The following is a 72,089-nucleotide window of genomic DNA, read 5'->3' on the forward strand; positions in this document are numbered from 1 at the left end:
CTTAGGAGGATCTAAGGCTTATCTCAGTCTCTCTGACAGACATAGGAACTGGAGTAAACCATTCAGCCTCATCAGCCTATTCGTGGTTGATCTGCACCTCTACTCCATTTTCCCACCTTTGCTTCATATCCCTTAATGCCATTACCTAACAAAAAATGTGTTGAGCTCAGTGTTGAAAGCTCCAATTGGATCTCAGATGAGGACCAAGATGATCAGCAGCAGCAGCAACAGAATCAGCAGTAGGCTGCTGCTCACAGACCCGTAGCTCCACAGGAGAGAGGAGATCCGCAGGAGGGGTGTGGCTTGCAGTTGGCCATATCTACACACAGGCTCTAAGAGGCTTATTGTGATGCACACATCTCATGTTCCCAGCCCTGCTGGGCTCATTGAATCACTTCCTGCACTGGATCCAGGAACATTGCACCACGATCCTGCGGCTGACCTCCTGGCCAAGCTTTAACCATGTCTTCTTTGTGGCACCTACAGGCTTCTTTCTCCCATCATTAGAGAACAGTATCTCATTTCATGTCCTCACAGCCTCCAACAGCATATCCAGGGAAGTGTTTCTGATGTGGGGCACAAACTTGGCACCATAGCAATAGGTCTGTGGCTTTCCATGCCAACCTCAAGCTCCTTCAACTTGCATGTTTCGAGTGTCCCTTTAAATTGTTGAAATTGCATCATGTGTCATCATCATGCCACTGATGCTGGTTGGATTGAAAATACAGAAGTAAAATGGATGAGTTGAAAAGCCACTGACAGACGTGCTGCAGTTACTTCTGGTTTTCTGTCATGCTATTGCCTGCTCCCAGTGCATCTGCACTTCATTTACCCTCTTCAATTATTTGATTATTTTAAACAGCATGATTAGGTCATCCCTCAACCTTCTAAACTCAACAGAATATAAACCAAGTTTACTGAACCTGACTTCATAATTTAATCCTTTAGCCTTGGTATCTCTGGTTAGTCTACACTGTATCCCCTCCACGGCCAATATATTTTTCCTGAGGTTCGGTGCCCAGAGCTGAATGCAATACTCCAAATGGAGTCTGACCAAGACTTTATACAACTGAAACATCACTTCCTCACTTTTGTATGACAAACCCCTTGAGATGAAGGCAAACTTTCTCTTAGTCTTTTTCATCACTGTTGCACTTGTGCATTATCTTTTAATGATCTCTGAAAATGGACACTCAAATTTTTTTGCTTCTTCACAGCTCCTTGTCTCCTATGATTAAGGAAATAATCTAATTTGTCTTTCTCAGATTCCCTTCATTGAATTCTACCTGCCATAGCTTTGCCACTCACTGGGCGAGATTTTGGAATGTTTGAGAGAGCGGTTTTGGGGGCAGGCAGTCATTTAAATCTGTTCCCCGATTGGAGTGCAGGTTTCTCAACGTGAGACTGGCATGTTCAGATTTTGACAGGCGCCAATGAGAGCTAGAAGAGGTAACCTGCCGGAACTGCTTAAATGGCCACTTAAGGCCATTAACAAGCTTGTCACCTGATTAAGGGACAGACACACCACCAGAACCACAACATGAAGGCGGCAGTGGCATAGTGGTGAGCAATCTGCAATGGTGGGACAGAGGCAAAAGGCAGCATTGAAGAGAGAAGGCTAAGAGATGGCCCTCATTCACAGGCAAGAAGTTGTGTTCAGTGATAAAAGAAATTTTCTTCATATCTTTGCATTCATCACAAGGCTTTTTTGGGGGTCTGGTGGGGAGGGGGTTCAGGCAGACTCCACAGTCCAATTCCAAGGAAGGAACAGCATACAAGTAAATGGGATCAAGTTTCTCCAAGCTCAGTCCGACCAGAGATGAGGAGCAGCATCTGCAGTTCAAAGGCAGACCCCTTGGCAGAAGAGGCGTAGGGATGAGGAAGGTGGGGTAGGAAGGCTTCAGACTGTCCACCTTTACACAACCTTCACCAGCTCACTCCATCGCTTTGCCAACTCTCACTTCCCATTCCCCTGCAATTTGCCAACATGAAGTGGAAACACACAAGTCAGCCTTAGTGCTAAAACTTTCCCAGTGCTTTATGGCTTAACAGTTAACTATTATTTACATCAGAAACGCCCAAGTGACTCACAAGGTGACATTACAGGTGCAGTGGCCTCCTCGGACGGCTGCTCCTAGAGGTTCTCCCACTGTGGCTGAGGAAGAGAGGGAGACAGGCTGCTCGCTAGTGCCAGTCTGGCCCTAAGCTGCCCATTGTGACCATCTTTGTCGTGCTGGTGGGGACATCTCCAAAGGCTGCTGCACTGGCTGCGCTGCAGGGGCAGCCTCAGTCACACGGCATGAATCCACAAATGCTTTGTGTGTTGGAGGGACCCTGGAGGTGTATGCTGAAACAGCCTGTGCATGTCATTGTGCTGTTCCTTCATTCACTCTGAGTGATGCTGCAAATGGCTCTCCAAGAGGTTGGCCCTCTCTCAAGGGAGGAGCTCACTTGCTTAAAGTACTGAGACAAAAGTGCCTTGTGGACCACGAGTTGAATGGACTCCTCCATTCTGATGCCGTGACCCCGCACTGCCTCAGGTAACTCTGACACGTGGGCATACATCTGACGCTGGCTCTCCAGGTACAGCCGACTCCCGAGGTTCTGCATCTCTGCCCTACTGAGCAGGTTGTGCCTGTCCTTCATCCTCCGAGAGGACTGGCCACAGCCGACTCTGCCTGCCCCGAATCCTCCAGCTCTGAAGTGATGAGTGCATCACCCTGTTCCAAGATCTCTAATAATGTGGAAGGATGCACTGATGTTTTATTTTATTCATTCATGGGATGTGGGCGTCGCTGGTTAAGCCAGCATTTGTTGCCCATCTCGAATTGCCCTTGAGAAGGTGGTGGTGAGCTGCCTTTTGAACCGCTGCAGTCCATGCGAGGTAGGTACACCCACAGTGCTGTTAGGAAGGGAGTTCCAGGATTTTGATCCAGCAACAGTGAAGAAACGGCGATATAGTTCCAAGTCAGGATGGTGTGTGACTTGGAGGGGAACTTGTGTTCCCAAGTATCTGCTGCCCTTGTCCTTCTAGGTGGTAGACGTCGCGAGTTTGGAAGGTGCTGTCGAAGGAGCCTTGGTGCGTTGCTGCAGTGCATCTTGTATATGATACACAGTGCAGCCACTGTGCATCGGTGATGGAGGGAGTGAACATAGATGGTGTGCCAATCAAGCAGGCTGCTTAGTTTAGAGATATAGCACTGAAACAGGTCCTTCGACTCACCGAGTCTGTGCCGACCATCAACCACCCATTTATACTAATCCTACACTAATTCCACATTCCTACCACATCCCCACCTGTCCCTATATTTCCCTACCACCTACCTATACTAGGAGCAATTGCTAATGGCCAATTTACCTATCAACCTGCAAGTCTTTGGCATGTGGGAGGAAACCGGAGCACCCGGAGGAAACCCACGCAGACACAGGGAGAACTTGCTTGCTCCACACAGGCAGTACCCAGAATTGAACCCGGGTCGCTGGAGCTGTAAAGCTGCGGTGCTAACCGCTGTGCCACTGTGCCGCCTGAAACTGTTGAGTTTCTTGAGTGTTGTTGGAGCTGCACCCATCCAGTAAAGTGGAGTGTATTCCATCACATTCCTGACTTGTGCCTTGTAGATGTGGACAGGCTTTGGGGAGTCAGAAGGTGAGATGCTCACAGCAGAATCCTAGCATCTGACCTGCTCTTGTAGCCACTGTGTTTATATGGCTACTCCAGTTCAGTTTCTGGTCAATGGTAACCCCCTAGGAAGTCGATAGTGGAGGATTCAGCAATCGTAATGCCATTGTATGTCAAGGGGAGATCATTAGATTCTCTCTTGCCGAGATGGTCATTGCCTGGCAATTGTATGGCGCGAATGTTACTTGCCAATTATCAGCCCAAGCCTGGTTATTGTCCAGGTCTTGCTGCATTTCTACACGGACTGCTTCAGTATCTGAGGAGTTGCGAATGGTGCTGAACATTGTGCAATCATTAGTGAACATCCCCACTTCTGACATTATGGTTGAAGGAAGGTCATTGATGAAGCAGCTGAAGATGGTTGGGCGTAGGACACTACCCTGAGGAACTCCTGCAGTGATGTCCTGGAGCTCAGATGATTGACCCCCAACAACCACAACCATCTTCCTTTGCATTAGGTATGACTCCAACCAGCGGAGAGTTTTCCCCCGATTTCCATTGACTCCAATTTTGCTAGGGCTCCTTGATGCCATACTCGGTCAAATGCTACCTTGATGTCAAGGGCAGTCACTCTCACTTCCTCTCTTGAGTTCAGCTCTTTTGTCCATGTTTGAACCAAGGCTGTAATGAGGACTGGAGCTGAGTGGCCATGGCGGAACCCAAACTGAGCGTCACTGAGAAGGTTATTGCTAAGCAAGTGCCATTTGATAGCACTGTCGATGACACCTTACCTCACTTTACTTATTAGGAGTAGATTGTTGAGGTGGTAATTGGCCGGGTTGGATTTGTCCTGCTTTTTGTGTACAGGACATACCTGGGCAATTTTCCACATTGCTGGGTAGATATCAGTGTTGTAGCTGTACCAGAACAGCTTGGCTAGGGGTGCAGCAAGTTCTGGAGCACAGGTCTTCAGTACTATTGCCGGAATGTTGTCAGGGTCTATAGTCTTTGCAGTATCCAGTGCCTTCAGTCGTTTCTTGATATCACGCAGAGTGAATCGAATTGGCTGAAGACTGGGATCTGTGATGCTGGAGACCTCAGGAGGAGGCCGAGATGGATCATCAACTCGGCACTTCTAGTTGAACATTGTTGCAAATGCTTCAGCCTTATCTCTTGCACTGACGTGCTGGGCTCCCCCATCATTGAGGATGGGGATATTTGTGGAGCCACCTCCTCCGGTTAGTTGTTTAATTGCCCACCATTCATGACTGGATGTGGCAGGACTGCAGAGCTTAGATCTGATCCGTTGGTTATGGGATCGCTTAGCTCTGTCTATCACATGCTGCTTACGCAGTTTGGCATGCAAATAGTCCTGAGTTGTAGCTTCGCCAGGTTGACACCTCATTTTGAAGTATGCTTGGTGCGGCTCCTGGCATGCCCTCCTGCAATATTCATTGAATCAGGGTTGGTCTCCCGGCTTGATGGTAATGGTAGAGTGGGGGATATGCTGGGCTATGAGGTTACAGATTGTGGTTGAATACAATTCTGCTGCTGCTGATGGCCCACAGCACCTCATGGATACCCAGTTTTGCATTGCTAGATCGGTTCAGAATCTATCCCATTTAGCACGGTGGTAGTGCCACACAACACGATGGAGGGCATCCTCAATGTGAAAGTGGGACTTCATCCCCTAAGGGCTGTGCGGTGTTCACTCCTACCAATAACTGTCATGGACAGATGCATCTGCGGCAGGCAGATTGGTGAGGACAAGGTCAAGTAGGGTTTTTTCCTCTTATTGGTTCCCTCACCACCTGCCGCAGATCCAGTCTAGCAGCTATGTCCTTTAGGACTTGGCCAGCTTGGTCAGTCATGGTGCAACCAAGCCACTCTTGGTGATAGACATTGAAGTCCCCGCCCACAGTACATTCTGTGCCCTTGCCACCCTCAGTGCTTCCTCCAAGTGGTTTCAACATGGAGGAGTACTGATTCACCAGCTGAGGGGGTGCAGTAGGTGGTAATCAGCTGGAGGTTTCCTTGCCAATGTTTGACTTGATGCCATGAGACTTCATGGGGTCTGGAGTCATTGTTGAGGATACCCAGGGTGACTCCCTCCCTGCTGTATACCACTGTCCCGCCACCTCTGCTGGGTCTGTCCTGCCGGTGGGACAGGACAAACCCGGGGATTGTGATGGTGATGTCTGGGACATTGTAAGGTATGATTCTGTGAGTATGACTGTCAGGCTGTTGCTTGACTAGTCTGTAGGTCGATGCCGGGTGGTCCGTCCGGTTTCATTCTTTATTGACTTCGTAACAGTTAGATACAACTGAGTGGCTGGCTAGGCTTTTTCAGAGGACATTTAAAAGTCAACCACATTGCTGTGGGTCTGGAATCACATGTAGGCCAGACCAGGTAAGGACAGCAGATTTCCTTCCCTAAAGGGCACTACTGAACCAGTAGTTGGTGGTGGGGGGGGGGGGGGGGGGGGTGGGGGAAAGGGGGAAGGTGATGGGGAGCTGCCGTGGCATGGGGACCCTCCCTGCCCACTACCGCCTGCTCAGATTGTGATTCCATTTTCCGGGCAAATGGCAGCATCAGCAATGGCTGCTGTCCCGCTTTAAATCGGGCCCGCTGCTGATTTAGCTCTGTCCCCTTCCCACTAATTGGGCGGTGAACGCGACTCTTGGCCAATTAAGTAATTTGCAGATCAAAATAGTGGCATGTGCGCATTTCCACGTTGGTACAGGGTCGGAACCCAGAAGTCATCACAATGTCAGGCTTCCGACCCGGAAACTGAAATCCCACCTGCAAAGTCACTCTCTTTGTAACTTCCTGCTCCCATCTATGCAATTTGCTCTGCCTCCTAACTTTGTGTCATCTGCAAACATTTATATACATCTCTATTCCTTCATCCAAGCCATCAATATATGGTGAAAAGCTGAAAACACTTGCTGCATCCCAGCAATCAGAAAACATTCCCTTTTATCCTTCTCCTTTCTGCCTCCTACCACAGCACCACACCACCCCCCTCCCACCTCCAACCAAATACCAACGCATGTCATAAAATTAGGTCCAATTCCAAGCTCTTTAATTTTTGTTAATAACCTCTTGTGTAGCACCTGATCAAATGCTTTCTGAAAGTCCATAGAAACAACATCCTTAGACATGGCTTCAGATGGATTATGTAATTTGAACAGGATAGGCTGAGAAATACTCTTCAAAGATATGACTGGAATGAAGGAAATTTAAATGTGACACTTAGAATGGTGGAGCAGGCTAGAGGGGCCGAATGGCAACTTTTTAAAATTCTAAGTGTCACATTTAAATTTTTAAAAGTTGCCATTCGGCCCCTCTAGCCTGCTCCACCATTCTATTATACCATCTGTTTGTGTTTCAAATTCCACACTCCCATCTGAACCCGATAACCTTTGATTCCCTTGCCTAACAAGAATCTATCTCCGCCTTAAAAAATTCAATGTTCCTGCCTCCACCACCTTCTGAGGCAGAGAGTTCCAAAGTTGCACAGTTGCAGATTCTCCTCATCTGTGTCCGAAAAGGGTGACCTCTCACTTTAAAACATTGCCCCCTAGTTCTTGACTCACCCACAAGAGAAAACATCCTTTCCACATCCACCTTGTCAAGACTGTTCAGGATCTTACATACTTCAATCAAGTCTCCCCTCACTCTTCTAAACTCCAGTGAAAACAAGCCCAGCCTGTTCAACCTTTCCTCATAAGACAACCCGCTGATTCCAGGTACCAATCTAGTAAATCTCCTCTGAACCGCCTCCAATGCATTTACATCCTTTCTTAAATAAGGAGACCAAAACTGCACACAATATTCGAGATGTGGTCTCACCAGTGCCTTGTATAGCTAAAGCATAACACCCTTACTTTTATTTTCAATTCCTCTCATAATAATGGATAGCATTCCATTAGCCTCCTTTATTACCTGCTGCACCTGCATACTAACTTTTTGTGACTCGTGCTAACACCTAGATCCCTCTGCACCTTGGAATTCTGCAGTTGTTCTCCGTTTAAGTAATACTCTGTTTTTTATTCTTCCTGCCAAGGTGAACAACTTCACATTTTCTCACATTATCGTCCATCTGCCAGATTTTTGCCGACTCACTCAACCTATCTATATTGGGCTGCAACCTCCTTATGTCCTCTTCACAATGAAATGTATATATCAATAAAACTCACAATATGCTTGTGCTTTATTGAATGACTTGGCATCTGGCTAAACCCAATGTGTATATTTGAGAACTCTGGTATTAAAGCAAATTAATCCATTTTCTTTGGGTGAACCTGGTTTTTAATCATGCACCATGACTGAAAGAAAAACGTCCAAACCCATAATACATTATGGATAAGCTTCATTTTTTTGTCACATGTACAATCAACACAATCCCTTTCTCGATATTGTGTGATTTCTTCAAAAGAAAACAACTATAAAATTAGCAATTAGCACTTGCCGCTTCACAAATGCAGGCTGACTGTCCCTGATTATCTCGTGTCACTAATGTCATTCTAAATTATGAACTCCAGAACTTTGAGAGGAAAGGTTATCTTGTTGGTCTGTTTCTCGCTTATCCCTTTCTTTTTTGTTTAACAAGACAGTCCTTCGGCGCTGTTACCATTTCCAATTAAAGTTAGTGCCTCCACTGTTCGCCTTCCCTCATTAATCCTAGCAACCAAAGCAATCACTGGATGGTTAGATTTTTAATATTAGGAGAAGGGCCGAAACATCTGCTATCTACTAACAATGAAAACATTCAGAAGCAAGTTTAATAAGCCCCTAGGAGGCCCGTCAAACTGCCTGGACTCGTTTAAAATGCAGCTTTACACTGCACTGCAGTTATACCGCTCCCCTTGTGAAATCAGAGCAATTATGAAGTGGCCTCCTGGAGAGGATCTCAAACCCTTCGCTTTACCCTGTTTGCGTGTGGGACTTGAACGGGACTCCCCAGTCTTACTGGCACGTCTATCTTCTCATCCAACCCCATTTCACTTCCGATGGAATTCTCAGTATATGAATTAGTATAGGGTTGAGATGCTCAGGCCATATAGAATCATTTAATAATCTGTCTTATATTTGCTGTGATGCTGTTTACATTTATGTCGTCTTTATTTGACCTATGACTGTACAATGTATTTACTATTGCACGTCCTGTCAATCGAGGAGGTTGAAAGGATCATCGATTTAGTTTGTGATCCTGTGGAAACAAAGCGAGTTGTCCGATGACAATAGCAGGTGTTCACAACAGGAGCAGGACTTAATTTTGGTGCGATTGCTTTGATTCATTTTATGTACTTTACGCATGAGTACAAAGCAATGGGTTTGGTGCCAGAGCCCTGTGTGTACTGTATAACGAGCCACGCGTCTGGGACAAGAGCTGGATAAAGAAACTAAATTGTTGTATGTATTGTAATTCCAGTCAGATAAGTAATGGCCTTTTCCTTTATCTGGGAAAAGTTTCCATAAAGATTTTTTTAATGTCCGATATATATAGTTAAACAAAGGCTGAACCAGTTATAATTTATTGACTATTCAATTCCATGAATAGCGCTTATTTTTGGCGGGATATGTTAAGAAGGGTCAATGCTTGACTTCTGGCGCCTGACTGAAGTTGGAGGCGGTAGCTGAACCCCATCCCTACCCCCATCAAAGTTCTCGGGTCAGCCTCTAGATCTCTGTGTCTAACTGACACCCACTACCTCCTTTGGTACCCTGACTACAAGAATTCAAGGAACTCGGAATAGTCTATCATACTCAAACACCACCAGCTTTTATGTTTAGTGGTAGAATGTGCACCCCCATCTTGTGCTGATTTGCCTTGTACACTTATTGATGAGATCCAGAACGCAGCAAGTGAGAAATGCAATTAATGGTCAAAACCCCTCTATACAATAATATACAGTCAACAATTACAACCCAGGCTATAAGAGTTGTCTTGCAATGTCTCTTGCGCTGTTTGGAGCATTATGCGGTCTCAGGGGTAGGTTGGGTAAATACCAGGCATGTAATAATAGCCGCTAACTTTAATAGAGCGGGCAGAAAGGAATTCTTCGTAACACTGCAGAGAAATTAAAAAGGCGAAGGTTTGTGGAGATGGGATGTCCGGAGCAGTGAGTTACACAGCAGATTTCAGCCTTCTGCCTGCAGGCAGCAGACTATAGATGGTTGCAGAATCCGCTCGTCTCAATAGATTGAAGTGGGGTTGCTGGGGTAACATTGCATTGCCTGGGATGTCAGGCGTGTTTCTGGTCATTTTCTGTCCCGAAGCGCAGTCAGCAATTTGCATAGAACTCCGCCCGTCTGTCTTCCCCCCCCATTGTCAGTGGATTTCTGCTCTTTATTTGAAATTTTGGCGGGCGATACGACTATTTAGTGAAAAAAAATCTATGGTCCTTTCAAATGCGTTTCCTTTCAAACCATAATATATACGTGAATTTATAATAAGGCTGCTGAGGTTCGGTGATGGGTATGACAGGTCTCTAAGTATTAAGAAAATGCAACTTTAAAAGGCCAGGCGAAAGAGAATTCTCATTCTGTCCGCCAACATTAACCAACGCGGAATTATTGTATAACCTGACACAATTTTTACTGTTTTACACTTATAAAAAATCAAATGTGTCGATAGAAATAGCGCCCCATCTTTCTTTGAAGAGTATGTGGGAAATTGCAAAGCAGCTTCCGAATTGACTGAATGTTGTAGAATGTGGGGACAGATTGCTACTATTGCAGATATTACCAGAATTAGCTTTTCAAAATCAATTGAAATAAAGTCCCATATTTATGTCAGGCCGAAGAACTCCATGGGAGGTTGAGATTCAATGGCACATCTTAGTTTCGTGTGGGTGTTTAATTCTTGTGCTAACGCCTGTCTCTCATTGACACATTGGGCCGGCTAAGAACATCGGCGAATCACAATAACTACCGTTATATTTACAAATCATTTTTAAGATTAAAGCCAGCATATAAAAATGAAACTTCTATCTAAGTTTATCTCAGTCTCGGGAGACTGTAATGCTGTTCTACATAATTTTAACTATCAATTAAACTTTTTTTGTTAGTGAATTAAACCATTCTGTATTTAACCTGTAAATCAAACTCCAAAATGGAATAAACCGATTGTAATATGTTTGATTGTGAGGCTTTCTGGTAACCATTGGTATCCCTGATTTCCGGATCAGTGAAATCAGCAACAAAAACTGATTTCTCAAACTTCAATGTGGAAAACCCGCTGTATAAATACACACCAAACAGGTAATCCAAAGAAAAAATCAAGTTTGTAAAAGTGCCGTGTTAAATTGCCATTGCTGCGCTCAGAAATGGGCCATTCACAGGATTGTAAACGCAGCTACTGCATTGTCAAAATGAGATATCGGATTTATAGAAAAACACAGCTTTTGCACTTAAGCGTTTAATACACCAGAGTCCGATGATATCTCCCCGCAGCTGCAGGCGAGATTCTGTTAAAATGGCAATCAGTTTCTCCGAGTTACAGTAAAATCTGCGCTTGGTACATATTAATGTTTACGGAGCAAATATGCAGATAGAATGAGACAGGTCTGAGATCTCCTTTGCCAGTCCGGATTAGTGGGGCCCAGAGAGTCTCCCTCAGAAATTAATATTTCTGGGGAATTGAGAAATCTATGAGCCAGCTTTCGTTACACTTCATCATGTAACATCTTATAACCAATTGTTTAGAATTTCAAAGCTAGGAAAATAATATCGCGATGTTTTTTAAATGGGAGAAACCATGAAAGAAACTGGGCAATGTGTGGAGTTAAGCGCTTATCATTGCCCTTTTAAAAGTGTGTGTGTGTGTGTGTGTGTGGCTCCCGCTGTGGAGGGGACGGAGGAGGGAGGGGCGGGGTCCATCATGTTTCGGGGCGGGCCTCCGGCTCCTTTTGCTTCCCCCGGTGATTGGCTGTCGGTAATGTGGAATTGTCGCGCTTGCGGGTTGATTGGCCAGAAACTGTGTAACAAATGTTAACAAGAGGCGCTCTTTGCTCAGTGTGGTTATGTCAGAGTCAGCCTGAGTGAGAGCAATGAAAGGACAGGAGTAAAGGGCAGAGAGCAGCAGATCTGTCCTCAGGAATCCCAGTATGCCCACCTTTTTACCACCTTTCTCTGCGGATAGCAGTTTGAACGGGATCCCTGCTTGATTAAATCAGGATTCCGGTTCGGGCTTTGAAGATGCTTTTGCTGACTCCTTTTGCACTTTGGACTTTTCTATTCTCGCTGCTGAAAACGGTGTATTCCAATTACTCGGTAGATCAGTGCAACTGGAAAGGAAGGTATGGAGTTGGCTTGCTTAATTTACCATAACATGCGCCAGTTGAAGTCCTCGACTTTATTGTGATGTTTCAATAACAGTCAGGAACGGGACAAAGTTACATGAAAGTTCTCTAGTAATGACGCCCCCTATCCACCGCTGCCGGACACTTTCTCCACTTCGCTGCTGTAAACTTATTTTGCAGAAAGTTTGCAGGAACTTTTTTTTGCCGGTAGAGATGATTTGAAGCCTTAAATTTTTATTTTTTTTCGGGTTTATATGGCGAGAAACGAAGGGATTTGCATTTGAATGAAGTCGTTGGACCCACTCTGGAGTCTCTTAAGTCGGCTGTATTCGAAAAAGCAACTAAACACTGCGTCCCCAACTCACAGACACACACACATACACATACACATGACATGAAAACGTTTTGATCTGATAAGCTTTTAAGACCAACCTGATGAATCCTAAGAATATTATTCTGTGGCGAGGAACAAGTGCACATCTGAGTTTCTACTGATAATATTTGTTGCAAAGAACGGCTCGGCACCGATTAAACGATTCTGTTCGATTTTTCTCCCCCCCCCCCCCCCCACATTCCCACCTCGCCATTCCTAAACACTTGTTCGCCCGCAAGCTCTTTTCAATTCATATCTCGAACACAAGATTAATGCAACCAAGGCGCATTGTACCCTGAAACTTTTTTTTAGCCTATGGGGCTCCACTTTCTGTTTGCATGTTGGGAGTTTTGTTTAGACAATTCGGACTTTACATTCAGCATTTTATTAAAATGCGAGCCCTTTGTTATATTTGGCGCGCACTTTTATTGTTACAATTGTCTTTTCCATTAAGTGCAGCGATGCGCTTGACAGCAGCGGGATCCCATGCAATCTGTCGCATCTCTTGAGCGTGGGACTGAGTCCGCACTTTATCCGCTTTATAAATACTATTTTGTTAAAAAAAAAGTATGCGGAGATTGGGAGTGGGGAGAGACGGAGACTTGTGCATTGAGTTAACTGGGGTGGGGGGAAGAGGGTCGGGAGGGAGGCGGATTCTGCACAGTTTTATTGCTGTTTATTCTATTTAACTGGTATAACGTGTGTTGCCTGTGATTTCGCTGGTTCGAAGATGTACAGAAGCATTTCCGTCCGTCAGATAATAAAACTTTTATAATCGGTGTTAATAGGGCCAGATCTAAAAGTTCACATCCATATAGACGATGGAAAATTGCTAGTGTCCCGTTTATTGTCCTCAAGAGAAATCTGCTTTAAAAAAAAACTCTTGCATTTTAATCATTGAACAGGTGGATTTGCGGGAAGTTCGCTTTGCCTCTGCCGCTCGAAGGAGGGGCTTCAGCACATCGTTGGTCTGTTGAGTTCCAACTCATTTGATGAATAAAGTTTTCAATACCCTGGGACAGAAGATTAACTTCTCCTTTACAGCAGAGAAGGTTAAGGGGAAATTTAATAGATGCGTTCATAATTATAAAGAGTATTGATAGAGTAGATAAGGAAAAACTGTTACCACAGGCGGGAGGGTTGCCAACCAAAGAACACAAATTTTGGGTCATTGCGAAAGAGGAGGGGAGATTTTATATTTTATAATGCGAGTTGGTGATCTGGAATACACTACCTGAAAGAGTGGTGGAAACAGATTCAATAATAACTTTCAAAAGGCAATTGGATAAATACTTGAAAGAAAAGCAGGTCTCTGGGGAAAGAGAAGGGGTAAGGGACTAATTGAGTAGCTCCCTCAAAGAGCCAGCGCGGACTTGATGGGTCAAAAGGCTTCATGTGCTGTATCATTCTATGAAGTATATTGTATTGATTCTGATCGATTTAATTCCTATGGTTCAATTCAGGGCTCCACACTTTAGGAAGGATGTTAGAGAGGGTGCAGAAAAAGATTCACGAGAATGGTTCCAGGGATGAGGAATTTCAGTTATGAAGATAGATTGGATAATTTGGGATTTCTATCCTTGGAGGAGATGGCTGAGAGGTGATTTGATAGAGGTATTCAAAATCATGAGGGGTCTGGACAGAGTAGATAGAGAGAAACCGTTCCCACTCGTGAAAGAATCGAGAACGAGAGGGCACAGATTTAAAGTATTTGGTAAGGGAAGCAAAAGTGATATGAGGAGAAACCTTGTCACACAGCGAGTGGTTAAGGTCTGGAATGCGCTGCCTGAGAACGTGGTGGAGGCAAGTTCAAATGAAAAATTCAAAAGGGTATTAGACAGTTATATGAAAAGGAAGAATATGCAGGGTTACAAGGAGAAATAGGGGGGATGTCACTAGGCAAATTTCTCATTTGGAGGGCCAGTGTGGACGCGATGGGCCGAATAGCCTCCTCCTGCACCGTAACAATTGTGATTCTAGATGTATAGCTGTCCAGGACTATAAGGCATGAATTCAGCAGAATGCCAGTCTGCACAGTGTTAGAGGTGAGTCAATGTGATGTGTGTAGCTTTGAGTTTTGTGTATTTAATGAACTGTTCTGTTCCGCTGCAGTGGTCTGTCCCAGGAGCCCGGCAGCGTGGAGCAGATCTTCCTGCACTGTGCCGAAGGGGATGTGGAGTGGCTGTACCCGGTGGGAGCGCTGCGACTCAGCCTGTCTCCCCGGCTCCCCTCGGGGCCAGCCGCCTCAGCGAGCCGAGGAAGCTCCGGCGGCCGCATCACAGCGTGCATCAAACCGGCAGACACCTTCCGGGGAGCACAGATCTACCTGGAGCGGGACGGAGAGCTGCAGCTGCTGGTCCGGGATCAACAGGAGGGGGAGGTGGAGGGAGTCGAACCCAAAGTCCATTGCTTCAGCCACTTGGCAGGCGCAAAGGTGGCGCTCTTCATCCAGTCAACACTGCACCGGGACATCAGCCGCCGCATTGCTGCCTTTAAGTACGAGCTCCGCGGGGACTGGAGCTTCGGAGTGCTGCTCCCTCAGCAGATTGAAAGTAAGGAGCCATACTTTTGAAGTAAATGTATTGGATTGACCCCTCGTTACAGCCAGTGCCAATAGTTTTCATGTTAAAGCTGCAGTCTGCCCTTAACTAGCAACCCTCACTGACAAGGGGACGGGGAATGAAACCAACCCGATGTCAGTGGTATAAACTGCCAACAAAATACAGGGATTGTTTAGAAGTCCAGTGATTGGCAGACAACTTTTTTTTTGTAGAAGCGATAGAAAACGAAGAAAAAAAATCGGCGTTATCCCTTGAAAAGAAAGTTGCAGTTCAATTAATTTTCATTGGCTGTACTTCTCTACCTCCAATTTCTAACAGCGAAGGACAAAGTCTCTTGCATTTAGTTAGCGCCTTTCATGGCCTCAGGACGCCTCAAAAGGATTTACAGCTCGTTAAGTACTTTTGAAGTGCAGTCACTGTTGTGTAGGATACCAGGGAGGATAAAAGCAAGCAGATTTCATTTATTTTCAAAAACAAGGATACATGTTTCTGTGTTAAAATGCCACATTAATAATCCTTCTGTTCATAATTAGTAAAGGTAAGACTGTTGTGAGGTAGAGCATCTAGAGTAAGAACAGTCAAAGCTGGTAATAAGCCTACTTAACATCTGAAAGGGAATGATACGTATGACATTTCACCAGAACCTGCCTCTTCAGGCTGGAGAGACCAGTGGAATTAGTTTGACTTTTTAAAATTTATTTTTATTTAGAGATACAGCACTGACACAAGCCCTTTGGCCCACCGAGTTTGTGCCAACCATCAACCACCCATTTATACTAATCCTACATTAATCCCATATTCCTACCACATCCCCACCTTCCCTCAATTCCCCTACCACCTACCTATACTGGGGAAATTTACAATGGCCAATTTACCTATCAACCTGCAAGTCTTTGGCTGTGGGAGGAAACCGGAGCACCCAACGAAAACCCACATGGTCACAGGGAGAGCTTGCAAACACCACACAGGCAGTACCCAGAATCGAACCTGGGTCGCTGGAGCTGTGATGCTAACCACTACGCCACTGCGCCGACTTCAACACTCCATCTAGATTTTTTTTTAAATGTAGAAAAATAGGAGTTCCTTAAAGTTTTCATGAACGTTATGACATATTGGGAGAAATATCCCAACAGCAGATACTGAAACCAAGAACAAGGGCAGAGGTTTACAGTGCCAAGTGAAAAAAAAAAATCTAAAAGGATAGTACTTCTAATCGGCTCAATCTGAGTTTCCAAAACTGACAAAACAATCATTTTCATGTGGAACTAAAAATGTTTAGGATCCAAGGTTACAGTAGTACCAGCACACCTCTGGGCTGAGATCTTGTCATTAGCAGAGAAACGCAGAATATCAGCAGGTTAAATTTTAAGTATTTGTTCTTGATAGGAACAAATTACAAGTGTTCTGAGCAGAGTATTAAAGTTTGGAATTTGAAAGAGCCTTCATTTGGTCACAACCGTTGTACTACCACAATGCTACAACTTTTTGGGGGGATTTTGAGTTATTTAAGTCTTTCCCAAGTACAATATAGATACAGGGACATCCTGCTCACAACCTTCAATTCAAAACTGAAGTATTTCATTACCTGCTGCCTGACAATTATACAAAGTTCTTGTGTGCATGCAATTGACAAGGCCAAGAGAATCCTATTAAATGTGAGGCCATAGTATTAGGAAAATAAACTGCAAATCCCATTTGGTTGGTGATTTCCTAGAACTGGTTGCCAAGTAGTTATCAGTAAGAACACTTCAGAGATTACTCTGCTATTTCTAATTTAAGTGTGAAGCTTTTGATCCAATCTTGGATGTAAAACCATTTTGTGGACTAAACAAGGCAGAATGCCTTGAAACATTAATGTTATGTGGTCTGAGCTTTATGCACAGTCTGCAATTCTTCCAGTTTTCACTTGGTATTATGAACAATTCAGAAGTGCAGTGAAAATCTTACACAATTCACTCATTGGAACATGTTTGGTACAGCCAGGTGTGTTTGGACATCAAGTTGAAAATGGGTAGTTCTGAGGCTTTAATCCCATCCCAGTTTGGCTTCCCATGACTCACAGAATTTTCCTAACTTTCCTTAGAACTAGTCCATGGAGGGGGAAAAAAGCTGCAAGTGCATTATGAGGGTCAAGAATGCTCTTGTCTTTGTATCCCCAATAGCACCCTTGTGGTGGAACAGACAAAAGCCCAGTGTGTTGGGCCCAGGACAAAACTTTGCCTTTTATTCAGATGCATGAAAGATTAAGGATTAGTACAGTTGTCATGGTGATTGTGAAGTATTTCATGTAGCCTTGTTAGTTTTTTTTACATACAACCAGTATGCTTTTGGATTTTTAGTTTGTTTTGAGGACGTAGGTAGAAATAACATCTATGGAACATGTCACTGGAAATCTTTCCTCAAATTACTTTAAATGTAAAATGCGTGTAGGATATTTTCCTTCAGCATAATAGCAATTCAAATTTGTCTTGGAAACTTAAAGCAACACCAGCAATATGGGGTCAATGTTACTTCTGTGTGCCACAATAATTGTATTTAAAATGTAAATAAAAAATAACAAGTTTACCTTTGTAAAGGCACAGCAAGTAATCATTGAGAAATTTTAAAAACAAGTTATGTGAAATGAATTTTTGCAGTGCCAGTAGAATATAAAGGATTTGTTCTGTTCCCTTCCATTCAATAATAAGTAAAGATTTATTCCAAAGTTATAAACTCAGCATTTACAAATGTGCTTATGAATTTAGTATATATAGAGCACTGAGCAGACCATTCCCTACTTTCCTAATTCAATATATGATGTGATGCTGAAGCTGTATGATAATTTTACAAAAGAACTTTCATTTATATAGCAACTTTAACATGCTCATGACCTTCCAGTGTATTAGAGAATTGCAACAAAGTTTGATACTTAAGAACTGGAAAAATCAGTTTCCACTTCTAATTCCTCTAAAGCTAACATTGAACAATAAAATGCAGATAATTGAAAACATGTCATTCACGTTGTAACATAACCAGGGTACTTGACTTGTACCATGTACAGAGGAGCTTTTAACCTTTGTTTTGTTTTGCTAAACAGCCATGTTGAAAGCAATTATCATTAATTCTTTAAAAACCAAACTGGACAATTCTAACCTGGGCACATTGTATTTATTCTTGGTCTTCCCACTGTTCCAGTCCACCTTCAGCAATCCAGCACTTTTGTCTTAAAATACTTGCAGAAGACGGTTGAGAGCACTTTCTGAACTAGAACTAATTTCAGTGGAATAAAAGCCAAACACACTAATGTGAGCACAATATGGGTTTCATTTTGGTCCTTTATCCATTCAGATGCATCTTCTGCTCCCTGCCTCACAGTTTATCTTTGAATGCTGCTGTTGCACTACAGCTGCATGTTCAGAGCTAACAGTGTTTTGGAGATGTGAGTAGGGTATGTAGGAACAGGAGTAGGCCATTTAGCCCTTGAGCCTGTTCTGCTATTCAATCAGATCTGGCTGATCTGTGACCTAACTTCATATACCTGTCTTTGCCCCATATACCTTAATACCTTTAGCTAACAATCTTTCAATCTCAGTTTTAAAATTAACAATTGACCTGGCATCAATTGCTGTTTGCAGAAAAGAGTTCCAAACTTTTACCACCATTTGTGTGAAGTATTTCCTAACTTCACTCCTGAAAGGTCTGGCTCTAATTTTTAGACTATGCCCCCTAGTCCTAGACTCTCAAACCAACAGAAATAGTTGATCCCAATCTACCCTATCTGATCCCCTTAACTTTGATCAAATTACTCCTTCAACTTCTAAATTCCAGAGACTACAACCCTAGTTTGTGTAATTTCTCCTCATAGCTTAATCCCTGGAGTCCGGGTATCATTCTGGTAAATCTACGCTGCACTCCCTGCAAAGTCAATGTATCCTTCCAAAGGTGCAGTGCTCAGAACTGCTCACAGTACCCAGGTGTGGTCTAACACCTGCAGTTATGTTGTTCATTCATATCACTATGGTGTGTTAGAGCCTCTTGGACACTATTGGACTTCAACTCCAAGTACATTGACTGACTTATTTCAGCAGCTATTTTCAGTTGGCTTTGTTCAGTTGGTAAGAATTCAATTTCAGTGAGACAAGCCATCCAAGTTATTTTTTTTTTAAAATTAAACTTTTCAGGCTTTGGTCCTTGGCAGTTTATAAAATGAAAACAATATGAGGCCACCTCTTAGAAGTTCTCTCTCTTCTGTCAAATATTAGCCTACACTGGCAGCTTTATGCTGCACTTTGGCATCAACAGACTAAAAATCCTGGCATGGCACAAGTGCCAAAGTCTAGTAAAACAGCCACAGAAGATATTAGTGCAAAACCTGGGAAATGAGTTCTGATGGGAAAACACTCGACAAGGCCTTTTTGTGGTCAACAAAATGCCAAGCCATTTTTATTGCTTACGAACCTGAGTCTGATGCCCTCCTTATACTTTGTTTCTGGTATTCAGGATCCATAATGGAAGAGTTTGGATGACTGGGCCAGTTCTATAGACTCCAGACTATATTCAATTAAATGTACATTTACCTAGAATGCCTTATAGAACACGTTAATATAATTGTGACATTGCACTGCAATCTGGGATGCAGCATACAGAAAAAGAACTGACCTGAACTATTGTTGCATCCCTCTAAAACCTATTCTCCAAGCTTCATTTGATCTTCTCTCCAGAGCCCAGGTGTTAACTTGATTGGTTACACTACAATTGCGCAACAGGATATTGGCCAAATTTAGATTTGGTTTTCTCCATGGTACATTGAAAAGCTACTGGCATAAAACCTAACAAGATCACAATGCCATAGAGTCTTCTAAACCCCTAAAAATAAAATCCTTAATTTCTGAAACATTTTATGGAACTAGAGGGAATTAAATAAGATACCTGAAATGAGTGAATGGGGTATGGAAAATACAGTATTTAATATTTCAACTGACATCACTCGAGTGATGAGTGTTTACTCACAAAATATATTTCCATGTGCCACTTCCCCATGTAAGTATATAATAGATTGCTTAATCCTCATATCAAGCTATACCATTTTGACTCATAAGAGTCCAATGTCGTAACCACCATTGAGGAAACCAAGGCAAGTGCCTTGGCTGGAAACACAGCATCAATAAAAACATTGACCTGGCTTTCCCTGAACTGCAAGTGTGGTTTGACGTGTGGTCCCCTGTTCATTTTGAAGTTCAGCTACTGCCAAGCACTTGTGTTTAGTTAAGATGCTAATAGATTTTCAAAGCAAGCAGTAAATCATTAATACATTGTTCACAAACACTGCTGTCAGGTATTTAAGAGAATAAATTTACTTTCAAAAGAAAGATAAATTGTATGCTGTGTGCATATATGCTTTTATAATATAAAATCTTTATTCAATCTGATGCAAATAAATAACAAACGGTACTCGTATGATAAAACAATGGAAGTTGTTTCCAATGTCAAAGCTATAAAAGTGTATAGGATTACTATCAAGATAATGTAAGAGCTTTAAGGAAATATTGAAGGACAGTGCTTTTGAACAATCGTTTCTGTGGATATTTACTTAACATTTTCTATTCGTAGTTAATCAAAGAAGGGTAAAGGTGTGTGCATTTTTGGACTATAGCAGTATTCCTGATTAGAAAGAGCAAAGTCTAGACTATGATTCAATGGGTTAGAGCATTGCCCATCACCTGAGATTGGGGCTCAAACTGCATGCTCGGTTCTACCCTTAATGCGTATAAGGGACATAACTAAGTTTGAGCACTGTAAATCCATTTCTGAATGGACATAAGACCAGAACACACAATTACCAAGACTTTTGTTTCTCCCTTTCCTTTAAATCTGCCCTCATCACCCCCTCCTCAAAAAAAAAAACCCATTGACTCCTCCATCCTTGTAAACTACTACCCCATCTCTAACCTCCCTTTCCTGTCAAGTCCTTGAATGTGTTGTGGCCTCCCAAATCCATGGCCATCTTTCTTGGAACTTCTTGTTTAAATCATTCCAATCAGGTTTCCACCCTCACCAAAGTCACAAATTATACCTTTGTTGACTATAACAAAGGTAAGCTATCCCTCTTCATCCTCCTTGAACTGTCTGAACCCTTTGACACAGTTGAGCACAAAATTCTGCTTCAGTGCCACTCCAACATTGGCTGGCTGGGTGGGACTGCACTTGCCTTGTTTCATTTTTATCTATCCTGTTGTAGCTACAGAATCACTGCAATGACTTCTCACTCCAGCATTGTTGGCTCTGGTGTTCCCCAAGGATCTATCCTTGGCCCCTTCCTTTTTTTCTCATCTACATGTTGCTCCTCGGCGACATCATCATCCCAAAGCACAGCTTTAGTTTTCACATGTACCCTGATAAGCTCTTCCACTTTTCTTGATCCCTCCACTGTCTCTAAATTGACTGCTTGTCCCACATCCAGTACTGGATGAGTAGAAATTTCCTCCAATTAATTATTGGGAAGACAGAAGCCATTGTCTTTGATTCCCATCACATTCTCCATTCCCTTTCCACCAACTCTATCCCTTTGCCTGGAAACTGAGGCTGAACCAGACTGCTTGCAAACTTAGTGTTATACTTGATCTCGAGATAAGTTTCCTGCCACACATCCGCACCATTATGAAGACACCATTTCCAGTAATATTGCCTGACTCAGTCCATGCCTCAACCTATCTGCTGCTGAAACCCTGATCCATGCCTTTGTTACCTCTAGACTAGCTTTTTCCAATGTACTCCTGACCTTTTTCCCATGTTCTACCCTCCGCAAACTCGATGCCATTCAACACTCTGCTATGCATGTCATAACTTGCAGAAAGTCTTGTTCAGCCATCTCCCTTGGGCTCACTGATCCACGTTGGTTCCCAGTTTTTAAATTCTCATCCTTATTTTCAAATCCCTCCATGGCCTCACCTCCCTATCTCTGTGATCTCCTTCAGCCCTACAACCCTGCCTAGATCTCTGCCAATTCCTACTCTTGAGCATTCCATCATTGATGGCTGTGCCTTCAGCTCTATAGACCCTAAGCTCTGGAATTTCCTCCCTATATCTCTCTGCCTCTCCACCTCGCTTTCCTTCTTTAAGATTCTTCTTAAATCCTGTCACTTTGACCAAGCTTTTGGTCATCTGGGCTATTTGGTCATCAGTGTCAAATTTTGTTCCATGATGCTGTTGTAAAGCACCTTGGAATGTTTTATTACATTAAAGGTGCTATATAAATGCAAGATGTTTTTGTTGCTTGGCTGGTATAGGAAACACATGCCACCTTGGTGCTGTAGGTGTACTTTTCTGATGCTGATGGTTCCTTGTTAAGGAAGAGTAGGGGAAGTTTTACTCTGGACATAGTCCATGCTATTCTTAGTCTAGTATTTTAATGGAAATTCTGAGTGAAAAATATTTTTTAAAAATGTTGTTTACCGGCACTGACAACCTTGGCTTTAAAGAATAATCATGGGAGGGGAGAGGGTAAAGCACATCTAATTGCCACATGACCCACATACACATATATGCATACATAGATGTATTCATGTTAAGTCTTGTTGCATTTACAGGTAGTGCACATTTTGTGTAATACTGCTACACTGACAACAGAGAAAGGGTTTTTTATCCTGGTTAATCTGAACTGAATTTTAACCAGGATCCAGAAGTGAAAGGACAATGTGATAGTCCCCTGCACTTGAAGAATATTTGAATAGATATATATTTGTAGCTAGTTTGTCAAAAGATGTTTTAAATTTGACTTTAGTCTTCCATGTAATGAGAGGAATGGTGCTGTAAATGCTCTGCTCTGATTGGATATTTGTCTGGATTAAGTATGAATTTATCTGACTTGACTAAGTGTTACACATCAGTTCACATTTTCAGGTCAAATCCTTTCAATTAACCCAACAAAAGAGACCTGTCATCAGAGGCAATATAACTCCCTTCATTATCATACTTCAGCTTTTTTTTTACAAGTCATTTTGTGGTAAAGCTAGAAGACTGGCTTCATGCATCATGAAGTATGTTATCATCTGACTGTTTTCTTACAGTGGAACAGAGCATGTTCAGTAAATTTTATACTTCATAAAATAACAAGGAAAAACTGAGATAGAAAGCATGACTAATAGTCCTAAAACTACCGTAGTTATTTTAATACCTTTTAATACAGAAACTCAGTTATTTTTAACTTGTTTTCACTCGTCACAGTTAATCAAAGAAAACATAGGGTACAGTCCTTGTTACTAGACAGAATTGTGCTTTCTACTAACTAGAGTTCTTCAATGATATGTTGCATTTTAGCATATCCCTAGATAGTGTCTGAAAACTCCTTGCATTAACAGTGTATTTTTAAAATCTTAGGCGTGTTGGGCAATCCCTTACAAATACTGACACACATGGGGAATCCCTATACTAATGGCCAAAAGACAGTGTCAGTTACCCAAAGAAAAATAATATTAACATTATGGAAAATATACAGTTTTTTGTCAATTACTACAGAGCAATATAAATTATGTGCTAATTAGTCAACAACTATGGACAAATTTTAATAAAAATCTGATGATCAATAGACCTAAATCGGATGGACTCCCAGGTTCTCCACGTAGACTGGGGACCCCAGTTTGAAAACATGTTTTAACAGCATATGTTGTTCAATGTCTAAAGGGTCTGTGTAAAAAGTGTTTGGCAAATATTTTGTTTTTCTGCATGAGCATTAAAAAAAACCTGACATTTAAGTCATGATGGGGGGAGGTGGTGGCGTACTGGTATTGTCACTGGACTAGTAACCCAGAGACCCAGGTATTGCTCTGGGGACATGGGTTCGAATCCCACCAGTGCAGAAGGTGGAATTTGAATTCAATTAATAAATCTGGAATTTAAAGCTAGTCTAATGATGGCCATGAAACCATTGTCGATTGTTGTAAAAACCCATCTAGTTCACTAATGTCCTTTAGGGAAGGAAATCTGCTGTCCTTACCTGGTCTGGCCTACATGTGACTCCAGATCCACAGCAATGTGGTTGACTCTTACATGCCCTCGAAATGGCCTAACAAGCCACTCAGTTCAAGGGCAATTAGGGATGAACAATAAATGAGGATTACACTTGTGAAAATAACTGTTAGTAGACATCAGAAGCACAGATTCCCAGGCCACTATATCCATGGAAAATTTTGCTGCATCTCCTACAGGATATAACAGAACCATTTACAGATATATTAGATCTCTTTGCTTTGGAGCACTGATGTCTCTGGAATAGAGTGGAGAATTTATTCCACTAATAACTTCACAATTCATAAAATATAGTTCTACCCAACTTGTAAAATAAACTCGTGATGCATCTCTACCACTGTTATATCCTTTCTATATTTAAGCTGTATAACCAATATCTACATTTCTCCAATAGTGAAAGGGTCTTTTTGTGTTTTCAAATGTAAAACTTCTGCATCCTTCAGCCCAGTTCTCCAACAATAGGTTTTTTCACCTCCAGGTTTTTGTATGTGTATATATATGTACATAAAAGTTTCCATCTCACTCAAGTACTGAGGACAAGGTTAACCTTTTGTGTATGGTTCGTCTGTCTTTAACAATGTTGAGCATGTGTCGCAGCCAAATTTCTATTATCTTGTTTAAAAAATACCCCAACAGCTGAGCTGCATTAATGCTGTTCATGTTGCAAATTCTTGTTAAATGTAAAAAGGAGAAATAACAATTTCTTAGGACATTGTGTCATTTTCAGTAACTTGGCAAACTAACTGCAGAACAACTATGATGCAGCCTGTGTTTAAAAATAATAGAGCCTGCAAAGAACAGATTTGTTCGTTTTTTGAACTATCTGTTATGCAGATCTATAGATGTCTTTTTCTTTCAGAAGGAAAGCAAACCCCTTTTGGGGCATGAAGTTTTAGTTTGCCACTATTGTTATCACAAGAATAGACCTTTTGGCAGTCCATATGGTGCAGTCTGGATTTAAAACATTAGAGGAATAAAAAGTCAAATACAGCCAACACTTAAGCCATGTCATAAAGTCCACGATGGATTCAATGTGTTTAGGAGATAACTGAAACCAGATAACTTTTGGAACTGTTGATCTATATTTTTTTATTCAGACCTAATTTTGTAAGAACAGGATCTCTGAACTTTTCTAAAGTTATTTGATTGTTAATCTTAAGGGTTTTGTGAATGTCAAACAGTTCATTGTATCTTTAGTGTTAGTTAAGTGTGTTGTATTCAATGAGGAAAGGACACTAGGTCTTTGTAAAAAAAACAATCCGACACTGGATTTCTGAGACTGAGGTGCAACTTTGAAAGAAGTGATATTGAAGCACAGGACAAAAGAGTTAAATTTAAACCACCTGTGTATTGTGTTACTTGGTGGAGTTAAGTTTCAGTACAGCTGGAAACCATCCTTAACATGTGACCCATGTCACATACAGAGTATGTGGAACACTGCAACGATTAACAGCACATGGAGTGTGTAGATTGGTCTGTAGATAAGTGACTTTGGAATTGCTGAGATTCTGCACAGATGTTTCTTTTAACTAATCTGTCTGGCTACAAGTAACAGACAGTCCCTAGAGGTGATAGTAAGTAATCCATGTAGTGGGTGAGGTTTGCTGTTTTGAATAAATTCAAATGTGTCAAAAGTGGGATGGAGAACAACATTTAAACACTTGATTTGATTTCTTTATCCATATCACATTTTTCACTTAAATATTGAAAAATCTAATGCACCAGAAATACTGTCCTAAATATTGGTATCTTTTCATAGAATCATCAGTGTTTAGCTGGCATCCATGCACTCTTCATGAATTGGAGAATATAGCATTAGTGCATGTATGCTTAAATGTAATGGAGTTCTGTGTGCTTTTTTATTCTTTCATGAGATGTGGGCGTCGCTAGCAAGCCCAGCATTTGTTGCCCATCTCTAATTGCCCTTGACAACTGAGTGGCTTGCTAGGCCATTTCAGAGGGCAGTTAAGAGTCAACCAGATTGCTGTGGGTCTGGAGCCACCAGACCAGGTAAGGACAGCAGATTTCCTTCCCTGAAGGGCATTAATGAAACAGATGGGTTTTTATGATGATCATTTCATGGCACCATTATTGAGACTAGCTTTCAATTCCAGATTTTTTTATTGATTAATTGAAGTCATTTACCAAATATAAATTCACCAACTTCCATGGTGGTTTTGGAAGCTGTGTTCCTTAGGGCATTAGCCAGGACCTCTGGATTACTAGTTCAGTGACATTACCACTATGCCACTGTCTCCCCATTTTGCTGGCATGTAATCAGTAAAATTATTTATAATGTTTGGAAAAAGGCAACAGGATGGATATTAGCAACTATAATGTTCAACATATTGGCTGCAAATCAACAGCAATTAATTCATAGCCAATGTGAAGCTCCTAGTGGAGTGAGACCAGCTCTTCTGAAAAATTAACACACAAAAAGCATAAACGTTAGCTTTGATGTAGTGCAAAGGTCACGTTGCACTGCACTAGCACTAAATATGAATGCCTGGAATTTCCTCAATTTTTGGTATGACAACAGTGTAAGAGCTACATTGCATGCTTTTTCCCCCAAGATGATTCGGACATAAGTGTCGTATATGATTTTACACTACAGCCTAGCTATCCACAGCAACCTATTTAAACTTATGCCCCAAAACTTAGCTGCAGCAGTCTGAATCGACAGAACTGAGACTTGTGGAGTTTGATAGTGATCTTCTTTGTGTTTATAAATATATTTTGTACTGAGACCTGCTCTAGACTTGGTCAAAGTCCTCTCAGTCTCAGTATACCCAAAAGTTTTCAACTATCCCCTCTACATGTGTTCAGAAATAAAACGTTGCTGGAATGGCCCTCCCAATTGGTATACCAATGGTAGAGGATTAGCAGAGGCAAAAGTCTCTGAGATTGAGGCACATCACCAAAGACGGCGCACACCTTTTTTTACACTTGTGCTATTACCTTCTTAATGCTGCTTTTGCATTTGTTTTACACTGGGTTTTACGTTCTGGCATAGGCAAATGAGCTTGCATTTGGGCTTGAGCTCCCATCGGCAAGACTGGCATAAAAACCGGTCTAAATATCAGTGTAAATGGGATTGGGGTCATTCCAGGCCAAAGTATTAGTGGAACATAAAACATACTTGTCCTAAGGGCTGAATTAACACTTTGGTTTATTGAAACCCTTCTCTAGCTGGGGAACGTAAAGTTTAGTTCAATAAAGAATTCATCATTACAGGGACTGCTTATGCCTCTTGTGCATTCTCCTCTTTCTCTCCGATGCTGCAAACTTTACATTGCGAGTTCCTGTTAAATGAATAGGAGTTAAAATATGTCTCCATTTGTTTCTGCAGAAACCCTGTTTTAAGCCTAGTAATAACAGTAATTTTCTTTACTGGGTAAGGTTTTATGGGCCACCTCCCAATTCTCCTCATTATACTAATCTGTTAATTGCTCATTTACCTGCTAGTTTAGCCAGTGCAGATGTTATACTCCAAGTCATTTAAGAAACCTAAATCTAACCTATTGTAAAAGCATTATAGGCAAAGGCAATGCTATTAATCCATGTCTTCAAAGAGTATGGACCAAGATTTTAACTCAGTCAATTTACACCATTAAGATTGGACCTGAATTTTAGATCTGTGACTAATAATACTATTTATTTAATTTAGAGATACAGCACTGAAACAGGCCCTTCGGCCCACCAAGTCTGTACATTAATCCCATATTAATGGGATTAATATTAATCCCCTACCACATCCCCACCATTCTCCTACCACCTATTTACACTAGGGGCAATTTACAATGGCCAATTTACCTATCAACCTGCAAGTCTTTAGCTGTGGGAGAAAACCAGAGCACCCGGCGGAAACCCACACGGTCACAGGGAGAACTTGCAAACTCCGCACAGGCAGTACCCAGAACTGAACCCAGGTCGCTGGAGCTGTGAGGCTGCTGTGCTAACCACTGCGCTACTGTACTGTGCAATAATCAGACAAAACATTCATCACAATATTTAGACTGTTGAACAAGAAGAAAGTACAAATGGGACATAGCATATACTTTCCTATAAACACGAGGGTGTGATTTAACACTGTTTTATACAAACTGATTGACAATTTTATAATCGCAAATGGGACTGCATCCCAAAAACAAAGCATGCAAGAAACTCCAGCTTGAGTTCTTACTTATGCCGATACCTTCAGGATACCATCAGTGTATATTTGATTTTTCAAATTTTAACATTCACACCTAATTTTAGGAAATAGGTTTTCCTCTTCCTTCCCGCTGTGTGCCCCCCATGCCCCCTTATCTGATCTCCGCAGTCACAAATGTGACAGGAGATTGTGTAGTACTCAGTCCTTCCAATGTGCTTGGAACCATGAGAGAGACATGTAATGCATGGATGACTTGTAAATGCTTGCCTTTTCCTCATGGTGGTATGGCTGGAATTGAAATTCAGCTGTGTGGGGAATTGCAGGCATCGTTCTGTGGCAATATGCATTGCAACTCAATATAATGCTATATTATGTGAAAGAACATGGTGGTTCATATTTCTTTATATGTATATAATATGTATTTTAACACCCACGACAATAACTTGTGTAAAAAAGGAAAAATCCTCAAGGCTAAGTTAAGAATTGAACCAAACCAAGTGAGGATGAAAACATTCTAAATAAGCATGGATATTTAAATGTTTATCTTATCCAATTGTAATTATAAATTTGAAGCCATTTAGTAAATTATAACATTTAGAATTCTTTTAATAATCATTCCTGCCAATAAAGTCAGTCTTCTTGACTGCTGCATTTTAAAGGCTAGAAATTTAATTCAACTTCATTCTCTTTGATTTTTGTCATAGGAATTATCTGAGTAGTTTCAATTTGATTAATGAGGAGTTCTAGTCTGACCCAAGAAATCTATAATTTTTGAAAGTTTACCTGATGCCACACAACAGTTTTGTAAAGTGAACAACGACAGTTCAACACCTTAAGGTTCATGTGCTGGAATTTATGAAAGTATAATACTGAAAACACACACAGACTGAAGGTCAAGTGACCCTTGGAGGTTCAGTCAATTCAGTAGGCTCTTCATTGCCTGACTTAAGCCATCCATCAAACAGCAAGTCTAAAGGAGTTAAGGTGAGGTCATAAAGCATAGCTGGAGGTGTCTCATGGGTTGCATCCTGAAACTGTTTACACTTCTCTAACATTGTTTAAGTGTAAAAAGCTATTAGGCCATGAAGGACAAAGTCTTCATTTAATTCCAAAAGCATTTGCCCATTAATACAGTGACGGAGCAAATTTTTTTGCGACTGGAATTTCCCGCCCCCAACATTTTCTAAATTTTAACCAAGCTACCAAAGATTGTTTGAAGAAGGCCCTTAAACTAACTACATTCAAATTTAGTTAGCTTCTGAAGTTACTTTTTAAGTACTTGTTTAATTGGGATTGGGCAGAATGATGTCCCTGCATTTACACTCTTACAACAAGCTCCCTTTTCCTGACACCAGAATCATAGACTGTTTTTGTCGGTCTATGATTCTGCCACAGGGATAAGGAAGGTGCTCTGTGCAGTGCAAGTACAGTAAATTGATACCAAATGCCTTTGTCCCAGGGCCAATGTAAACCTGCTTTTATCAGATTTCTGATGCCTATGGGGTTAAAAGAAGTTACAAAACTCACTGATCTAAAAGAATGTGTCATTGGTTGTTTTGCTTTCCTCATCATGTGATTTTACCTTTAAAGTCTACCTGTTTATCGTGTTATTACCCACCTGGTTTTGGACTGGGCAGTCCAGTTTTGACTGGATTGTCTGCAAATTTCTAAATGTAAAGCAGATATCCAAAATTTGTTTTTAAGTCTATTTCCTCCATCATGCACCTCAATTTTCTTCAAGTGTAAAATAAATTCTAGCTTATGACATGATTCTACCCCTGTCCACATCTATTTAGTTGTTTCAGCACCTTCGACTATGCAGCATTCCCTCACTGCTGTATTGAAGTGTCAGTGTGATTTCCGTCCCATCAGTTTGGCCTCTGAATCAGAATTTTGTGGCCTTATATCCCACTCGACCTTTATCTAAACTGACACTTTAGTGCAATGCTAGTATTAATTAGAAACCGTTCTATATTCATACTCCTGGTGCTTAGTCCTGAGTCTTTTACATTGTGGTTTGGATTCTATACCATCAGTAAACTGGTAAATAACACAGCAAGTGCAGCTGTTTCAAATTTCATGATTCACTGCTTTTGCCTTCTGGCAATGGATCTTGACCACCGGCTGAGGAAAGAATGTATTGGCCATTATGTGGGGGAGATACATTATATACGGAGATACATAGGCTCCTTCGACAGCACCTTCCAAACCCGCGACCTCTACCAACTAGAAGGTCAAGGGCAGCAAATACATGGGAACACCACCACCTGCAAGTTCCCCTCCAAGTCACACAGCATCCTGACTTGGAACTATATCGCCGTTCCTTCACTGTCGCTGGGTCAAAATCCTGGAACTCCCTTCCTAACAGCACTGTGGGTGTACCTACCCCACATGGACTGCAGCGGTTCGAGAAGGCAGCTCACCACCACCTTCTCAAGTGCAATTAGGAATGGGCAATAAATGCTGGCCTGGCCATTGACACCCACATCCCATGAATGAATTAAAAAAATAATACATTGTTGGGCCTGGATGAGTTCACTGAGTCTAAAAGGCTGACGTGATTTTGTAGCCTCTGGAAATGTTAAAAAAAAACTTCTTTAGGCGAGTCTTGCTGTCCACAGGGACTGTAGCTGCACATTATTTTTGTAACAACATTGTCACTAATGTCAGGTTGCCAGGGTAGGACTGGTGTGTTAGAGATTGAATGTAGGTCTATTTGTTTCACATCAGTGCGTGCGTAGTTATGCAGTGAAATGGATGTTTGGTTTGTCATGAGGTACCCAGTAGGCCGAAGATACTTAGCACCTCGCTTTGCAGAGGTGTGTAGCAAATTCTTTTCCAGCCTTAATTGTATTTTGCACTGACTGTGACCTCTGGCAGTCGAAAACTCTGCCAATAAAGGCCAGGATTTGGAGCAAGCAATTGATGTCAGTTAACTGAGACTTTGCTCATTTAAATACATTGGGGCAGTTGATGTAGTTTACATGGATTTCAGCAAAGCCTTTGACAAGGTCCCACATGGGAAACTTATCAAGAAAGCAAATGCACATGGGATGTAATGTAACTTGATAAGGTGGATTCAAAATTGGCTTAGCTGTAGGAGACAGAGAGTGATGACAGACGGCTGTTTTAGTGACTGGAAGCCAGTGTCCAGTGGCGTACCACAGGGATCTGTGCTGGGTCCCCTATTGTTTGTCATTTATATGAACGACATAGATGACTATGTGGGGGTAGGATCAGTAAGTTTGCAGATGACACAAAGATTGGCCGAGTGGTTAACAGTGAGGTGGAGTGTCTTAGGTTACAGGAAGATATAGACGGGATGGTCAAATGGGCAGAAAAGTGTCAGATTGAATTTAACGCAGAAGAGTGTGAGGTGATACACTTTGGAAGGAGTAATGTGACACGGAAATATTCAATGAATGACCTGACACTGGGAAGTTCCGAGGAACAAAGGGACCTTGGCGTATTTGTCCATAGATCTCTGAAGGCAGAAGGACAGGTTAATAGGGTGGTGAAAAAGGCATATGGGACACTTGCCTTTATCAATCGAGGCATAGATTACAAAAGCAGGGAGGTCATGTTGGAGTTGTACAGAACTTTGGTAAGGACACAGCTGGAGTACTGTGTGCAATTCTGGTTGCCACATTATAGGAAGGATGTGATTGCACTGGAGGGGGTGCAGAGGCAAATCACCAGGATGTTGCCTGGGATGGAACATTTAAGCTATGAAGAGAGGTTGGATAGGCTTGGGTTGTTTTCGCTGGAGCAGAGAAGACTGAGGGGTGACCTGATCGAGGTGTACAAGATTATGAGGGGCATGGACAGGGTGGATAGGGAGCAGCTGTTCCCCTTAGTTGAAGGGTCAGTTATGAGGGGTCGCAAGTTTAAGGTGAGGGGTGGGAGGTTTAAGGGGGACTTGAGGAAGAACTTTTTTACCCAGAGGGTGGTGACAGTCTGGAATGCACTGCCTGGGAGGGTGGTAGATGCAGGTTGCCTCACATCCTTTAAAAAGTACCTGGATGAGCACTTGGCACGTCATAACGTTCAAGGCTGTGGGCCAAGTGCTGGCAAATGGGATTAGGTAGACAGGTCAGGTGTTTTAATGCATCGGTGCAGACTCGATGGGCCGAAGGGCCTCTTCTGCACTGTATTATTCTGTGATTCTGTGGGAGTTATTTTAGTGAAAAGATAAAAATGGACACTAAGTGGTGCTGTGTTAATAAGACTGTTTGTTTGAAAGTCTGGGTTCAGCCCCCAGTTTTGGGGCTTATTGGTGATTACCATAATTTGAAGTTGCCTGGAGATGCTAAAACAGACACCTGCAGATTTATCACTCGAATGCTGATTTAGAAGCAACTTTTGTGGAGCAGTGTATGTGGATTCCTTGCACCCAGTTCCACTGAAGGTGTGGAGTACTCTGGCTGACGCATAGTAGTAGGATTCAGGATGGCTTCGGGACCGGTGAGAGGGCACACAGATTCTCTGATGTGGAGATCGTGGTGGAGGAGCTCCAGAGGAGGAGGGATGTTCTGTACCCAAGGTGGGGGAGGGGTGGGTGAAAAATACACCTCACCCTCTTGTCCCTCTTGCAGCAGCTCATGTTGCTCTGCCTGGCCTTATGTCCACCTTCCATCCCTTGTTCAAATGAAGGGGTCTCCAACAAGATGCCCATGATCAAGCACTCCCTTTCTCCTGATAACTCCTAATAACATATCAAATAGCTAGAGTGGCATACCACTCACTCTTTTTATGTGAAGTCCTGAGAGAATTATTGGAATAAATGTTGATAGTGTTGCTGAAGCCTTGACAGTGCTCCAGCAAGTCTCCCCAACTGTTTCAAAAGTCCTTTTCAAACCTCCAGTAGTAAGTGAACAGTAAACGGTGATATACCTTTACTCAAAATCCTCTGTGATGGCTTGTTTATTCCAGTTCAGCTGGTCAGTGTTAGGAGAGGGCGGTGGGTCAAATGCCAGTCAGCAAAATGTCATGCAGCCTCTTTAATGAGTGCTAGCAGGTAATTTAAGCAGCAATCTGACTCTTAATGATCCTCCGGGCAGCTATTCCTAATGCACACTTCAACTCTTTTACCAAGATATCCTTTTGCACCAAACTAGTGTTTCAGCTCAGAACCTCACCTTGGCCGCCTCAGAGGCTTTTTTAGTATCTAAAGGAACTGGTGAAAATCACCCCTAGATTCTCTTAAATCTTGCACTTCAGGAACTAAGTGTGGATGTCAGCTAGTGTTGCAGCAAGAAGCTTAAAGTTCCCTTAATGTGGAAAAGTGGAAATGAAGGCCTCTTGCAGTTCAGGTTATAGAGAAATCATTGTACAATCAAACTATTTTAGGATTACTGTTCCTTTCAGTGCAGGCAAGCATATCATTTTCAAGATGTAACAAAGCCTTTTCCTGAATAAATGTCAGCCTTGATGGGATAGTAGTAGCTGTTACTTTTTGGCATTTTCAACACATATAAGGCCGTACTGCAACCCAGTGGCATAATTTGAGCTCTGTATTTAAATACAATGATGTCAGGTTGAATGTAATATTTTGCTTGTTTTGTGTGATCTTTTAGTGGGCCATTGCATGGCAGGAATCTTTGTGGGCTTTTTTGTGTCCAATATACATTTCCATGAACAATCCTTTTAGAGATATTGGAAGCCAGAGTGGTTAAAATTAAACAATGGTTACAAGGACAGTAGCAGAAAGAGTTATATGAAACATGGCTTGATGAAATGTAAAAGACAATGGATGATTCAGTTGCAATCCTTCTGCCACATCATACTCCTAAGTATCTGAATTATAATTGACACAAAACCCATCCTTGGGTGCACATCATTTGACATGGCACAGGTTTAGTGTTCATGGATCATCCAATATGGATTATATTTTAGAGGATAGAATTTAGTCTATTTGGGGTGTGACCTGGCCACTGAAATACAGGCTTGGATTTTATCCAGGTGACAGGGGTCTCAATCACCAGCAAAAGCGCTGGCGCAAGCCACGCCTCGCCTCCTCTGGGGAAGGCTTGCTGGATCAAGTACCAATTAGGCACTTAAGTGGACAGCAGAGCCTTCCCCAGGATCAAGGACCCCGGCGTCGGGAATCCTGCCCTCTGAGAGCTGCCAGCCAATCGGAGGCCGGACGCTCTTTAGCTGAGCAGTGCCACTGCGGAGGTGGTGGCTGCTGCTAGGAATGGACCCACCAGAGCTGTGGATCGCCAAGGGACCCAGGCTACAGATAAATCAGGGTGGGAGGGGTTTCGAGGATTGGGGGGTCATGGCGGAGGGGGGGTGAAAGGGGTCGGCAGCAAGGGCAGGGGGTGGATCTCAGCTGGCCACCCCCCTCCCTTCCTGATGCCGGGGCCCTTGTTCAGGCACTAAGTGCCTTTTTAATGAGGGACACAACCCCCCACCTGCCCAGGAGGCAGCAAGCAACCCACACAGGTTATTTGGCATGCTCCCCATGCAGCGACTGACCACACCCCCCCCCCCCACCCCCCACCCAGTCCCCCGGCACTACCGCTGGGCTAATTCCAACAGTGAGATGAGGCCCTTCATTGGGCATTAATTGCTCACTTAAGGGCCTCGATTGGCGGCTGGGTGGGAAGGCCTCCGATTTAATTTGGGTGGAGGCGGGTAGGTGGCGGGGTCCCCTCCCCCCACCATCCTGCCCGATTATATATGCTCTCCCTGTCTCCAAACCGGACACCGGGGAGAGCATAAAATTCCCCCACAGTTTAATTAAGAGTTTTAGTTTGAGGCAATGATTTTCACATTTCTAATCAGTTGTCTGAATAACTTCCACATGATGTTGCATTTATATTCAAGGCCAAGGTTCCTGTTCACTGGAGATGATGTTTGAAACATCTTGAATGGGTACTAGCAGTAAGGAAATGTAACCAGTGAGTTAAATTGGCAGTTGTGTTCGTCATCTGGTTCAGGGACTAAATTTCAAGCATCGTAATGTTTCAATTTTAACCAAAATGACAATACATTTTGCTTGTAGAATAGACAGAAACTTGAGGGATTGATAAGGATCCTGTCTCCCTCTTCCAACCAGTGAAAAGGATGCATGCATTTAAAAAAAATAGTCACGCTTAAGATATATCTTGTATCTGGGTGCCACTGGGGAACATCTTTGAACTTTCCACAATAATGATTATTGTTCACAGTCAAAGAACAGTTGCAAGTTCATACTTGTGTGGCACTTTAGGCCAAAGAAAGCAGCTATTAAGGGCAAGAGTTTTAGAGGCGTAACTAACTAAGAAGGAACCCAGTAGATGTAACATGTTTGGATTTTCAGAAGGCATTCAATAAGGTGCCACACAGGAGGTTGTTGCACAAGATTATGGCTCATGTGATTAGGGGTAATATATTAGCATGGATTGAGGATTGGTTAAGGGAAAAAAAGTAGGAATAAATTGGTCATTTTCAAGATGGCAGGGTGCAATTAGTAGATTACGGCAAGAATTAGTTATTGGACCTCAGCTACTTACAATCTATATCAATAACTCATCTGAAGGGACAGGATGTGATATCTCAAAGTTTGTTGTCAATGCAAAGCTAGAAGGGAAAGTAAGCTGCGAGGAGGATGCAAAGAGGCTGAAAAGGGATATAGACCAGTTAAATGATTGGGCAAGAAGGTGGCAGATGGTTTATATTGAGGGCAAGTGTGAAATTATCTACTTTAGTATTTTATTTTTATTTTTTATTTAGAGATACAGCACTGAAACAGGCCCTTCGGCCCACCGAGTCTGTGCCGACCAACAACCGCCCATTTATACTAATCCTACATTAACCCCATTTTCTCTGCTACATCCCCACCGTTCTTCTACCGACACTAGGGGCAATTTATAATGGCCAATTTACCTATCAACCTGCAAGTCTTTGGCTGTGGGAGGAAACGGAGCACCCGGAGAAAACCCACGCAGACACAGGGAGAACTTGCAAACTCCACACAGGCAGTACCCAGAACTGAACCCGGGTCGCTGGAGCCGTGAGGCTGCGGTGCTAACCACTGCGCCACTGTACTGAATAGTGAAGCATAATTTTTTTTCTTTGAGGTGGGAGACTAATAAATGTTGGTATTCAGAGGGATTTGGGGGTTCTTGTCCATGAATCAGTTAACAAGCAAGTATAGAAAATTATTAGGAAGGCAGAGGTATGTTTGCCTTTATTGCAAAGGGGTTGGAGTATAAGACTGAGGAAATCTTGTTGCAATTATATACAGCTTTAATGCAACCACATGTAGAGTACTGTGTACAGTTGTGGTATCCTTGCCTAAGGAAGAATAGACTTACCTTTGGGTGCAATAAGAGTGATTATTGGTGTGAGAGAACTGTCTTCTGAGGTGACATTGAGTTGAATGGGCCTATATTCTCTGGAATTGAGAAGAATGAGAAGTAATCTCATTGTGATGTATAAAATTCTTAGAGGGCTTGACAGGTAGCTTGAAGGGTAGCTGCTGAGAGGCTGTTTCCCCCTGGCTGAAGCGTCTAGAGCTAGGGATCATAGTCAGAATAAGAAGTTGGACATTTGGGTCATGGGATTATGAATCTTTGGAATTCTCTACCGCAGAGGGTTGTGGATGCTCCGTCAATTAAAGATTGAATAAATAGTCAGTTTTCAAAATTCACTGGAATTCCCCTTTCAGAGCAGAGTTTAAAAATTGCTGATTCGTTAAAAAGATCCATCCCAACATCTATGCTACACTGGAAGATGTAACAAAATTATCTTTTAGATAAAAGCCCATCTCAAGTCTCTACTACATTGGAATCTATAAACTAATTAAAAATAAGGCATACTGCGATATACTGTACCTGATGCACACTGATAGCTTGACTATAACTAATTAGTTGAGAATAATAATATAGACAGACCACCTTAAGGGGATAGTACAAAGTAACACCAAGGAATCAGTACGAATGACCAATCCCAAAAATAGCACATTAAGTAAGAAACAGATGTCATGCAATCCCAATTTTAAAAAACGTTACTGCACAAAGTTTGTTTAATAAAACTTGTTAGAAAAGAACACATCTATGAAGTTAAATAAAACAAAGTAATGGTATTACTATAAAACACTACAGACATTTTGACCAGATAAAAGCTCACAACTAAATGATAAGGGAATTCTCAGCAATTAAGTTAATTGGGAATGATGCAGCCATATATGGATAAAAGAGGGAGGAACATTTACAGAAACGTAAACCCACATTTGCAAAGGACGAGCTAATCGATTAGAAACCACATAAACGTGTTTTGAATTAAAAAATAAGAAGTATTGAATTCCTCAATCAATGGAAAAGGCGGTCGACTGTGTGACAAGAGAACTCACTCTTAACTGAGAGTGCTTTATCTTGTTAAGCGGGAGGCCTACTTGGAGAATTTAAGGTAACCACTTACTTTGGATTTTGATGGATATTCTAAGACACGTTCCTGTAACATTGTTAAACTTTTGGATTCTATTTTAGAAATAAGACTATTTTACATCTTTTAGTAATGTTTTATGTTGTAGTATACTTAGCCACTTAGTGTATTGCATGTTGAATGTTTTAATAAATTTATAAAAGTTAATAAATCATCTCATGTAGCATTCCATATACAACTACAAGAACCCCCTCTCTGTGTCTCCTTAAGTGGGAAGATACGTATTGAAGAGAGTTTCCCAGACCCTCATAATATCTGGGATATTTATGACTTAGCTATAAATTATTAAAACTAGGTTATCCGAAGGATGGTAATATTCTCTATGGATTTCTTTCTTTTGAGGGAGAGCTGGTTCAATTCTTCGGACCAAAACAAGAGTCTGAGAATCTGTCTGGTTTGAACTTAATTGAAAGAGATTCATAGGGAAGTACTCCTGATTTAGTTTAGTCCCTAGAAGGGGTTAAAGTCATAAATCACTTCAGCCACTCCACCCAATGTTGAACTTTGCTCCATCTCGATGGAAGCGAGGTCTCCATGGCCATGTTCCCCATTTCTCAAGAACATAATACTATAAATAGAGAATAATGCTAGTGATAAAAATATTCTAGTATGACCCAGATTTGACATGACCAGTCACTTGAGGGTTATGTGGTTTGATCATTATAGTGTATTTCAACATTCTGGGTTTACCTAGCAAGTATTCCAGAGCGACTGCCTTCACCAGTGGATATGCAACAATGTAGCCTAGTGTAATCTGATGTGGTTTGAACTATTTTTGGATGAACCATCATACAGAAACTACTGTTATTGAACAGCTTCTGGCTGTGGTTTACTGATTTGAGAATGAGAAGCTTTATTGAACAGAAATACCTTTTTAGGCTAAGCACGAATGTTGAAATTATGGTGCTTGTGAATAAGCCTTTGTGTACTGTGAAGTTTTGTTCCCAAAGATGAGTAAATTAAAACCCACCAGTTGACAAGTAGATTACATGTTTTCAATAAAATACTTGCCAGAAACCAAAAACTTGACGAATCAAAGTTTTGGTTACTTCAGCTTCACAAAACATAACTGAAATCTTTGCAGATAATTTCAACTTTTATCACTGGGTGAAAAACCAGTGACAGGGAATTGGCACCCCTTTTGCACCTTGCCTGATTTTTCTTCAGTCAATAAAAAGGAAAATACGACATGGTGCAAACCTGGTTAATGGTTCAACCGCTCCTGTTTTACAGCCAGTGGTTTTATTTTATTTTTTAAACATTATAATTAGTCCCCATCTAGTGCATAAATAAGCCTCTAAATCTTTGCTAATCTTCATTAGGGACTGCTTGGAAGCAGAATCATCCTGTTTTATTTATAAAACTGGAAACTTTCATTTTCTTTAGTTGTGTTTGCAAGAAGCTTGCAGTAACTTGTCATTTCTGTATTAAATGATTATTACTACATTAGGGTTCATTACAGACTAACTTTTATAAGTTTCAACAAAGAGATGGGCTGGGATTTTGAGTCCCACGGCATTCTCAATGGCAAGACCAGAAGTTGGCGTAACTTCTGCTTCCACCATTTTTCTCTTAAAGTATGCGATTCTGTATGTAAATGAACGGTGTGGCAACGGGCACAGGAGGCACATGCGATCATGCAGTGGGGACGGCCTTTCATTGGTGAAACCTGCCGTCACTGGCTCAAGCACCATGATCGCTACAGCTATAAAGCATTCTGTGTTTCAAGCCTCAAGGAGCAGCAGCCTTGGTGTTATGTAAGTCTCTTTCAGAGTTACCAAAATTCAAAATTTACTGATTTGTAACTGCTCTTTCCTTCCTTCATTTTTCAAACCCAGCATCAACTCTCCATAATTTTTTTTCAATGCAGCAAGAGCAAATAAAATGGCAGCCGGGAGGCAACGTTCAGCCCTATGTTTCAGTGATTCCTCCCTGCAGGTTCTCCTCCAGGCCGTCAGGGAAATGCAGGAGGTTCTCTTCCCTGCAGATGGAGTCAGAAGACTCTCCTAACTCACCAAGGCAGCCTGGATGGAGGTAGCAGAGGAGGTCTTGAACAGTGGGGTCACACAGTGAATCTGGGTGCAGGGTCGCCAACGTATCAATGACTTGCTCAGATCAGTGAGGGTAAGTGGTCTTGGCCAAGCTGTTCCATTGTTTTTCTCCCATGCTCCATGTTTTTAAGACAGAGGGCGGGCAGGGCATGCATTGGATTGCGTGCGCAGCCTTGGTGCCATACCCTTCCTGATGGTGTGCAAAGTTGACTATTGGCATTTTTGATCTGTTTGGATGTGTCGTACGGAAGCCAGTCCTGAATGAGTGATCTCGATGCATGTTTACAATGATTGTGATTCACCTTTTGACATGACATTAAATCTGCACTGTCTCCTGCAAGATAAATGCACCCACAACCAGCATGAGCGGCAAAGACAGGTGGAGGTGTCCCATACATTAGGGTTCTGACACCGGCTGGTAGGGGGCAGAAATTGCGAGAGAGGAGGGGGGCAGTGCCATATCAGATGGCGAGGCAGGATCCTTAAAGTGTAATGATGAATTGTCATCTTCAGTCTTGTAGCCATATGTGCACAGCAAAGGAAATTGTGTGAACTCTTCAGATGATGCTTAAGGTGCCTCTGTTTGTGTCTCCTGAGGTGCCCGCAATAGGGTCTCTAAACGCTGAGGCCCAAGGATCCTCCTCTGGGGAGGAAGAAGAAGCCAATGCCCCAGAGGGTGCACAGTCATCTGCCTCTTCTTCCATCTCCATCAGCGCCAACATATTCCCCCCAGTCCCTGGGGGTTTTAAGATTAGAATCTGGGTCACAAGCTGGTGTGCACGACACAGACACATCCCAGCAGCTGAGGGAGCATGTGCCAGCCCGGTCCCCTGACAATCGGATACTGATGGGGACCCGGCATCTGCTCAGCCCCACGCTCATAATGGTCCTCTGTTTGTTGCTATGAGAAGTCTGCTGGATGTGCAGCAAAACCATGTGGAAAATATGTCAGAGGCCTGAGGTCATGCATGGCTTTGCACATGCCATGGAGGAGTCCATGCAAGCCATGACATCTGCCATGTCGCAGGCATTTGAGCTTATGGCTTCCTCGGTTGAGAGTCTCGTGAGCTCTGTGGCAAGTCTGGTTTAGCACTCAAGCCAAATATGATCTGACCTGCACTTGATCACTGTAGCCATGGGCTCCAAGCAGCAGGGTTTAAGTGAGAGGGGGATGAGGAACCTGGACCTGTCTATGGATGCTGCTTCCCCACATGGAAACAGGTAGGTGCTATCATGCACACAGATAGAGGACTTTCACTTTCTTCACTACCAACCTGCCTTACATTTGTGATTCTGCGGTCACACCCTTACTTTCCTTGCATTGGAGCGCTGTCGGTTCCAAAGTAGCCCCGAGAAGATTTGATCTGCCGGTTACATCAAAGTGCTGCAACGTTGTAGCTTCCTATGTATGTTGGTTAATGCCTTGATGCAGGACAATATTTCCATGGAGGTGCAGGTCTCTTTTAATGCAGTTGATCGCATACAGGCCATTCGGCACATCTCCACTGCAGGTTTATGTGCTGCTGTCAGGAGAGCCCTATTTGATTACAGTAATGAATAAGACTTCAGGTGTATGTGAACATATTTGGAGAATGTGTTTTTTTTCAAAAGCAAATTATCTTCCTCCTACCAAAAGTTACAGTACAGATGTGGAATATATATTTTGCCTTGGGGGGTGGGGTGGGGGGGAAAGAATGACATGATCAGCTGGTTCAATGTTTTAAACTTGTTTACAGTCTGGTAAATTTGTAATTATGTCATTAGTTCCATAATTATATCACATCCTTTGTTGGCCCAGTGCAATATGTTTATAAAGCTTGAAGGTTTTAAACATCCCACAAAGGCTAAAGGTACATTGTCAGATGGCAGCATTTGTTTTCAGTGTCTCACATTCTGTACTGTATGCTGGCACATTGAAGTCTTCCAACCTAGGTCTTCATTCTCTTACACCCACCATTCAGGTAAGTCATGGCCATGCTTTACCCCCTTCCCAGATTTTTTAGTGTATTTGCTCCCTGTCCTGCCCCCACTTTGCTGGTGGGACTGCTTCCCAGCATTATTTAAGTTAGCTGACCTTGGAATTTCTGATAAGGTCAGCCCCTTTGCATTTCAGTGAGCATACATCCCACTCTGCTGGCAGAGTGGAGCCCCAAGATCCATAGTTAAGAGATTTTCAGCAACAATTGCCCTCATTTGTTGGCATCTCTGTTAGGGAAAAGCAAAACTCAGACAAGGCTCCTGCAACTAATAACGAACTGTTGATCTGTGTGTGTGTGTGTATCAAGTGAGCACAGGGGCTACTGTCACACTGTAGTTGAATAGCCTTACAATTTTCACTGTCTATGGTTAAAAATGAAGATCAGCCAATGGGCTCAGGTACCAATGGAACCATACCCCAGCAAGAGTCAGCACCTTCGAGGAAGAAAAGGAAAGCAGATGGCAGCTAGAAATGATTTTACACCAGACAATTAAAAAAAAAATTCAGAAATGAGCAACTCATTCCCATGTTCTAGTTTTGCACATCCCCTGTCACATTAGAGGATGTGTGGCAATTTTTCTGAAAGTCAATTGATTTTTGTTAACTTTATTTTAAAGTTTTCATTCAGCATCTCGCCAGATATGACGTTTGTGTGATAATCAAAAGCATGCAGAAAGACTAAACATGTGTGTTTGTTTTGGCTGTAGGAGCGTGTAGACCATGCAACGACACAGAAGTCCTTATGGCTGTGTGCACAAGTGATTTTGGTAAGTGCTTTGACTTATTTTCTCCACAGTTCTGTATTGTTCCCCTTTACCTTCACTCTGCTTTTTCTATTTTTCTTCACACATAACTAGCAATCCTCTCGAACATTGTGTACATATTGAAGGGATCGTAGAGTATCCAGCTGTGGAGTTGGATGTTCTAGCTGAGAGTAGTAAAGAACAGTGAAATTAATTTCTGAATTATTGTGTCCCCTGGTTCAGGAATCTAGAATCGGTTCTAGATTCCCGAACCAGGGGAAACATCTTAGCTGCAACTACCCTGTCTATCCCTTTAAGTATTTTGTAGGTTTCAGTGAGATCACCTGTCATTCTTTGAAACTCTAGAGAATACAGGCCCAGTTTCCCCAATCTCTCTTCATAGGACAGTCCCGCCATCCCGGGAACAAGTCTGGTGAACCTTCGTTGCACTCCCTCTGTGGCAATAATATCCTTCGAAGGTAAGGGGGCTGAAACTGCACACAGTACTCCAGGTGTGGTCTAACCAAGGTTCTATACAATTGAAGCAAGACTTCACTACTCCTGTACTCAAATCCTCTTGCGATAAAGGCTAACATACCATTAGCCTTCCCAATTGCTTGCTGCACCTGCATGTTAGCTTTCAGTGACTCATTGACAAGGACACCCAGGTCCCTTTGTACATCTACACTTTCTAATCGTTTACCATTTAAGAAATACTCTGCACATCTATTCCTCCTACCAAAATGGGTAACCTCACATTTTTCCACATTATATTCCATCTGCCACATTCTTGCCCACTCACTAAGTCTGTCCTAATCCCCTTGAAGCCGCTTTGCATCTTCCTCACAACACACATTCTCACCTAGTTTTGTGTCATCCGCGATCTTGGAAATACTGCATTTAGTCCCCAAATCCAAATCATTGATATATATTGTGAACAGCTGGGTCCCAAGCACTGATCCTTGCAGTACCACACTAGTCACAGCCTACCAATGTGAGAATGACCCATTTATTCCTACTCTCTACTTTCTGCCTGTTAACCAATCCTTAATCTATGCCCGTATATTACCTCCTATCCCATGTGCTTTAATTTTGCTAACCAACCTCCTGTGGAGGACTTTATCAAAAGCCTCTGAAAATCCAAGTATACCACATCCACTGACTCCCCTTTATCAATTCTGTTAGTAACATCCTCAAAAAAACTCCACCAGGTTTGTCAAACATGATTTCCCATTCGTAAATCCATGTTGACTATGCCCAATCAGATCATTATTATCCAAGTATCACATAGATTCTAGCATTTTCCCAGTGACTGATGTAAGGCTAACAGGTCTGTAATTCCCTGTTTTCTTTCTCCCTCCCTTCTTAAATAGAATAGAATGGCAGTCAACCTAAAAGGAAACCCAAAAATCTACCAGCATGTAAATAGTACACAGTTAGTAAGAGATGGAGTGGGGCCTATTAGGGAAAAACAGGGTAATTTATGCTTAGAGGCACAGGGCAAGGCTAGAAAACTTAATGAGTACTTTGTATCGGTGTTTACTAAAGAAGAAGAATCTGGCGAAATATTGGTCGAAACGGAGAGAGTTGAGGCAATGGATTGGGTAAAAATTGAGATGGAGTAGGGACTGGAAAGGCTGGCTATGCTTAGGGTAGTTAAGTTACCTGGTTCGGATGGCTTGCATCCCAGATTGCTCAGGGAAGTGGGGGCAGAGATAGTGGAAGAGCTTGCCATAATTTTCCAATCTTCCCTAGATATGGGGGAGGTGCTAGAGGATTGGAGAGTGGCAAATGTGACATCCTTATTCAACTGTAGGCTAGTTAGTTTAACATCAGTGGTGAGTAAGGTTTAGAAACAATAATCATTGAAAAATTAACGGGCACGAGGAGAGGTTTGAGTTAATTAAAGGTAGCCAGCATGGATAAGTAAAAGCCAGATCATGTTTGACTAATCCAAGTCAATTTCCTAATGAAGTAACAGAAGGTAATGCGATGGCCATAGTCATAGAGATACAGCACTGAAACAGGCCCTTCAGCCCACCGAGTCTGTGCCGACCAACAACCACCCATTTATACTAATCCTACATTAATCCCATATTCCCTACCATGTCCCCACCATTCTCCTACCACCTACCTACACTAGGAGCAATTTACAATGGCCAATTTACCTATCAACCTGCAAGTCTTTGGCTGTGGGAGGAAACCGGAGCACCCAAAGGAAACCCACACAGTCACAGGGAGAACTTGCAAACTCTGCACAGGCAGTACCCAGAATCGAATCCGAGTCGCTGGAGCTATGAGGCTGCGGTGCTAACCACTGCGCCACTGTGCTGTCCCACTGTGCCATGGATTTTAAGAAAGCATTTGATAAAATATCACAAAAGGCTGGTTAACAAAATTGAGGCTCATGGAATAGGAGGGTCAATGTCCAATTGGATATAAACATTGGCTTTAGTACAAAAAAAAGCAAGTCATAGTAAATGGTTGTTTTTCAGACTGGAGGATGGTAGACAGTGGTGTTCCCCAAGGGTCAGTGCTAGGACCACTGCTATTTTTGCTAAATATAAATGACTTGGATCTTGGAGGACAGAGTAGAATTTCAAAATTTGCCAATGATACCAAACTTGGATGAGAGGCAAACAGTGAAGGTGATATGAACTGCCTGCAACAGGATACAGATAGGCTAGCAGAATGGGTAGACAAGTGGCAGATGGAATTTAATACAGACAAGTGTGAAGTGATACATTTTGACAGAAGGAATAGGGAGAGGCAATATAGACTTAATGGCACAGTTCTAAAGCGTGTGCAGTAACCGAGGGACCTGGGGGTTGCAGGTGCCTAGATCTTTGAAGGTGGCAGGACTATTGAGAGAGTGGTTAGTAATGTGTATGGAATCTTGGGCTTCATAAATAGAGGCATTTATTACAAAAACAGGGACGTTATGCTGAACCTTTACAAAGCTCTGGTTAGGCCCCAACTGGTGTATTGTGTTCAGTTCTGATCACCACACTTTAGGAAGGATGTGAGGGTCCTTGAGAGGGTGAAGAGATTTACCAGAATGGATTCAGGGATGAGGGATTTTAGTTAAATTTTAGTTTTGAAAAGGATAGGGTGTGATGAAGTAAGGCGGGGGGAGGCTTGTGTGGAGCATGAACACTGACATAGGCTAATTGGGCAGAATGGCCTGTTTCTGTGCCTGTGTATGTAAGTAAACTGTTTTTAAACCATCGTACACCTTAAAGACAGCAGACAGCATCCCCTAAGGCGCAGTTGTTCCTAGGTCTGATTCATGGGTCTATACTTGGCTGATTGCTGATGGATGGCTATGTAATTGGCCTCATTAACTCTGGATTACAGAGCAGAAAATCAGTAAAGGTTCCCATTATTGAGCGCTAACCAGTGACCATGCCTGGAAATTATATGTGGAAGTTAGGTGAAGACAAGATTTATCTCTGCTGTGATGCCCACCATGATGGAATAGCTTGTCAGCTTTGGCACAGTATTGCAAATGATTTAAAAATCCTGTGGTATCAATAATTGCTTCTGACTCTCTGTATGAATTACATAAATTGTTCTCTTTTATTATTATTAATATTTTAAAAGGAAAACTTTACGTCAAGCCGTAATTCTGTGGGATAAATAATACCCCCAGTAAAATTCTCGAGGAGGGATTTCAGAAGGCATTAAGCCTTCACAACTATTATCCCACAGTGTATTTCCAGGACCTTTTTAGAGTTGTATTTTGATCTATCTGGATCTCAGCAAAGCTGCTTTTATTCACATTGATGCATTCCCTTAACTACACTGGACCATTTCTGGTCTGTGTCTCTTCCATTTGAAATACCCCTTTCATGCCACATCCTGGTGTTGACAGGCAAACATTGTTCAGTTAATAAATTTAGCTATGAGCAGGCCATTGTTTTCATTGGCACAGCTTCTCTGCTTGCCTTTTATGTGGAAATCTACCTGCAGAAGTTCCTGGCAGGAAGAGCACCTCATGAATGTCTGCCAGCCATTTAATGCCATTTCACACTGTATGACTGACATGGATATTTTGGTTGAGTTTAGCAACCGTCAAAATGGAGCTCATATTGTAAGAGAGACAGTCACACTCTTGTAGATTAGTTTAACTTTCAGAAGGATTATTTTTGCAAAGGGCATCTTCTCAGGGTAGGATTGCATTACGAACAAATCACTGGAGCAGTACAATGCCAATCTTTAAAAGGGGGCATTGCCACCTGGTGCAAGTTTATAAACGGGAATGTAAAATGACAAGGTCATGTGGCACAATTACAGAATTGCATCACTAATTTTGTTTACTGTTACAAATTTTAAAAGTTCAATTCAAAACTAGCATTACAATAAAATATGTCAAAGTTTTAAGATGAAGACATTTGTTGCAGTGCCAACTTTTAGTGGTTCAGTTGGTAGCACTCTCTGTCTTCCTCTCGCGTTCTCTCCTGATTCAGACAGTTGTGAGTTGAAATCCCACTCCAAAGACTTGAGCACAAAACCTAGGCTGACATTCCAGTGCACTGCTGAGGGAGTTCTGTGCTGTCAGAGGTGCCGTCAATTGTGTGAGAAGTTAAATCGAGGCCCCCGTCTGCCCTCTCAGTTGCAGTAAAAGATCCCAAGGTCTTATTTTGATGACAAGCAGGGGGGGTGGCAATGGGACAAGTGAAGAAACAAAGCTGGGTCCAGAGGAGCTGTATATGGTTATAGCAGAGGGACAGGATATCATGAAAAATCTGGCAAAGGGGAGAAGGCTCCTGTGTCCCAAGAATATGGTGGAGAAAGGTGGATAGACCCCAGGAGTGACAGAGCACTCTATTGTGTATGGATAGGGGATCTCAGTCCACATGTCCTCCACTACCCGTGGCTGCGGTGCAGCTGGCCTCCGTTGCCAGCACTTGCTGCCCAAGAAAATGGGAATGGAGGTTAGGATATTAAGCATACCAGAAATACTTGTGTTACCAAAAATTGGAAATAACCAACTAGCATTTGCACAGCATTGCTGTAATAGTGAAAATCAGCTGGTTGTGGGTGGGTTAATGATAGCTTGCACATAATCTGTGAACTATAATAAAGATTAGTGGCCCAAACATCCAGCGCTAAGTGCAATCAGTCAGCTCAACTTCTGCTACTCTGCTTTAAGCACTCATGGTCTACTGACAGTAAATGGTCAGTGAGCAATTTATCCTTGCATGGTTGGATAATACCATGATTTGCAGGTCTTAAATGTACGTCAGGTTAAAGGGCATATGGCTGCAGCCCCGCCCCCACCCCGACTCCAAGCTGCTTTTGTTCTGCAGTATCTGTCAGTGCATGTGGTAGTCTGCTGGTGTTATGTGCCTGTTTGAACATTTCAAAGAAAAAACAAAATCACATCACATAATTTTGACAGCAATTTCATTGTAATTTTGAAAAGCTTGTTGGAAAATAGAAACCAATTCTTTGCAGAGGCATGTATTTTAAAAAAACTGACATGCCTCCTCCTCAATTGCACCATGAGTCGTAGCCTTAAGCAATTTTGTGTGAAAAAACAATGAAGCAGCTTGTTACCATGGTTTCACCACACTAGCTTAAGGCATGACAATCTGTTGTGGAGTTTGTGATTTGGAAACATAATTAATCCTGTATCTAACCTAGGAGGAAAAAGGAGTTATATCCATACAATTTAGTCATAATATGGATTTAATGAAAAAATGCTACTGTAGGATTTAGTGGGATAACATTTGGATCAGTGAACCAGTTTTCCTGACCTTTTTGCCAGTTTGGACTTTATTCACTATGGCAACACGATGGTATCCAATCTTATCAAAGATTAGGGGCAGAAGGACCTGGCGGTTCATATGCATAGATCTTTGAATGTGGCAGGACATACTGAGAGAGTAGTTCGCAAAGCATATGGGATCTTGGGCTTCATAAATAGAGGTATTGAATACACAAGCAGTGAAGTTATGCTGAACCTTTATAAAGCTCTGGTCTGTCACAACTAAAGTATTGTGTTCAGTTCTGGTCACGTTTTAGGAAGGATGTGAGGTCCTTGAGAGGGTGCAGAGGAGATTTACTGGAATGCCTCCAGGGATGGGGTATTTTAGCTACAAGGTTAGGTTGGAGAAGCTTGAGTTCTCCTAGGAGCAGAGGAGGTTGAGGGGAGATTTAATTATTTGCAAGGTTATGACAGGTTTCAATAAGGTAGACAAAGAAAAGCTGTTACCATTAGCTGATGGTACAAGGATCAGGGGACACAGATTTAAGGTTTTGGGCAAGAGATATGGGAGGATGTGAGGAATTTTTTTATGTGGCAAGTGGTAATGATCTGTAACATGCTGCCTATGAGGGTGGTGGAAGCAGAGATGATTGATTTCAAAAGGAAATTGGATGGGCACTTGAAGGAAATTAACTTGTGGGCTACAAGGATACAGCAGGGGAATGGGACTGACTGGATTGCTCTTGGGAGAGCTGGCATGGGCTCAAAGGGCCAAATGTCTTCCTTTTGTGCTGTAATGACTGTGACTCTAAATCTGCAAATCATCTAGGTTATTAATCTTGCATCACAAATCAGAATTTTATTGGCATGTTTAGGTGCCACATTTTAAATAAGTTGACGAAAGACAATGGCTGTTATGTACATAATTGTACATCCAGAGACTGAGATATGTTTATAAGATTGCTGAAAGATGTGCACATCTACATTTGATTTGTCAAAATTATAACATCGATACACCAATGAAAAGACATCTATAACCTTTTTATTCTGCTCAATTTGTCAATCATTACATTGTGGTGTTTTATGTATCATTACCTGGAAGCTGTTGTCACATATTATAAACTTGATTGTAGAAAGCTTTACAAAACACTTTGGTAAATTCTGTGAGAAGTGTTTTTATTTTAAATCATTAAAGTGATGTGAGTTCTCCTGATTATTCAGTGAGTTAATAAACTAGACAATGTCTAGGTGAGCCCCAGGTTAGATTCCTGGTCTGTGCTGTATTAGTTGCTTTCAGTTTGTATGTGTGTGTACATGTATCCATGCATTGGACAAGGTTGGGATTGGGATTTGCTGTAATGCCCTATATCAGGGTTATCCAACATTTTCACGTGGGGGGCCACATTACAATTTTTGTCTTACATTGGGAATGGGGGGCGGGGCCGGTGAGACAATTTCAGAAAGATAAAGGCATTAAAAAATTATCTTGCTATTAACCAAAACAACAACAAATGTGCATTTTTGTGAAGAAGCTTTAAATGAGAAGATTCATTTATTGACTTACTTTCTCATCACTCTCTGGACACTGATTAAGTGAGATACCTGGCATTTTTTTGCTTGCACAAGTAGTCAATCTCTGCCCGCACACTTTTTGTAGCAATGCGAAGTATTCCAGATAGATATCCATCTGTCAGGAGTGGTTTCCCTCTTTCCCTACCTCCCCCCACCCCCCCCCCCCCCCAACCCCTGTTCTCCCCCCTCCCCTCTGTCCTCCCTTCTCTATGCCTCCCTCTCTCTTCCCGTTCCCCACCACCCACCCCCCACCGGCCTGGCGAGGATGGGGAACGGCCCCGGGTGCAGTTTACATCCGTGGGCCAAATGGAAACCTTTGGCGGGCTGGATCCTGGCCCGCGGGCCATATGTTGGACAACCCTGTGCTATATGATCAAATAGGCAACTGATATTCATTGGCCAGGCTCACACTTCAATGAGGTACTGAAAGGCCATTGGTGGCAATGGGACCAGCATCCTCTCAGTACTTTCAGTGAAACAGGGACGAAAAAAGGGAAAAAAACATTGGGTAAAAATTAAATCACTAAAGAAGCTTGCAGTGTAGAATTGCAAGACATTTATAGAGAAGGAATAATTTTCCATGCATTTTAATGCCAGTTTGTCGAATAGATTATTGTAGCATGTGTAATGAGTGATGATTTCTTTAGTTATCAGAGCAAGCAAGCAAACAACACAACTCAATTTTTATCTAGAATAAATATCCTGTTTAAATATATTTGCACTGCAGAGGATTACTATTAGTCTGAGGCTGTGTGGTCCAGTGTTGACCTGACTGATAAAACTCTGTTCAGTTTGGGTGGAGGGCTTGGCTCAGACCATAATATCTATCTCTCCCCATGCCCACAATGTAAACCCCTCAACACAGCCTTTATCAGAGTTTAATAGAATTTCCTACAATTTTTTTTCTTGCTCTTATTTAATGGTACACTCTCTAAAAGCAGCTTTCAAAAACATTAACGTTTTATTGCCTAATCCACTTGGGTGCTTACTAAATAACTGGAACTCCTGTTTTCCAATGTTTGCAAGGACTTGAAGTAGTATTTGAAACAGTTTACAAATGTTTTGGTTCACAAGCCTGCATTTTAAAACATTTGCCATTCAATGGATTAAATGCAAACATGCCAAGATATATATATATATATATATATATATATATATATTATAAAATGCCTTACAATAATGCTCTGAGGTGTTCCATAATCTCATAACCAGGCTACAAGCTCTGATATAATATGTATTAACCAACTGAGCCAAGGGGAGGGGAGTCAATGTGACCTTTTAATACATTTGGAGGGTGGTAGGAAATTGCTGAAGAGCTATGAATTGCTATGACTGCTGGCTTCTAGGTGTTTTTAAAGAGATATATTTTCTGATTTTTCTTTGTCTTTTAATTCTATAAAGTATTGGCCCTGAAAATACATGGTGGCCCAATATTGTATTCACTGATGACCCTGTTTAAATTTCTGTGGTCTGAGCGGGGCCTGGAGGAGTGGGTCTTTGAAAGCACGGGGATATAGCGACACTGCTTTCTTGACAAGAGCCCCAGAAATGCAGGTGCAAAATGCTTGGTCCAGGGATGGATGGGGATGCATGTCCAGTTCCCTTCCAGAAAGTGGTAGATTGTGGCTACAGCTGTCCCTTGTGTCAGGGGTTAGCTAGAAGAAATTAAAATAATTCTGTGGATTCCTGACCTCACTGCTAGCCTGGACCCCTCGGTATTTCATTTCACCAAGGATACCGGCCTTTAACCATATACTGGTTTCAATTGAGTCAAGGAAGCACCCTCCCTGCATTAGTGGCCTTGTTTAGGATGGGCAAAGCCTATCCCCCAAACAATAAGGCCACTGGAGACTCTCCTGTATGGCCTGGACCTGGTTTATCCATTTTCTGGCTGTTCTGATGGTTTTCACCTGGAGTTACAGCAGGGACCCGCTGGAACGGCCAAGCAAACTTTGGGGTATCTTCCTGTCATTGGGGTGGCACCCACTGATTCCTAGTACACGAAACACAAAAAGTTAGTATGCAGGTACAGAAAGTGATTAAGAAGGCAAATGCAATGTTATTTATTACAAGGGGAATGGAAGACAAAAGTCGAGACGTTTTGCTACAGTTGTACAGCACATTGGTGAGACCACATCTAGAGAATCGTGTACAGTTTTGGCTTCCTTACTTAAAGGATATAATTGCATTGGAAGCAGTTCAGAGAAGGTTCACTTGACTGAATCCTGGGATGAGGAAAGGTTGGACAGGTTGGAGTTAGAAGGATGAGAGGTGATCTTATTGAAGCATATAAGATCTTGATGGGACCTGACTGGGTGGATATTGAAAGGATGTTTCCCTTTGAGAGAGACTACATAGGAACATAAGAGCAGGAGTAGGCCATTCAGCCCATCGAACCTGCTCTGCCATTCAATACAATCATGGCTGATCATCCACTTCAATGCCTTTTTCCCACACTATCACTATATCCCTTTATGTCATTGGTATTTAGAAATCTGTCAATCTCTACTTTAAAGATACTCAATGACTGAGCTTCCACAGCCCTCTGGGGTAGAGAATTCCAAAGATTCACAACCCTCTGAGTAAAGAAATTTCTCCTCATCTCTGTCCTAAATGGCTTCCCCCTTATTTTGAAATTGTGTCCCCTGATTCTAGACTCCCCAACCAGGGGAATCATCTTAGCTGCATCTACCCTGTCTATCCCTTTAACTATTTTGTAGGTTTCAATGAGATCACCTCTCATTCTTCAAAACTCTAGAGAATACAGACCCAGTTTCCCCAATCTTTCTTCATAGGACAGTCCCGCCATGAACAAGTCTGGTGAACCTTCGCTGCACTCCCTCTATGGCAATAATATCCTTCCTTAGGTAAGGGGACCAAAACTACACACTGTACTCCAAGTGCAATCTAACCAAGGTTCTATACAATTGAAGCAAAACTTCACTACTCCTGTACTCCAATCCTCTTGCAACAAAGGCTAACATACCATTAGCCTTCCTAATTGCTTGCCGCACCTGCATGTTGGCTTTCAGTGACTTATTGACGAGAACACCCAGATTCCTTTGTACATCTGCACTTTCTAATCTCTTATCACTTAAGAAATACTCTGCACATCTGTGCTTCTACCAAAATGGATAATCTCACATTTTTCCACATTATATTCCATCTGCCACATTCTTGCCCATTCACTAAGTCTGTCCAAATCTCCTTGAAGCCGCTCTGCATCTTCCTCAACACACATTTACACCTAGTTTTGTGTCATCTGTGAACTTGGAAATACCACATTTGGTCCCCACATCCAAATCATTGATATATATTGTGAACAGCTGGGGCCCAAGTACTGATCCTTGCGGTACCCCACTGGTTAAAGCCTTGCAAAACTAGGGGGGCACTGTTTAAAAGTAAAGGGTCTCCCATTTAAGACAGATGAGGAGAAATGTTTTCTCTGAGCGTTGAGTCTGTGGAACTCTCTTCCCCAGAGAGCAGCGGAGGCAGGATCATTGTGTTTAAGGCAGAGGTAACAGATTCTTGACAAACAGGGGGGTCAAAAGGTATCGGGGGTAGGCAGGAAAGTGGAGTTGTGTCCACAAACAGATCAGCCTCGAGTTATAGAATGGTGGAGCAGGCACAAAGGGGCCGAATAGCCTACTCCTGCTCCTAATTCGTATGTTCATATGACTTAAAAAAAAAAAATTATACTGCTGTGTTCTCAGTGTTTGGAGATTGTAAGGGCTGCACCATGCAAAATAGGACCCTCATAAGAGAATAGCATTTCACAACTGGGATGAAACTACTTGAAACCCGATTGTACTTCTTGTGTACTTTCATATCAATGCTTTGAGGCATCTTTGTTTTAAGTATATGCTAGTTAAAGGCATTACTTTGAAAGTTTAAGCTGCATCTTTATGTGGAGTTATTCCATCTGCTTCAGTCCAACACCACAATTATAACCTCAAAGGACACTGCTTTTGTGTAGACTAGTATTGAACTGTCACATATCTTGAATGCTAGAAATGTGAACTAATTTGATTGTCCACTACAGATCTAAAAATTTGCTGGTGTTTTGAGACAGCCTCCAGCACTGAGATTTCTTTTTATAAAATTTCAGAATCACTCTCGCTTTAGGATAATCTGCTAATGAGGAAAAAATACATTGATCAGCAATGGAGCCAGCTTTTACCATTAAAGTTTACCTTAGTTTTTTCCCTATCTCTGAAACCTCCTCGCCCTATAAACCCCTGCGATCTCTGCACTTCTCCAACTCTGGCCTCTTGCGCATCCCAGATTTTCCTCAGGGATTGGCAGCCCTGCCTTCAGCCATCTAGGCCCTAAGCACTCGAATTCCTTCCCTGAACCTTTCAACCTCTCATCCTTTTGAGTAAGCTTTTGGTCTCCTGTCCTAATACCTATGTGGCTTGGTGTCAAACTTTGTCTGATATTGCTCCTGTGAAGTGCAATGGGACATTTGACTATGTTAATTGTGCTACATAAATGCAAGTTTTTGGTGTTTTATTTAAGCTCCCGCAACAATTAAGTTAATGAAAATGAAGAGGACTTGAGCCATGTAGCCCAGGAAGGCACAAGGTTCAATATCAATCTATTCTGAGCTGGTGACTGGGGCATTGCAAGTAGCCTCAGCAATTCAGGAAAAAGGATCCTGCGCTTGTTTGATTCTCTTGGAATGCGACAACAGGATTTAGTTCAGCTGTTGCCCCCACCCCTGCCCCCCTCCGATTTGAGTAATCGTCCTTTGGATTAGGTACCAGAGAGACTGATATTCAATGATTGATGGGGTGAATGCCTGAGATGCCCTTCGTATGAGTCCTGCTCCCTGCTGGGAGTGACGGATTAGTGACTCACCCCTTGTATTTCAGCAAAGAGGCAACACTTCAGGAGATGGGGAAGATGGTGGAACAAATGGATGGGAAAAGGGAGGAGGAGAAATATTCTTTCAAAGCATCGCTTGAAGGCTCAGTTGAGAAATGTAGTAATGGCACTCCAGGTTACTTCAGATTAGTTTAACTATTGTGTTCAAAGCCAGGAGGAATGAAATATCTGGAGAGCTTGCTGTTCGGTCAAATTTTATTGGACTACTATGTAAAATACTGACACACGTCAAAATATTGTATCTCAAAACATGCATGATTTTGTAAATGAGATACTATTATCGTCATTTAATTTTCTGGAGTGACATGGTTTCAAAAAGAAAAGTTGAGGTCGATCACAAATGTATTTAAAAAAAAAAACAATGCTCTTCATTTTTAGGAGGGAGATTTAAAAAAAAAAAAATGGTGAGCTTTTTGGACCTAAAATGATTGGGGTAGACCTTGACTTTGTGTGATAGAGTAAAATGATTTTTATTTCCATTGACTTCAGTTGGTTGAGATGTTAAACTGGCTGCTGATTCACTTCAATTACCCGTTCTACACTATCCCACAAAATCAAGACCCACCCCACTGGGTCTCGCTCCAGAGGTATGTGTTGACAGGTCTGTCTCATGATGTTTAAGGCATTAAATGCGGAGTTCACAAGATGCTAAGATGTTTTTCTTTGTTTTTCCAGTGGTACGAGGTCACATTCGATCTGTGTTCCACGATGCAGAGCGGCAGGAATCTGTTGTCAGTGTTAGCACCACCAAAATTTATAGACAGAAGTACACCCTCTTTCACCCGATAGGAAAATACGGAAAATCGTTTGGGGAAGTCAGGACATTCTTAAAGTGTGGTGTGAAGCAAGGAGTCGGGAGCTTCATTTTCACAGGCCATGTCCACTTTGGAGAGGCATGGCTTGGATGCGCACCTCGCTATAAAGACTTTAAGAGGATTTATGAAGTGGCCAAAGAAGCACATGAGAATCAGTGCGAGATTGAGTCAGACTGATGCTGCTTAAAAACTTTGCTGCTTTTTTAATTGGTAGAAAAGGACTGTAAAACATATGCCGCTATACTGCCACGGTACATTCTGAATCATTTTGTGAAGAAATCCCTGAAGAAAAGGTTTTGGGGAGGGTTGATTCATTGTCCAGTCAGGACAACTGTGACTGTGCTGGTAACCTCACTGTGCAAAGGACATTGAGAAAGGAACTGTGGGATTGATTTATTGTCCAATGAGAACAATTGTTATTGCACAGACAACCTCGTATGTGAAGGACCCTTAGAGAGGAGGCGGAATGATTTATTGCCCAATGTGAACAATTGAGAACGTGCACTCAGTTACACTTTGTGAAGGACCATTTTGGTTGAAGAATAAATTTGTAAAATAGTTTCATATCTGAACAATTCCCTTTTAATGGGGGACAATGGTGGACTCCACAGTAAAATTAGTTTTAAAAACAAATTGTGCAACTGATTCAACATCCTAACAGAACATTCCACATATAATGTAAAGTGTACAGACTGCATGGCTATGTAGGTGCTTATGAAGTTCTTTAAATGCAAAACTAAACAGCCAGTAACAGAGAGGTTATTGACCCGCAGGATTAATGACTGAAGTTTTAGCATATGGCCAGTGCAAGGTGAATATTTCAGGTCATTCGGCTGATGTCAAATTCAAAACCAGATCAATGTTCCCTGATTTTAATAAGAGATTGTTTACTTTGTATATTTTTGTTATATTTATAATTTTATTTGGTGCAACTTTAGAAGGAGAAGAACACAGTCTATAAAATTGGATTGTCAGTCAGATAGATGAATCAGTTCAAATACTGAAAGCATCAGTCTTGGTAACAGATATCAAGTTCTGCAGTATCGATAGTTTTACCTCTTTTCATTTAATGTTCTCATTGACCCCAGACATCTATTCACAAGTCCCCTTAGTACCACATGACCTCAACTCTCAAACCATAGGTTCCCCATTCATCCTATTCAAGGCTCTGAATTTTATTGCCGCCTTTATGATCCCTAATGGCAAGCCTATGACTTCTGTATTCTTGTCCTGCATTCTTTTTGTGAACTAAATAGTATTTGTTGCATCAACCACTTCCAACATTGATAAAAATGTGTTCTTAGTAAACTTGGTACAAGGGCACTTTTTGTGAAAAATTGCAAGTGTTGGGGAATGGCAGGGGGGTGCACTTCCTTATTGTAGATGCAGGGAATGAAGGAACTCTGCATTCAGTATTTGAAGTGAAAAATGTGAAGAAACTAGGGTATTGTGTAAATTTCTGGAGTTTACAAGATGGCTGCCACTAAACAGAAAACCCACCTGTAATATTAAAATACCAATGCCCCAACTTTTAAAATCAGGCTATTTAATTTGAAAGCGATTTTAAGGTGGCATATTTGTCAAAACCCTATTATAAATTAAACATGGAGAGATGAAAATTGACCAATATCTTTTACTGTGCTTTTGTTATTTCTTTGTACTTTTCTTGGCTTACCATACATTGTATTGTACGAACATGGTGCTGCCAACTCTGCTCATGTAAAATATTTACTTTAATGACGTTGTCAGTGGCCTTAGTTATGTTTGTGTGCCTGCAGCTAGTTTGAGTGTACATAGTGTAAATATTTATGCTTAAAAAAAATCCTAAATTCAATGGATGGAAAACTTGAGACCTTCTGAGTCTCTTTGTATAAATATGGGCTGTAGTTTTGTTAAGAATGTATCTGTTTTTAAAAAAAAAAAGTGTTTTTACATTTGAAAAGTTTATTAAAATCTAAAACAAATTGTGATTTGCAATAGTCCATTTGAATTATTTGTGTAGCATTACAATGGACTGAATGGTCACCTTCTGTGCTGTACAATTCTCTGGCTGGGAATCAAAGGTGATAGTGATGCAAATCAGGGCATTTTGGTATAAAACAAGATAGTAAGTCTCATGAAGTCGTTCATATAAATGTCAATGTTTTTAACCATACCGTACATAGAATATTAACAGGTTCATGGTTAATGTGCTTTGTCATTTAAAAGATTACATTTTTAATGTAAAACCCTGCAAAGGAATATTGCACAGTGTATGCTAAATATTAAATTGGACTACTTGAGGAGTTCACACACACAAACAAAATTCAGTGGGCTGGATTTTAAAGCCCCTCTGCCATTAGGAACGGTGGTGGGGGGCAATGAAGATCAGTATGACGGGTCCCACCCCGACGGTAGGCCCCATGCCGATCTCTGCAGCGGCGAGGCCTCGGCGATGGGAGCCACATTAGAGTATGTTAATGCCTACTTACCATGTAGGCTGCAGTGAGTCAGCCACCTTGTTGCAATCTTTATTCAGGTGGCCGACAATGCCTTGGAATCCCCGACACCTGTGGGGAGGGGGGAGGAGTTGATTTTCTCTGTGCAGGAGGGTCGGAGCGGGGGTACGATGCTGTGGATTGGTCGGGGGGTGGGGGAGTAAAGGACAAAGATGCTGAACTTTGGGGGTGGGGGGGGGGGCAGTGAGGGAAAGGTCAATTTTGTAAGGCAGGTATTCCGGCGTTGGGGAAAGGCAGGAATGTTGTGATGTGCCATTGGGGGTGTCAGAGAGTGCATTTGAAAGATCATTTTATTAATTTTTTTTGCAGAATTTTAACTGGCCTTTTAAATTTTAAATGTATATTGAGGGCTTTAAGCCTTAAAAAATGGCACCTGCACATTGTCACCAGACGCCCTTGCTGGTGACGGCTTACCCGGCCCCTCCACCACATCGTGAGGGGTGGGTGCCGCAGCCATGCAAATGAGCTGCTGTGTTTGAAATTGCAGTGGCTCTGTGATGTTCCCGTGCGTGCGGGCTGCATTTTTTTACGCCCACTGCTTACTTTGGTGGCAGTGTCTTAAAATGCAGCCCAATGTCTCTCTTCCTGTAACTATTTGCCTACTTGTTTCACATTCTGTTTCTATCGGTCTCCCTCCATCTGCTTTGGTCTCCTTTTGTCCTCTTGCTCAAGGCCCCTCACATTTTCTCCTGTGTGCCTCTGTGTCTATATGTGTCTCTGACTCTCGTAGTTATTCTTCTGGAGGGGTAGTAGGGGCATGAGGTGGAACTTTAAAATGATGCGTAACATAGGTGAAAACACTGGATTTCAGCACCATGGAGAAGCCAGCAACATTGTACAGAGAGGGGAGCTATCACCATGCTCACCTTGATACATCAGAGTACTGTGTGCAGTTCTAGTCGCTGCACTACAGGGAAGATGTGATTAAGCTAGAGACGGTGCAGAAAAGATTCACAAGGATGTTGCCTGGCTTGGAGGGCTTGAGTCATAAAGAGAGATTGGATAGGCTGGGTCTGTTTTCCCTGGAGCGAAGGAGGCTGAGAGGGGACATGATAGAGGTATATAAAATTATGACCGGCATAGATAGGGTAGATAGCCAGAGTCTGTTTCCCATGGTAGGGGTGACTAAAACTAGAGGGCATAGATTTAAGGTGAGAGGGAGGAGGTTTAAAGGGGATCAGAGGGGTAAATTTTTCACACAAAGAATAGTGGGTATCTGGAATGAACTGCCTGAGGAGGTGGTGAAGGCAGGAACAGTAGCGACATTTAAGAGGCATCTGGACAGGTACTTGAGTGAGCAAGGCATAGAGGGATATGAAATTAATGCAGGCAGGTGGGATTAGTATAGATAGGCATTATGGTCGGCATGGACGCGGTGGGCCAAAGGGCCTGTTTCTATGCTATATGACTCTATGAATAACTGCTGGTGGCCAACGGAGGAAAGCAAACCAATAATGAACAACTTCAACAGGGTTCACCATGGCAATGGGCAAGCAGCATCCAACCAGGATGGAGAGCAGGGGCTAGTCTGACTCATCTTGTGAGAGTCAACGTTCTCCACGATCACTCCGAGGTCAAAGTACCACCTAGATGCTGCAATAAGATATCCTGTGTCTGATAAATTTATGCCAGAATTCCAAACCTTGGTAAAGAGAAAAGCTGCAAAGTTTTGTATTGAATAGTAGTAGATAATTAAGTAAACATGCACTTGAAGTACATTTGTCTGTATTGTGTGTAAAACATTTGCTAACCAAATTTAGTCTGTGCGGCTACAACAGTGTTGCCATAACCTGTAGCCTGTCAACAATTTCTATTGGATAACACTGGTAGGAGAACTGTAGGTTGCTGTGGAGAATTATCTAGATGGGTTGTATGACCGGGGATTCATCTATGCATACCCTTGTGATGAAAATGTGATAATATTGGTATCATCACAATTATTACAGAAATACTTCTTAGCTTTCATTCCAGGCTTCAGTACATTAAAAGTAGGAACTATCAAAAAAAAATTATTACTTCTGTAATTTGTTGCTCTAATATCTGTATTGGAGTTGAGTCTGCTCATGTGGGGAACAAGACACTGCACTTTCCTGTCACCTCTCAAAACCAGCTGAATCAGTAGTGGTGGTCTGGGAGCTGGAAGCTGGTGGGGAATGGGCTTTGGAGACTGGAAGTAGTGCATACAGAGCAGCAGAATCTGCAACAGTAGAGACAGAAGCCAGAAGAGTAGCAGGGAATGGAGCATGGAGCTGCAGGATGTGGTTGCAATGGAGTCAGGAGAACATTTAGCAAAGGGAGAGTAGTGACTAGAATCACTGGGAGCATGCAGAGTAATCTGTTCAGCCATGAACTTATTGAATGGTGAAGCAGGCTCGAAGGGCTGAGTGGCCTACTCCTGCTCCTAATTCATATGTTCGTATGCGCTGGAGTAGCACAGTAGGCTTCGGCATAGTCTTAACTGTAGGGGGGACCGCAGACTGTCCCTCTGGTTTATGCCACAGATTTTTTTTCCCACTCAAATGAAACTACAGACAAGACGACAACAACAACTGGCATTTACATAGCGCCTTTGACATAAGATATCCCAAGACATTTCACAGAGGCATTATAAAACAAAGTATGACACCAAACCACATTAGGAGATATTAGGACAGTTGACCAAAAGCTTGATCAAAGAGATATGTTTCAAGGAGTGTTTTAAAGGAGAGAGAGGTAAAGATGCAGAGAGATTGAAGGAGGGTGTTCCAGGGCTAAGGGCCTTGGCAGTTGAAGGCATGGCCGCCAATGGTGCAGCAATTCAAATCAGAGATGCACAAGAGGCCAGAATTAACGGAGCACAGATATCTCAGGGGGCTATATCCTGGAGGAGATTACAGAGATAGGAAGAGGAGAGGCCATAGAGGGATTTGAAAACAATGATGAGAATTTACATGGGCAGCAGAGTTTTGGATGACCTCAAGTTTACGGAGAGTAAAATGTGGGAGGCTGGCCAGGAATGCATTGGAATAATCAAGTCTAGAGGTAACAAAGACGTGAATGAGGGTTTTAGCATCAGAAGAGCTGAGGCAGGGGCAAAGATGGGTTATGCTAGGGAGGTGGAAAGAGGCTGTTCTTCGTGATGGTGCAGATGTGTGGTTGAAAGCTCATCTCGAAGTCAAATATGACACAGAGGTTGCAGACAGTCTGGTTCAGCCTCAGACAGTTGCCAGAGAGAGGGTTGGAATTGTTGATGAGGAAGCAGAGCTTGTGGCAGGGAGCTTCAGTCTTGCTAATGTTTAATTGCAGGAAATTTCTGCTTATCCAGTACTGGATGTCGGATAAGCAGTCTGATAATTTAGACACAGTGGAGGCGTCAAGAGAGGTGGTGGTGAGGTAGTGCTGGGTGTCAACAGTGTACATGTGGAAACTGATGTTGCGTTTTTGGATGATGTCGCCGAGGAGTGATTTGAACTTCACCCAACCGCAGGTAACGGCTGTAATCAGATTAGCTGGCCATTTTACACACCATCTGATTTTACTTTCCATTGAAAGTAAACCTGGTGTCCAAATCTGATCATCAGTTTCCCACCAGGAGAGTTAGGTTAAAATTATTCCTGTTGTTTAATGATCTGACTGATAAGTTACATGCTCGAGGGGCTGACTGGTTGAAGGGACAGTAGTTGCCACAGGATCTGGTGTGTTGGTAGAGACATTACCATTCTCTATTCTTAGTTTCTTATAGAGGGTTCATCTTGAGTGCCCTCGCCAGATGTTAATGGGGTGATAAGGGGCACAAATTGGGGTCAGTTGCCTTAACAGAGGCTTAACTCTATTTTCAAAGGGGTTTATCATTGGCTGTCCAAATTCAGGAGATAGGCCCTTTTAAATGGAAATTGGGGTCCTATGATGTAAATAGGAGCTGCCGTTTTAAGCATGAACTGGTTTTAACCTGTGCCATGCAGGTGTCGACCAGTTCCGTGGGCGAGGGAAAGGAAAAGGTAAATCTTGAATTATTTTTGTGGGCCACGATGAAGGAAGTGGAATGCTGTGGCCTTGGGACCCCAGCCTCTGTGATTGTGATCCATCACCTCCCCCTCCCGGAAAGGCCTGCTCAGCTATGAAATTGAAACCTGACCTGGGCCCGACCCGACCACATCCAACCCGAACCCGACCCGGGCCCAAGTCCTTTGATTTTTTTTTCCCATGCCCAACCCGACCTGACCCGACTACCATAATAAAGTTAATTATATAAAACAGGTTATTGTGCTCTACCTTGTCCAAATGTTGTGATCCTCCATTCCAGCAGCATGTTTCCTGCCTTGATGTCTCGGCTGAATGTTCAAATTTTGAAGATTACTTCCCTCCCTGAGCAAGGCAGCACAGTGTCCACGTCCAACCCGACCCGAGCCGAGCCTGAATGCCAGACCCAAAAGAGAGACCTGACCTGACCCAAACCAGACACATGTCATCGGGTCTGGACGGGTTGGGGTTGGGTAGCCATGCTTTACCCTACCACAACCTAGCTGGCTGGTGTCGGTTCAAGCCCAATTTCCACTGTTCACCCTGTTTGCTGTCCTGCAGATTATCTGGTGAACTGAAGTGAAGCCAGAGCCTCAAAGGCAAGGTGAGGGGTAGGAGCGGCCACCTAAAGTTCAAAATTTACTCCATACACTTTTAATATTTAACATTGCTTCAAATAAGGTCAAATTTCCCCAAATACTTATTTCATCATTTTGCTCTACAATGAAATTAACTTAAGGTACATTACGCATGTAGTGACTAACATATTGTTCTCTCCATGTGAGTTATCTAAATAAAGTAGAAATACATATATGAATGAGGATTGCTATAGTTTTGACCACAAAATCTAGGCTAACACTCCATTGCAGCACTGAGTGGGTGCTGCACTATTGGAAGTGCTGTCTTTCAGATGAGATGTTCGACTAAGGGATGAACTTTTCAGCTAGGGCACAGATCTCGATGTTGGGACCAGAAGCAGGTACTGTGTCCGCTTGGGCGTGGATCGGCCGGCTGCACGCAATCTTCTGGTGGCCGGCCAATTAACAGTGAGGAGACGCGAAGGCCAACCGCTGAGAGTACGGAGGTGGAATGGGAAACAGCGGAAAAGGCATCAGGTGAAGCTACGGCAGGTGCTGGAGCCATCTTTAAAGGGCTGCCAGCACGGCATGTAATGGGGACTGCCTGGAAAGTTGAAAGGTTTAAGGAAACCTGCATCCAGAATGGCAGAAGAAAGACCTTGGGAGGCCCCATGTTTCAGTGTTGCCTCCCTGCAGGTTCTCCTCCAGTCTGCATTGGGAAAGCCGGGAGGTCCTCTTCCCCAGGGACGAGGGAGGAGACCAGCCTGACTGACCATGTAAGCCTGGATGGAGATTCCAGAGAAGGTCAGCAGCTGTTGGGTCACCCCAGAGCTTGGATCCAGTGCCGCAAGCGGGTCAATGACCTTATTCAGTGTTCCAAGGTGAGTACTCCATACCTTTTTTCCCTTTGGGGATTGTATGTGGCGATGTGACAAGGTCCATTTGATGGAGAGGGAGTGACCACCCAGTCATTGGCAAAGGAGTCAGGCGGCAGCATGTTCTGTCAGAAGCATGGCTGCATCTTGGTGAGAGGTGCACGTCAGTGATTGCTGACACCCACAAGGGCCCTCAAGAGTGGCCTCAAGCAGGAGGCATTCATGTGCCCCCATCATGGACCACTGCCTTGCCACCAGCATAGATGTTGTGCATGTCTCCATGGGGATACTAACAGTGTCCACCTTTCTGCTTGCAGGATAAGACAGCCCATAACTTCAAGGAATGGGTGAAAACTAGTGGAGGCATGCCATTCTTGTCTATCCTGATCCCCATGGAAAAGGAGGCCTGAGAACTGGCAGGACAGCACGGCAGCTGCTCCATTGCTGATGGCAAGTCAGGAGTGCCAAACTAAGAGAGTAAGTGGCCAAGCGCAGGGGCACAAGGGTGTATCTGGCACACACAAGGCATCGTGCTCATGTGTCCACCACTGGATACTTGGAGCGCCACAGTTAGGACAGTTGGAATACTGCAATGTGAAGCCCATAACTCTTCAATCTATCTGTTTTCTCATGCAGGTCAGGCCAAACAGCAGAGAGCTGTAGAGACTGGAGGATAGCTAGTCGCCTCAAAGGAGGAGGACGAGACCTCAGGGGGTGCACCATCCCCCGCATCCTCCACCAGCAAAGAATGACTAAAAGATTGATAAGGAGGGAAAAATTAGAGTACGAGAGAAAGCTAACTAGAAATATAAAAACAGATAGTAAGGGTTTCTATTGATATTTAAGAAACAAAAGAGTTAACAAAGTGAGCGATGCTCCTATAGAAAGTGAGTCTGGGGAATTAATTAGGGAAAATAAGGAGATGGCAGATGACCAGAGCAAGTATTTTGCATTGGTGCAGGTATTTTGCATCGGTCTTCACCATAGAGGATACAAGTAACATCCCAGAAATAGCTGTAAATCAGGCAATGGAAGGGAGGGAGGAACTAAAGAAAATTACAATCACCAGGGAAGTGGAACTGAGCAAATTGTTGGAGCTGCGGGCTGATAAGTCCCCGGGTCCTGATGGACTTCATCCGAGGGTCTTAAATGAGATGGCTAGTGAGATAGTTGATGCGTTGGTTTTAATTTTCCAAAATTCCCTAGATTCGGAGAAGGTTCCATTAGATTGTAAAATGGCCAATATAATTCCTTTATTCAAAAAGGGAGGGAGACAGAAAGCAGGAAACTACAGGCCAGTTAGCTTAACATCTGTCTTAGGGAAAATGTTAGAAGCTATTATTAAAGACGTTATAGCAGGGCACTTCAAAAAATTCAAGGCAATCAGGCAGAGTCAACATGGTTTTGTGGAAGGGAAATCATGTTTAACCAATTTATTGGCATTCTTTGAAGGAGTAACATGTGCTGTGGATAAAGGGGAACTGGTGGATGTACTGTACTTAGATTTCCAGAAGGCATTTGATAAAGTGCCATATCAAAAGTTTTGCAGAAAATAAAAACCCATGGTGCAGGGGGTAACATATTGGCATGGATAGAAGATTGGTTAGCTAACAGGAAACAGAGAGTAGGCATAAATAGGTCATTTTCTGGCTGGCAAGATGTAACGAGTGGTGTGCCACAGGGGTCAGTGCTGGGGCCACAACATTTTACAATTTATATAAATGACTTGGATGAAGGGACTGAAGGTATGGTTGCTAAATTTGCTGATGACACAAAGATAGGTAGGAAAGTAAGTTATGAAGAGGACATAAGGAGGCTACAAAGGGATATAGATAGGTTAAGTGAGTGGGCAAAGATCTGGCAAATGGAGTGTAATGTGTGAAAATGTGAAATTGTCCATTTTGTCAGGAAGAATAAAAAAGGAGCATATGATCTAAATGGTGAGATATTGCAGAGCTCTGAGATGCAAAGGGATCTGGGTGTCCTCATGCATGAATAGCAAAAGGTTAGTATGCAGGTTCAGCACAGAATTAGGAAAGCTAATAGAACATTATCATTTTATTGCAAGGGGAATTGAACACAAAAGTAGGGAGGTTATGCTTCAGTTATACAGGGCATTGGTGAGACCACATCTGAAATTTTTTTTTATTCATTCATGGGATGTGGTTGTCGCTGGCTAGGCCAGCATATATTGCTCATCCCTAATTGCCCTTGAGAAGGTGGTGGTGAGCTACCTTCTTGAACAGCTGCAATCCATGTGAGGTAGGTACACCCACAGTGCTGTTAGGAAGGAAGTTCCAGGATTTTGACCCAGCGACAGTGAAGGAACGGCGATATAGTTCCAAGTCAGGATGGTGTGTGACTTGGAGGGGAACTTGCAGGTGGTGGTGTTCCCATGCATTTGCTGCCCTTGTCCTTCTCATTGGTAGAGGTCGTGGGTTTGGAAGGTGCTGTCTAAGGAGCCTTGGTGCATTGCTGCAGTGCATCTTGCAGGCCGCATACACTGCTGCAACTTTGTGCTGGTGGTGGAGGGAGTGAATGTGGATGGGGTGCCAATCAAGCAGGCTGCTTGATGGTGTTGAGCTTCTTGAGTGTTTTTGGAGCTGCACCCATCCAGGCAAGTGGAGAGTATTCCATCACACTCCTGACTTGTGCCTTGTAGATAGTGGACAGGCTTTGGGGAATCAGGAGGTGAGTTACTCACTGCAGGAATTCTAGCCTCTGACCTGCTCTTGTAACCATTGTATTTATATGGCTACTCCAGTTCAGTTTCTGGTCAATGGTAGCCACTAGGATGTTGATAATGTGGGATTCAGCGATGGTAATGCCATTGAATGTCAAGGGAAGATGGTTAGATTCTCCCTTGTTGGAGATAGTCATTGCCCGGTACTTGTGTGGCGTGAATGTTCCTTGCCCCTTATCAGCCCAAGCCTGGATATTGTCCAGGTCTTGCTGCATTTCTACACGGACTGCTTCAGTATCTGAGGACTAGCATGGTGCTGAACATATTGCAATCATCAGCGAATATCCTCACTTCTGACTTTATGATTGAAGGAAGGTCGTTGATGAAGCAGTTGAAGATGGTTGGGCCTAGGACACCACCCCGAGGAGCTCCAGTAGTGATGTCCTGGAGCTCAGATGATTGACCATCTTCCTTTGCGTTAGGTATGACTCCAACCAGCAGTGAGTTTTCCCCCTGATTCCCATTGACTTCAGTTTTGCTCGGGCTCCTTGATGCCATATTCAGTCAAATGCTGCCTTGATGTCAAGGGCAGTTACTCTCACCTCACCTCTTGAGTTCAGCTCTTTTGTCCATGTTTGAACCGAGGCTGTAATGAGGTCAGGAGCTGAGTGGCCATGGCGGAACCCAAATTGAGCGTCACTGAGCAGGTTATTGCTAAGCAAGTGCCGCTTGAGGGCACTGTTGATGACACCTTCCATCACTTTACTGATGATTGAGAGTAGAGTGATGGGGTGGTAATTGGCCGGGTTGGACTTGTCCTGCTTTTTGTGTACAGGACGTACCTGGGCAATTTTCCCCATTGCCGGGTAGATGCCAGTGTTGTAGCTGCACTGGAACAGCTTGGCTAGGGGCACGGCAAGTTCTGGAGCACAGGTCTTCAGTACTATTGCTGAAATATTGTCAGGGCCCATAGCCTTTGCAGTATCCAGCGCCTTCTGTCATTTCTTGATATCACGCGGAGTGAATCAAATTGGCTGAAGTCTGGCATTTGTGATGCTGGGGACTTCAGGAGGAGGCTGAGATGGATCATCAACTCAGCACTTCTGGCTGAAGATTGTTGCAAATGCTTCAGCCTTATCTTTTGCACTAATGTGCATGGGCTCCCCCATCATTGAGGATGGGGATATTTGTGGAGCCATCTCCTCCAGTTAGTTGTTTAATTGTCCACCGCCATTCATGACTGGATGTGGCAGGACTGCAGAGCTTAGATTTGATCCGTTGGTTATGGGATCACTTAGCTCTGTCTATTGCATGCTGCTTACACAGTTTGGCATGCAAGTAGTCCTGGGTTGAAGCTTCACCAGGTTGACACCTCATTTTTAGGCATGCCTGGTGCTGCTCCTGGCATGCCCTCCTGCACTCTTCATTGAACCAGGATTGGTCTCCTGGCTTGATGGTAATGGTAGAGTGGGGGATATGCTGGGCCATGAGGTTACAGATTGTGGTTGAGTACAATTCTGCTGCTGCTGATGACCCACAGCGCCTCAGGGATGCCCATTTTTGCATTGCTCAATCTTTTCGAAATCTTAGTTTTTAGTTTTTAGTTTTAGAGATACAGCACTGAAACAGGCCCTTCGGCCCACCAAGTCTGTGCCGACCATCAACCACCCATTTATACTAATCCTACACTAATTCCATATTCCTACCACATCCCCACCTGTCCCTATATTTCCCTACCACCTACCTATACTAGGGGCAATTGCTAATGGCCAATTAACCTATCAACCTGCAAGTCTTTGGCATGTGGGAGGAAACCGGAGCACCCGGAGGAAACCCACGCAGACACAGGGAGAACTTGCAAACTCCACACAGGCAGTACCCAGAATTGAACCCCGGGTCGCTGGAGCTGTGAGGCTGCGGTGCTAACCACTGCGCCACTGTGCCGCCTGTGTCTATCCTATTTAGCACGGTGATAGTCCCACACAACACGATGGATGGTATCCTCAATGTGAAGGCGGGACTTTGTCTCCGCAAGGACTGTACGGTGGTCACTCGTACCAATACTGTCATGGACAGATGCATCTGCGGCAGGCGGATTGGTGATTACTGTACTATGTACAATATTGTCTCCTTATTTAAGGAAGGATGTAAATGCATTGGAAGCAGTTCAGAGAAGGTTTACGAGACTAATACCTGGAATGGGTGGGTTGTCTTATGAGGAAAGGTTGGACCGGCTGGGCTTGTATCCTCTGGAGTTTAGAAGAGTAAGAGGCGACTCGATTGAAACATATAAGATTCTGAGGGATCTTGACAGGGTGGATGTGGAAAGGATGTTTCCACTGGTGAGAGAATCTCGAACTAGGGGTCACTGTTTAAAAATAAGGGGTCACCCATTTAAGACAGAGATGAGGAGAAATGTTTTCTCTCAGAGGGTCGTGAGTCTTTGGAATTCTCATCCTCAAAAGCTGGTAGAAGCAGAGTCTTTGAATATTTTTAAGGCAGAGGTAGATAGATTCTTGATAAGCAAGGGGGTGGAAGGTTATTTGGGGTAGGCGGGAATGTGCAGTTGAGGTTACAATCAGATCAGCCATGATCTTGTTGAATGGTGGAACAGGCTCGAAGGGCCGAGTGGCCTACTCCTGCTTCTAATTCGTATGTACCAGCGCGTACTCTCATGTCAGCTTGCGCTTAGATTTGGGAACACAACCAGGCGAGCACAGCACAGATATGCCCAAGCAGCTGATGGTGGCTGTGACAGCTGAGGCTGCTGAGTAGTTGGAGGACTGTGGGAGGCCAGAGCGTTGCTGGGCCCCAGGTTGATGATGTGCCTCTGGAGTCATTGGCAACATGGCAAATGCTGCAGCTAGAGACTGAGGTAAGGGAACATTCAGCGGAGATGCCAGAGGCTATGTGCATCCAAGCGAGGAAAATGGAGGAGTCCATCCAAGCAATGAGTGCTGCCAAAGCCTTTGATGGTTGCATGCTTGGCTTCCTCCATGGAGAGATTGGCGACTCTCATGAGAGTCAGATGGAGTAGACCAGTCAGTGCAGTCAGAGATGCACACAGACCTGCATGCAATCGCCTTGTCCATGATCTTTATACAGCAGTGACCACCAGGTCCTCACGTCACTCAGTAAGGAAGGTACGAGTGTGCCTTGCAAGGGAGGAGGAGTGGCTGCCTTCCGCATCTGGAGGCTCATCTCGGGGCATTCCTGGTGTGGACAGTGAGTCCTCAACCCCCCTGCCAGTGACACCAGCGCCTGAAGTAGCTGCGACAACAGAGGAGGATCCTGCACCTGTGCAGGAGTCCCTCAGCATGCCAGTACCCTCTAGACCTCGGGCAGCCAGAGAATGGCCACTAAGGTCATCCCAAGCCACGACGCAGCAAGGTCAGCAGCCTGCCCACTTCAGCTGCAAGAGCAGGGGGAGAACCATGTAGCAGCACTCGGAAGAAATTTAAGAGCACCTAGCTGCCCTTGGGGTTGACAGGTGAATAGATTATCAAAATGTTTAGCCACGCATTTGTTGTGCCGCTGAATAAAGGATTAATGTATTTTTCTCTACATCTCCTTCTAGTTCTTGCCCCTCAAGGGGCTGGCTGAGAGGGACCATGCCTCATTGGTCAACGCTTGCTCTGTGCGATGTGCACCTGGGCATTAGGCGATGGAGTGCTCAATGAAGGTGGCGACAGCAGGCCTGCAGAAATGTCACGCTTTATTGATATGGCTCCAACAGGTAGTAAGGGTCACATGAAATATCTGTGTATTAGTGCCTCCTGAGCCTGCCTTGTGCATATCTCATTGTGCCTTGCCTATGATCCCTGGGGCCCTTCATCTTGCATGTTAAGAAAATCTTTGGCTTGCTCACTCGTCGCTTGGGTTGCCCCGTAGCAGGTGTTGTACCTCTCCTCTGCATCTGTGTGTGGCTTTAGCAGCCATGTTCTCAGTGGGGGGAGGAGGTGGCATAGTGGTAATGTCACTGAACTAACAATCCAGAGCCCCAGGTTAATGTCCTGCGGACATGGATTCAAATTCCATCGGCAGCTGGTGGAATTTAAATGCAATTAATTAATAAATTCAATTAATTAATGATTTAAAAGCTAGTCTCAGTACTGGTGCCATGAAACTATCATCGATTGTTGTCAAAACCCATCTGGTTCACTAATGTCTTTTAGGGAAGGAAATCTGCTGCCCTTACCTGGTCTGGCCTACATGTGACTGCAGCCCCATGGCAATGTGGTTGACTCTTAACTGCCCTCTGAAATGGCCCAGCAAGCCACTCAGATGTCAAGCCAATTAGGGATGGGCAACAAATGCTGGCCTTTCTAGCAACACCCACATCCTATGAAAGAATATATAAAAGTGAGCAGCCTTGTCTTCTAGTATCCATCCCTGAAGGCACTTGAGTGGCCATAAAAGCTGTGGCACCTGAGACTGCGGAAGTATGTAGTCATTGTTACTGCTTCCCAGGAACCATGCACACACTTGAAGGATCCTTCTGTGGTGGTCGCAGACCAGTTGTACGTTGAGTGCTTGGAAGCCCTACCTGTTGATGAAGGCCACTGACTGCTCTGTGGGTGCCTTGATGGCCACATGCGTGCAGTCATTCATACCCTGCACCTGGGGAAATCCAGCGATGCTCCCAAACCCAATGGCTCCTTCTTGACTGTCTGGATCGGTGCAGAAAAGCACATACTCACCGGTGTTTTTAAATACGGCATTGGTCACCACCATGATGTATCGATGTGCCATAGACTGCGAGATCTCACACATATCTCTAGTGGATCCCTGGAAAGATCCAGAGGTGTAGAAATTCTGTGACATGGTGACTTTCAGTGCCACTGGCATTGGGTGGCCACCATCTCCCATGGGGCTCAGCTCATCCTCCAGCATGGCACACAGGTCGGTGATGGCCTCCCTGGAGAGCATCAGTCTTTGGAGACACTGCTGCAAAGACATTTGCGTAGTTGAGCCTCAGATGGTAGGCCCTTTCTAGAGGATACCTGCTTCTGCACTCAGGAAACTGGTTGTCTGCCCCTGTGCCCCTCTCCCTCTGCATCCCCACACTGAGGCATGCCCTCCTGTTGGTCCTAAGGTTGCTGATCTCTCACTGCTTGTGGCTTCAGCTACCTCCCTCTCTGCTGCCCCTCCTCATCAACGGAGGTCCCAAAGCCTGGGTGAATGAGTCCCATGACAGGTGGTCTTTCATTGTGTGCATGGCCTTTTATGCAAACATCACCCTCCCTTTTCCCCACCTGTCTTTTTCTGCTCAAGTGCCACTGCCCAGATGGGAAACTGGCAGCACGCCCATCACAGTGCAACACCTTATCCCCTGTAAAATCACTTTCAATTGGCCAATTATTTGTCTCAATTAGCTTCCCAACATGTCCATGCGCAATGTCCTCCTGCCATGTTGGGAGCAGTCGGGAAAACGCGGAAATGACATGAAGGCGTTAGGCTTCCGATCCAACCGGTCCCGATTTTCCGCTCCCGCTCCCACTTCTACCCGCGGCTGCCTCTGAGTCTGTTCCCAGAGGTCCCAAAAAATTCTGGCCTAAACCTTCCTCTGCCCTCCCATGTGAATGTAAAAGATTCCACGGCACTATTTGAGGAAGAGCAAGGGAGGTCTCACTGACCAATATTTATCTCTCAACCAACATCACTAAATATGATTATCTGGCTATTGATATTGTTACAACTGAGGCAGGAGTAATGCATTGTTAATTCAGTCCTACTATTCCACAGCTCACAGTATATTAATAAAGTTTCCCACCTACCAGAAAAATAGACAACTTAAACACTTTAGTAGCCCCAGAATTTCTTTCTTTGGCCTCCTTGTCTCGCGAGACAATGGGTAGCGCATAGAGGTGGTCAGTGGTTTGTGAAGCAGCGCCTGGAGTGGCTATAAAGGCCAATTCTGGAGTGACAGACTCTTCCGCAGGCGCTGCAGATAAAATTGGTTGTCGGGGCTGTTACACAGTTTTCTCTCCCCTTGCGCTTCTGTCTTTTTTCCTGCCAACTGCTAAGTCTCTTCGACTCGCCACTCTTTAGTCCCACCTTTATGGCTGTCCGCGAGCTCTGGCGATCGCTGGCAACTGACTCCCACGACTTGTGATCAATGTCACAGGACTTCATGTTGCATTTGCAGATGTCTTTAAAGCGGCGACATAGGCGGCCAATGGGTCTGATAGCAGTGATGAGCTCACTGTACAATGTGTCTTTGGGGATCCTGCCATCTTCCATGCG

General features: G+C 43.1%; 1 protein-coding gene across 1 annotated transcript; it reads left to right on the forward strand.

The window, feature by feature from the left end:
* Positions 1 to 11,652: 11,652 nt before the first annotated feature.
* Positions 11,653 to 57,104, forward strand: metrn (meteorin, glial cell differentiation regulator). The gene is made up of 4 exons (XM_068056795.1): positions 11,653 to 11,926; positions 14,415 to 14,854; positions 42,188 to 42,247; positions 55,071 to 57,104. Exons 1-4 carry the CDS (start codon positions 11,826 to 11,828, stop codon positions 55,385 to 55,387), a joined length of 918 nt encoding a protein of 305 aa, XP_067912896.1. The 5' UTR covers positions 11,653 to 11,825; the 3' UTR covers positions 55,388 to 57,104.
* Positions 57,105 to 72,089: the final 14,985 nt, after the last annotated feature.

The sequence above is a fragment of the Heterodontus francisci genome, chromosome 24, assembly GCF_036365525.1.
Source record: "Heterodontus francisci isolate sHetFra1 chromosome 24, sHetFra1.hap1, whole genome shotgun sequence".
Taxonomy (NCBI): Eukaryota; Metazoa; Chordata; class Chondrichthyes; order Heterodontiformes; family Heterodontidae; genus Heterodontus; species Heterodontus francisci.

What these genes read in the sequence shown, in the direction of transcription:
- metrn (XM_068056795.1), top strand. Translation starts at nt 11,826, where the DNA reads ATGCTTTTGCTGACTCCTTTTGCACTTTGGACTTTTCTATTCTCGCTG. An exon ending in GCTCCCTCAGCAGATTGAAA is followed by an intron (nt 14,855 to 42,187) that starts GTAAGGAGCCAT and finishes TTTTGGCTGTAG; the next exon opens with GAGCGTGTAGACCATGCAAC. An exon ending in TGTGTGCACAAGTGATTTTG is followed by an intron (nt 42,248 to 55,070) that starts GTAAGTGCTTTG and finishes TTGTTTTTCCAG; the next exon opens with TGGTACGAGGTCACATTCGA.